Genomic DNA, 54,814 nt, shown 5'->3' on the forward strand with positions numbered 1-54,814 from the left:
GTATATCAGCATCCGTAGTTACAAGGACTATTCCGCCGCGTGTAAAACCTGCTTTTTATTGCTCTTAATTGTGTCTATACGATTTAAAGGAAATATTATTAATGTAGCCACCTACACGTTTGAGGTCAGCACAACATCCTAGAATACTTAATTACAATCGAGTTAATCGATATTTTTCCTTCAATTAGCTACGTTTATCGGTAAACATTTGGTCATTAGTGTCATCACATTGTGTGTAGAAATGAAACAAATTAAATATGCAATTAATGATACGTTTATTTAATGATTCTTCCAAATTGACTGGATGTAGGTGTCCATTTTCTGTGTCGTCGGCGCAGCCATGACGTCAATCGACCGGTCGCACCACTCAGCCTGAGGACAACGGAGACACATAATTAGTAGAATATTTTTAGTTACCGATATTAAACTGCACAAGGTTGAAGACGCCTGAGTGGGGAAGGTCGTCGATTCTATTTCCGCAATGGTTACATAAAGAACTTTCTTAGTTTCTACCACGTGTGTGCCTGACCACTCTCTACAATACTTAGGCTAAGTTATAGTTAAGCAAACTTTAGAACATCTTAGTAGATAAAGCTTAGAATGGAATTTTAGGTTTAGCTTAGAACTCAGTCTAACGCCCGTCTTCACAAACGATGCTTGCTTATGTGAAGCAGCAAATCGAACGCGTTGAATAGAGCTCTTTGATTGGTTCATATGTCACCCTGTGCGTTCATGCGCACTGTGAGACCTCATAGTAATGTTTTTGAATACGGACGTAAGTAAATAGAGTTATTACATTTGATATCAACTCAAGAATAACTGCTTCACTACTTGCCCAAGTCACGTGGCTTTGGCACATGAAGCTAAAATATGTGGCAATTAATAGGTGCTACCTTGCAAAAAAAAAACTATTGTACAATTTTGTCGAATCTTATCTACATATTTTATTCTACATCGTCAAACTGTCAAGACACTAATGATTAAATTAGAAAACATTGTTGAAAAGGTGTTAGCATCCGGCTTATTGCATACCATTATAAAGCAATGGATTTAATGTTGATATTGGTAAATAGTTTAATTTACGATGGTAATAATTATTATGATTAAAGTAGTTTTGAAACAGTTACAAAACTGATTTAATAAGTTTAACATTATAATTGTTGAAGTTTAAATAAAGTTTTGTCATGTCCACATTGCTTTATCTACTTTCTAAGTCTCTTTGTCAGTCAAAGAATATATTAATCATAGTACCTATGTTTGATATTTTGGATTACCAAATTACTTAAGTCAAAGTTTAAAGTTACTTTCTGTTTTTACATTATCAAGGTTTTGAAATGCAAATGCTTATTTATCGTCAACAAGTTACAGAACATGACTAAAGTGTTGAATTAACTTTTCTATCAAAACATCTTGCATTGCACATCCGATATTGATAATATAATCGCTTACGTTGCGATATAGCGGTGTTCCTGATAATATTTCACAGTTTAAACTTGGCGTTGCAAAATGTGAGTTTCTTAAATCTAATGTGATATTGTCGGGCCGACAAGGCCGCCCATGCAGTTGAGAAATCTAAAGATATGACAAGCTCGAAGATTTTAGCCGGACTCTTGAATATTTAATTTGAAATGATGACAAAAGTTTTCTCATTTTCAAGACTATGTACCTACTTAACAAATTCGTATGTAATAATGGTAAGTGTGAAATATCAGATTATTTATTCTCCGTATTAATACAAATTAGGAGGTTGAAGAGTAAGTAGAAAAGGCAATAAATAGGAATTACAATTAATTTCCCAGAAGATCCTGATCCCGTATTAGAAGGAGCTCGCAAGCGATTATGTTCGGAACAATTAATAGTGAATTAGGATTAATTAACGTCAGATAAAAACTTTCACGCTATACATTAATTACTCGTGAAAGGTCATGTTAATATTAATTAGATGCTCTTGATAAATCGCGCTTAAGATATTAATATAAAAACAAAAGGAAAACGAACCTGTTTTCGAAGTGGCGCTCGTTTCGAGATCACTGGTAACCACACACATCACACAGTCCTTCACCTCTTCCCGTTAGAATTCGGTTTGAATTGCAACGACGAGAACGATGATGATGATGAAACCGAGGACGCACTGGACGAACTCTTCGACTTGGCCATGTTGATTTTCTTTTTGAAGCTGAGCCGGGTTTCGCCGATGAAGCGGTCAAGGGCCTGCCGGAGCGAGGAGTGCTTTCTCTCGAATGGGTTGGTATACATTTTGTGGGAAAGTTGTACGAGTACGTGTATTCGCGGCGAATGTTGAATTCACTTTGACGAGCGCACGCCTCCCACTCCACTATATACGGCGCTCGGCCAGCGTGCGCGCAGAGGGTCAATAATTTGTTGACCGACAAACGCATGTTCATTTACTAGTACGGTGATTAAGCCATTGACGTGATAGCATTGTTTGTTTGGGACGATAGGATCTTTGAACTTGATAGGAATTTGAATTAAGATCATGATAGCCTAATAACTTTACTTTTAAAATCGTCAGATGTTTAAGTTTTCGTCTGTGGTCACCGTAAACATTGGCTGATTGCGTTCAATTTATTTTGATAAGATCTTGTTTCGTCCGGTTCTTTACAGATACTAGTAGCAATGATCGGCTTTCATCTGCTTCTGTAATAGGTATCATTCTGTAGGCATGGGTAGGAATATTTGTGACAGATTCAATTACGTTATCGCTTTGTACGTAACTAGACATAACCCTGTGAAAACATCACAAAATTGTATCTTAAACTTTATCAAGGAAGCTTTATGCTATTTAGGGTGGATTCGACCAAACAAGAGTAATTATTAATCTCAGAATAAATCGTCAGTGACATATTTCTAATACTGAAACTGCCAATGTGCCAGTTATACCTGTGGTTATACCAGGAGTACCTATTATCGGATAAAAGTTTGGTCGAGCCATAATGATGTTATGATGTTGAACAATAAAATAAGACCTAACTTTCCTTGCTTGTTGAATATTATCCACTTGGATTAGCAAACCTCGGCAGAATAATGATTTTAAGATGTTCGTTAAATTATTCGCAAGTGCTTGGAATATGCTTGGAATATGGAAATTATACAGCTTTGTTAAATAATAATATTTGGGCCTAGCAGACATTACTGATTTTAAATTAATGATTTTCAGCGAGATAACTTAGTAATTGGAAATGTTTTCTGAAGCAATGTTTAGGCTAAGTTGCTACTACTAGCATCAAACTGATTTTGTAATATTTGAGAGAGGGCAATGAAACGAAATAAACGTATTATTGTCTTTGTAGGATAAATCCTTCACCTTAGTTTATAAATTTTTATTATTAAACAACTTGTAAAATACAATAGTAGAGACTGAAGAGAATTGTTTAACATTTTTAATCATCATAGATTAAGTAAAAAGTCAGCAAAATTAAATTGATACTCGTAACTACTTCTTTTTAAAACGATTGAACTAACGTAGGTACGTAACGTGTGTTGTCAAAATAAAAAAAATGTGAATAATAACGGAAAATTGGTTATTTATTATTATGCACAGCGAATATCATGTTGGAAAATTAGTTGGCATTCATGTTGACTGTCACATTGTCTTTCAAAATGCAATTTTCAAACAAAAGGAGAAAAAAAACTAAAATGTTATAAGTTAACATAACTTGCACATTGCACTTATTCGGATACGAGTACGAAATCTCTACAATTTTCGTGAAAATTTGTTCGGCTAACTCTATAGCTTTGATGTAATATCCCTTTCCGTTTTCAGGGACCTTTTGATATTTATGGGGACAATGCCCAGGCCATTGACTTAAACTGATTAAGGATCTAGATTTCTCACGCCTTTGTAGTCAAAATTAGCTTTCCTTTCGTACAGAAAGTCATTGCTCCTCAGGTAAAAACTTAAATTAACTTGAAGGAAAGAAAAAACATTTATTCAGTATCATCGAACAAGATACATAACATACAACTAAATATAAATTGTTTAATAGTCTATTTGTACAGATTACGACAATTTATAGCAATAAATTTCAAAAATAAGTTGAAAGAAAACTTTGAGATTTTGTATTTTACGCGTCATTTGGTCCGTTTGATTTAAAATTTGAAAGAACGAACTTCAGAAACGCGTAATAAAGAAAATCCAGAATATGAAGACAATTCCATTCTGCGAAGTATTAAGTATGATCGTATGGAATATCATCAAAACAACACGTTTTATTTCACCTGTAAGGTCAACCCATTTACCTGTTTGTTCTCATTTTCTAAGAAACTGGAATCACGATAGCTCGTGTATACATTTGACGTACAAAAAGCTCTTATTACAAAGGTGACATTAATTTATTTAATGACGTACTGATTAAAAGATAATTCTCGAATATTATGTGGTGATTTAGACAAGTGAAAAACCTAAAAAAGTGCTAATTAGGTGGAAAAATTTGTAAAACGTTCTGGACTCTTCGATATTAGTCGGGATTGATTTATAGTTCGATTTGCAATCGTTAAAATGTCTAGACGCTGTTAATAGAAATGCATAAATCAGAATTGGTGCATTTTTCATTAGTCGATGGGTATCTCTATCTTCCTTTTGCATATTCGAGCTGATTCGAGTTTTTTAAAATTTAAGAAAAAGTTTTAGTTCGCTGTTTGTGAAGAATACTCCCGCTTCTTAATTAGTTACATCAAAATAATTATGTTATTATAATGTAAATTGTATTTTACTTATTTATTATTCAATCAATTGTTTACTGATTCTGCTTTTAAAACTTTCCTTTTCAAACGGGCTGTGAATTTAGTTGCAATTGCATAATTTGCATAGTGTAGAGCAGGGTTACCCATCTCTATCAATCAGGTTATTGTCGATTCGCCAACCTTTACAAAATTCCTATTGAAAGTACCTAATAAAGACGAATTTACGTATGCTTTAAGTGCAGTTACAGTAAGGCCCAGAACAGACGGTGAAACGCAACTGCAACGAAACTGCAACTGCTAGTTACTTTTGAGTTGCATCTAAGTTTCTGCCATAGCGTCCGTTGAGAGACCACACATGACGCGACCAGTTTGAAACTTTCAGTTTCAGTTTCATTCATAAGAATCATCAGAAAGTTGCAGTTTCGTTGCAGTTGCGTTTCACCGTCTGTTCTGGGCCTAACCCTCTCTATCAGATGAACGAGCAAGCCTATTCATAATGTTCCATTGATTCAATAGTTCGTTCCTCAATTGATTGACCCTTGTGCGGCGCGTTTCGATTCACATCGTGACGAGTGTTGGCTCGATTAGTAATCGAGTGTTGATTCAAACCGGTTATTCCGACTCGGTTAATCGATCATTGCAGATTTGTTTTGGTTTGTGACCGGTATTTACATTCATGAATAATGTTTTTATTTTTAAAGCGTAGAATATTGATGTCATTCAATAGGTACTTATTATTACCATACAAAAAATAAAGGTAGTAAAGGTAATTTAAAATATTTAAATAGTTTTCAAAACAATCAGTGTTGTATGTACGAGTAGGTAATAAATACTGTTAGTTTTAAGTCATTTTGCCTTTTTTCTAAAAGCGAGGTGCTAATTTGTACTATAAAAAGCACATTCGGCAATATTATACTTTTGCTAATTTGCACCTTTTACAACCACATGGGACAGTCTTAGTTTGATGTGCGTACATGAATAATTCAACCGGGGCGGCAGACAGTGGTGACTGAGTTTGTTGCGGCGCTTCTTCTCAGCACTTGCCAAATGTTGGTCTCGATTGAAGATCGCTGATCGCAGATCGCTGGACGCTGCGCTGGTAGGGCATAAAAAAAAATGAGACATGTGAAGGCTTCATAAGAGCAAAACTCTAAACTATTTATTACAAGTCTTTTATTTTTTTAATTTTAATATTTGACGATTTGTAAAAACTATTTTTAATATTCTATGCAAATAATTTTTACTTTGGCTTTGAATAAAAACAGGGTTTAATAAATAAACCAAAACGTAAAGATGTTGTTTTGTTTATTTATTAAACCCTGTTTTTATATTCATCAGAATATCTCAAGTTGATAGCAATAAGGCAATTGCGCAGGTTGATAAAGGTATAAACCTACTGGTTATAAACAACCTGCTGTGTCGATCCTTCGAGAATTTGAGAGGAAAATTCTATTGCATAATGAGAAGATGATCCTGACGTGATTACGTTATTTATTGTATCTAGAATCTAGATAGTAAAGCAATAAATGAACAGAATACAGTATCGTATTACATGTGGTTTTGTTTTGTAGTCTAGAAGATGTATTTATTAAATTGATAGAATTACCTACTCGAAGTTATAGATTTGTAATTTTCGAAAAACTCAAAGTTCAACCTATGAAATTAATATGTTTTTATTTAGATGGCAGCTAAAAAAATGTTTTGTATCAATTTAAAAGACTTACGCCTGTATTCACAAACATTACTATGAGGTCTCACAGTGCTCGTGGACGCACAGGGTGACACACGAACCAATCTTAGAGCTCTATTCAACGCTGTGCGTTCGATTTGCTGCTTCACTTAAGCAAGCATCGTTTGTGAATACGGGCGTTAGGCTGGGTTGCATCGTCTTACTTTAACTTTAAGAAACGTCAAAATTCTGTCAAACTTCATACAAAAAGCACCGGTTGTCGTCGTTATATACAGGGTGGAATTTTGTAATGCCACCTGGAGGGAAAGTACTCCTAATACTGTAGATAGAAAAATTTACTGAAAGAAAACATTCCTTTATTTTTGAAAAGAAAGAGAACTGCATTCAAAGATTATCGAAAATTTTTCGAAAATTCATTCCATACCATACAATTTTCTGTACATAATTAAAATAATTTAAGAATTCATGGTTTTCCTTTCATTTGATTTATCAAGTTTGTTAGAGAGATTTCATCCTTATACTTAACCCTAACGATCGATATCATAAAAATACAGGGTGTAATTTTTAACATATTTTAGTTGGTTCGATTCCCGGGTGTGGCTTGCAATTTTTTGGAAATCTTTGAATGCAGTTCGAATTCTGTTCAAAAATAAAGGAATGTTTTCTTTGAGTAAAATTTTGTATCTACAATATTAAGGGTACTTTCCCTCCAGGTGGCATTTCAAAATTCCTCCCTGTATAGTTTCTGTTAAAGTTGGGTGGTGCAACTCAGCCTTATTTTTATTTCCGAGTCAAGAAATAGTGGCAAAATCAGTAAAAATAAATTACCTACATACTTCTATCAATTTCACCAATGTCAATAATCATAAAAATATAAATAATCAAATAATATCTTCCTGTCGTATTATGTGATACATTGAATAAAGTCATAACAATTTTACAACATTGCAGCAGTTATTTATAACAACAAATATGATATCCTTGTCTTATTGCATTACAGTTAAATAAAACTAGTAAGGAAACACTAGAGCTAGACGTTAGTAAAGTTATCTAGCTAATAACGACTGCATATCATGCTAAATACTATGAGGATTTTACGTCGTTGTAATAGGCTGTATTTTGTAACAAAAATGTATAGTCTGATGTGCTCTACCTTTGTCCTCAAATCACTGTAAATAATGGATATCGAGATGATAATAATAAAAATTCCAAGCGTTTTTAACCCGCCAACCTTCCTACAAGGTAAGAGCCAAAGCACACGATGCGTTACGCCGCACTGCAAAGATTTCGCCGTAGCGCGCGACAAGGCGCCGCCGCACCGCTTGTGTGCCCGCCACAGATATTTCTATGTAAGGTTAAGGCTTTTTACCTAGGCGGAGCTGTGCAGAGTGTGTTTTTCTTTCATAGACAGCAATAGACTGACAGCTGATAGCTACGTACAGCTCACACAACTCCTCTCTCTCGTCTCTGCTCTTCTCCGCTCTGCTTTAGTGGAAATAACCTGCCAGCTTCGCAGCACATCTCTCGTCTCCACTACCTGCCTTGGTCGAAACACAGAATACCTACGCACTTACGCAGTGACACCGCTCCGGCGTCGCACTGGACACCGCCGCAACGTATTGTGTGCTTTGGCCCTAAAGGACAGCGGTCTAATAACTGCTATAAAAGGTCTAAAGGTGGGTGGTAAAAATAAAAGGTAAAAATCTGCAGACTTGCGGCAAAAACCTTGGCGTGTTTTTAGACTTGCGTACGAAAATATAGTATGCAATAATTGTCAGTGAATGATCGACATGCTTAATTGTAAACAGGTTAAGTTAAATCGGGTACATTCGAGTTAATTTAATGTTTTGAACGCGTGTTATTTTTAGCATTCTAGAAATATCTTTTGACTTTTTTGCGAGTGTTTTTGCACTTAGTGCTCAAGAACGAAGATCTTTATCACTTAGAGCTTTCGTCATACGCAAATCGCAATGTATGTTAATAACGGTATGGAACAATTTATAATACAAAATAATATTTGTTGCTATAATTTATAGCAACAAAGGCATAAGGATTTCCACAAAGACCGGTCCTTAGCCGCTCGCATCCAGGCTAAAGCCTCATTAGGTTGGTTAAAATAATAATATGTTAAATAGGGCTAGTTGTTTAAATACATTATATAAATTTTATTGTTACTAATATCTATTTTACCCATACCACACGAATTATCACAAAAAAATATCCAAAGAATATTATTCTACGTCTATTGCCAACCCACAAAAAATATTAAAATCAGATGCCTGTAGCCTTTGTGGGTTTTCGGTTTTTCAGACACACAAAGGAATACCATGTTACAGTGTCGGCGTTTTTGGCTTCACGCTGATATCGGTTTTATTGACAAACGCCTATGAATATACCTGTTTGATTTTTCGAAGCTTTGCAACAATGTTATTGTTGGTAAAATCTAGTCTAAAATATTCAGCCTATTGGTACAACAATTTAGTTTTACTTTTACGTTCATTTGTAAGTACATAATAATATTTGTTATTGTTTTTATAAGGTATGAGCGTAGAGCTGATGGCCGCTGGGGCAGAAAAGTTCTCGAGTGGCGACAACGAGCCGGAAGACGTAGTGTGGACAGGCCTCCCTCCCACTAGGTGGACCGACGATCTTGTGAAGGTCGCGGGAGGTACCTGGATGCCGGCGGCGCAGGACCGGTCTTTGTGGAAAACCTTGGGGAAGGCCTTTGTCCAGCAGTAGACGTCTTTCGGCTGAAACAAACGAAGGTATGTACTAAATTTAAAAATAAAACTTGCCTCTTTCTTTCTAAATTGATTCACACCTTCAGACTTCATACAAAAGTGGTAAAGTAAGTAGGTAGTAAGTAAGTATTGCAGAACTTCAAAGCTTATGAAGCCCAAACCAACCAAAAAATGAAACCTAAACAAAAATAATAAGAAAACAAAACGTTAAAGAATAAAATAAGATTAAGTAAGAAGCTCTTGCAACTATTGTTGTCAAACAATATTTACCAAGCAAAAAATTTACAGAAAACATCAAAGTAAGTTGTAAGAATTAAATAAATACTATCTGTAAATAAAAAACGTCTTCTTTGATTCTGACTGACAGACAGACAGGCGTGCTAAATTGCCTAAACAATAGAGAGTGGTAAGATAAAAATATCTCTACAGTGCCTAGGGCAAAAGTTTCACTGGATTTTATTCGTACAATACAAACCGACCACAGATTGGACTATTTTTCTGTATGGGATATTCGCTGTGTTAAAAATGAAAAGCTTTTTGTAGTAAACGGATGGACTGTTATCGCGTATAGGATGTTTTTATTGTACACCAATAGAACACAACAGTTGGAACAGTTCTAAAATGCTATTTCCTAAAAAAAAAAAACAATATTTTGAACAAAGTTTTGAAATAAAAAGAATTGAGCAAGATAAGTATACAATTTACGTGTAAGGTGTAACAGCTATTCATTAAGAATTATTGGTATTTAGATTTATTTAGTGTTTCTAACTTATCTGGTTTCTATAGAAAGTATGAATTTTAACTTTGATTTAAGCCCGTTTAAGCATAAGTAGGTACAATTAATGTAAGAACTCCATAACTAATTAGTTACAGATACTTAGATAGGTACAATTATTTGGAAAATAAATAAATAAATATACTTGGATATTTTACACCGCGCTTCTAGTCCCAAACTAAGCAAAAAGATCAGATGGTGCTGTGTGAAAAGTAGGTATTAATTAGTTTTCTTCTATTTTATACTCATACTAAAACAATGGTGCCTTGGTAATGATAAACTGAGGAAATGCCCGTGACAGCGACATAATGCAACAATGACATATCGCGGCGCATAATTGTGGATAATCTCCGCTCTTGATCTGATCGCGACTGGACGACCTAAGGAAGGCTAATCGTTGCTGAGCTGGGTACAGTCAGCTCTAGATATTTTAGAGCCTGATGAGTTTGATGTCGACTTCTTACATTACCTATATGAGTTTAAAATATACAGTGTGTCCGGACTTGTAGTGATCAAACTTTAATGGCGTAATCTATGGACAATTTTATCGATGAAAATACTTCAAATTTGGGGCTTGACCCATTTGTCGCAAAATTACGAGGATTTAGGTTTTTAATTTTTAGTTTTCACCTCTTCCTTCAAAAACAAGTGAAAACGTGGGTAACTTAACATTAATAAGCGAATATTTGATATCATGCGATAGTCAATAAAATTATCTATTAGTAAAAGTAGAAAACGGACACAAGTTTCATACATTTTATGGAAGTAAAAATGGATTAAATTAGAAAAAGATGTTTTTTTTCACTTCTTTTTCAGTTATTTTCCAACACAAGAAAAACCAGGTCGTTAAAGTATGTTTTATTTGCATCGTATTATTAGTATTTGAGCTATTCTACAAAACGAATGTAAATTTATTAGTCTACGTCTATCAGTTTTGACGTAATTGTTGAACAAAGATACCCCTTTCGAGTTATGATTGTTTTAAATTTCTATGTTTAGGTACTTTTTTGGTTACTGTGACGCGAATAGTTAAGGTAAATGCCTGATTTTTTATTATTATTAGATGAATACTAGGCCTAGCTGATTCAGAAATATTTAAATCAATAACACTAAAAATATAAAAATCCTGAATGTTGTAAAAAAAAAATTATAACTCGAAAACTATCAATAGTAGTGGTGATTTGGGTAGTCCTAGTGATGCTCTACCTATGGGCTTCAGCTTGACACTATTTTTTGGGACACCCTGTGTACGTTTGGTGGGTACATGTAAAATAATATACGGAAGTAATGCAGGATGAAGCCACGTACATAAGCAGATTAATGCCCGTAGTGGCGTAGTCACAAGCGATACTTGCTTAAGTGAAGCAGCAAATCGAACGCACTGCGCTGAATAAAGCACTGTGATTGCTTCGTGTGTGACCCTGTGCGTCCACGTGCACTGTGAGACCTCATAGTAATATTTGTGAAAACGGGCGTTATTGCCAGGCATGACATGCGCTCGTCACCAATATTCAATGCTAACATGAATCGTTACGTTACGTTCTTCGTAAATGTATTCATAAATCGAAAATATTCACAGCCTAGATTATTCTTGAAAGTCGCTACGACGTCCTAGAAAATTGAATTGGACTATGAAATTTCAGGATTGTTTCCCTTCACGGAAAAGGCTAGGTTTTTTTTCCCTCCAACTTTTTACTATACATAGTATAACTAGGTATGAAAAATGACAAGCTTAGAGCCAGAAGGTGTCACTTAGTTGAGCCGCGGATAGATATGGGTTCCTTTTAGTCTTACTATGTCTACGGCCTGAAATATTGCCTGTAATAATTTTTTCAGCTGACTGTACTTAAATAAAGTATTTCTACGCAAGCTACAAAGGCTATCGGTTGTCATCAACCCATAGAGTCAATGATATTAGTAGTTATAACAAAAGATTACTTGACATAATTACAATGGTTTCCTGTGATAAATCGTAATTTATGTTTATTATAAAAACTGTTAATAAAAGGCGTTTTTTGTTTAAATTAGTCTGTTATCTGATTGGATCCCTGTATACTTACCTAATATCTAAAAGTCTAATTGCATTTATTTTGCTCCTCGCGTCGCCCCCGTAAACTTCGGTCTATTACAGATTTTCGCGACAAACTTCTGTTAAGTTTTTTTACGTTCGTAAAATAGAGAGAGAAAGAGTTACAATGTTTCAGATAAAGTAGACCATAAGATCCAAAATTAATTCAATATGTACTAAAATAGTTTCGTGGGCAAAGTCACGTGCTCATAGCCGAATAAATAGTTATACTCACGCATGTGTAAACAAAAGCATTAACTAATAAATAAGCAAGTCAAATATCATTAACAGAATTCTGACAATAATCACGTAGGTCATTGACTCATGGAACTGCCCAGTGTTTGGTTTTTGTCATTTCTCTTTTGTCATCGATTGAATCATGATTGATGCAAGCAAAAGTTACGACAACAAGCAGGAGTAAGCCTTATTACCTACATTATTAGGTGTGTATTTATTTAGGTTATGAAATTGGTACGTAGCAACTCAGTGTCACTAACTGTATAATAATAACCTCGAATAATTAATTGTTTATCATTCTTTTTTTTATTCACGCTCTATGTTTAATGAATGAGTGTAGACGGTGACATAGAAAACATAGTGTGTGTAACGGTTATACCTACCTACCCAATGTACGGATGATCAAGCTAAGTCATGTTGCATTTTATGTACTTTGTAATAGATGCAATTTTGCAATAGATATCTATAGACCAATATACAGTTGACTATACAATTTGTTAGTCAAAATAAGTTGCTAAAATATCAAAATGTCGATGTGCTTAATGTAGATACTGCAAGGTTACAGACTTACTAAACGTTTCCTGTATTTCCTATTCATTTTAAAGTGAGCGAGGTAACTATAGCAATAAATAAAAATAGAAAAGGCAACGACATCAGTATCTATCTCCCCTTTTTGAAATGATAGAGCGCGTTTTTTCAAAAACCAACAGAATAGTGGGTTACAACGGATTCTCCGACTTTCAGTTTTGAACCAACTTTTTAATTGGATTCTGTTTCAAGAAATACTCCTTACAAATATAGGATTGTCCTAAGTAGGCAGTACACAACAAAATTATACTATGCATTCTTTATACTATTTAATAGGAAAGTAGGAATTCATAATTCATGTAGAATGCCAAAAATACTGTATTTGGGTGACTATTCCCGTACACCTTGTCTTGTTGGCTTGAAGGCAATCGATGTTAAGGTAATCAATATGAAAAAAGCTATAAATCAACAACATTGTAGAGCATTAACTTTATAATAAGTTAATTTTATTACATCGGCCTTTGACATTTCCGTATGACATCGTATAGTTCAATTAAAAAATACGGAACCCTAAAAATAGATACCTTTTCTACTATTGAAAAATCATTAAATGTAAATGTAATTTTATTTTAATATGATTTAGATAATAGTATCAGTATTACAACGCAAGATTTATGTTATAAACTATGTTTAAATAAATGGGCGTCACGTGATCCCTTGCTAATTACGTCAATTTGACTTTATTGAGATAACTATTTTTGTTATCGTACATGTTTACATGACCGGCAGAGGCGGCAGGTCAAGTTTGACAGTTGTACCTACAGCAAAAAATCTGGTTTTGTGTGCCATATATGGAATGTATAAAAGAGGTATTCAGGTTACTGTAAACTTTAAGGAATCTCATCAACACACACGACAGCGCGGCGAATTGGTGTCGGGGCTTTATCCTACTAATATTATAAATTCTACTTCCTACTTAATATTATAAATGCGAAAGTTTGGATGTCTGGATGTTTGTTACTCTTTCACGCAAAAACTACTGAACGGATTTTGATGAAACTTTACAGTATTATTGTTATAACCCAGAATAACATAAGGCTATAATTTATGACGATCTGTGACAAACGAAATTTCACGCGGGTGAAGCCGCGCGGGTAAAAGCTAGTTTCAAAATAATCTTGTCGACGACCTGTGCTTTCTATGACTTTTGACAAAGCCGACGTGTCGACTTATGTTGGTGGGTATGGTGTGTACGCTGCGTTGACTAAGTTACTTATACAAGAATTGTTTATTCGAAAACAATTGCACACTTTACATACATTTAATTTATATGAAAAAAAAACTGGACCACTTGCGGTTAAAAATATCGGAAACTGAATTTACCTTCACAATTAACTGCTTTTGCTTCCAGTCTGATCCAGTAGGTATTTTACGATAAGTAAGTAGGTAAACCTTGGAGACAATGTAAACACGATTTCAGTTAATTCCGTGGACAAAAATGAGAGTAACTTTTAACTGTTCACCTCGTGGTAACCATCTTTAACGAATAAAATTATTTTTGTTTTTAGTAACCCAATACGAAAGTCATAATGAGGTATCATAATGTCGAAACACTTTGTATACTTTTGTTTGAGTACAGTTCGGTGGATATTTAAATAAAGAGCTACGTAATATTCTTTAGTTGTTAGACGAATACATTAATTAACAATGTGGGTGAATGCAGTTAGGTACCTATAAAAATGGTGACGCACGTCACTATTTTGCTTGTGACCACGATTCGTTCGTTCGTTCGTTTCAGCCGAAAGACGTTCACGGCTGGACAAAGGCCTCCCCCTAGGATTTCCACAAAGACCGGTCCTGCGCCGCTCGCCTCCAGGCTCCTCCCGCGACCTTAACCAGATCGTCGGTCCACCTAGTGGGAGACCTGCCCACGCTACGTCTTCTGGCTCGTGGTGACCACGATTGTAGCAAGGCAACTGAAACGGTAAGCTGTTAAGTAAATAAAAGTAAATTACTAATGTTTTTTAGAATTCATGAATATTTGGGTACAAACGCAAATATTGAAAATTGAGCACTCTTGGTCCAATTTTCAATCAAAACCTTTAGTTTGGTATGAACCTATTCAACTAGAGTTTAATCCCAGATTTGTATTAATTTGGATCTTTCATCTTAGCTCCAAATTAATTTGCGTCGATTAATCAACGCCTCGTTCAATTAATCACTGATTTAAGTTTGTGACAAAGCAAAATATAAGCAATAAAAGGATCAATGAAGCCCCAAAAACAGAAGTATTATTATTCTAAAGGGAAAACGCTGAACTCGATGGGACATCATCGTCTTAGAAAGATTTCCTAAAATTATATTATCTTTCTTTTATTTATTGAAACTATTCAACTATTTATATTAAAAAACATAACCCTCCTTCTGGCGCAGTCCGGTAATTAAACTTACTTATAATATTTGTTCATGTACGCATCTTTAGTATTACAAGTTTCTGTTGTGCCTTTTTAAGTCAGACCCAAACTACATAGTTTTTGTTTTGTTCTATAATTAATTGGATAAGGGGACTTTACAGTTTACGACATTATCTTTTAATTTTTTGTTTAATCTTTAAAATTACACTATCTCTCTTGATACTGACTGGTTCTGTCCAGATATTTAAAAGTCTAAATCGGCTAAAACCAGTAACAGGTAATTTTCTCTGTTTAATTTTTTCAGGTCAATTGTCTGCCGTTGACCAAAGTCTTGGTGTGGAAAAGATGCCTTTAGATTTTACTCTTATTAGTCGAAATAATTTTAGTTTAACTGTTCGAATGGGATAAACCTTATGCGTTATTTTTTATTTTTTTAAACCATGACAGAGAAGCTCTTAGCCTGAATCTCACCTGAAGGATATACACAGCATTCTAGTATTATGTAGTACATTTTTAGTAGACGCTGTTAAATTTCAAGTGTCAGTGTTTCACCAAAGGGTTTTAAAGTTCTGACATACCCCTGAAGGACGGTACATTTTCCTCTAACTTATCAGTATAAGGTTTTCAGTCAGACATTTAATTTCAAAATAATATTACTACGGGTATATTATGTAAAGATTTGCTTCAAATATTTCGCATCCCCCGTTTTAGACCAAAATAGAGCGTGCCGTTAACAGCTGTGCGGACATACAGTACAAGCAAGGGGCGGCCCCATAGATTGTGGAGAAACATGTACCTAACATCAAATATTAAAGAAGCTTGTAGAGATACAGCTTCACCTATGAGGTAGGTACTTTGTGCCTACGATGTAGCAAAATTATAGATCAATTTCGTGAGATCTGAAAAGGCGGGGGACTTACAATAAGTTTTTAAGTGCTGTGGGGAGGTGACACGTGTGTCGTAAACCACCCTGGTGACAATCAAATGGCATCTGTCTATATAACAGCGAAAGGTCACTGACTGACTCACTCGACTCATCACGAAATCTCAGAAACTACAAGTGCTAGGAGTTTCAAATTTTGCATGGGGGTTCCTTTTAGAACGTAGGTGCTCACTAAGACAGGATTTCGTAAAATTCAACCCCTAAGGGGGTAAAACAGCATCCATACGTATACAAAGTCGCAGGCGGTCGCTAGTATGGGACTAAAGACAAAGAAGTAAGTTATTAAAAGGTATATCTTTGTACATTTCATTCGTTTTGAGGACGGAATTCGATAGCTTAGTTTCAATAACGAACAAAATAATAAATAATGAAAAATGTTTACTCATGCACACTGACTAACGCTAAATTGTTTATTTATTTAGGCTAGATACTTCGATAAGTCCCAGTTTATCAGTGCTGATCGTATATAAATACCTAAGGCGAGGTTATTGAAGCACAAGTCAAGTGGATACTAACTGAAAAACAATAAACGATTGTACAAAATGAAATCGCTGGTTCTAGCAGCAGTAATAATGTCTGCCGGTGCTGGTAAGATTTTTTTACGATTTGTACAATTTGTTTAACTTTAAGATGTAGCAGAGGGGTTGGCATAATTTTCTATAAGGGAGGGGAAAATTGTAAACCTGAAATTAAACAATACGTGTATTACAATTTATTTAAAAGCCATTAAATCTTTTTATGCATAGATAAATCACTTACCATCAGAAGACCCGTCTGCGCGTTTGTACTGTCACATAAAAAACAATTGCATTAGTCTAATGCCCGTTTTCACCATCAATCCCTAATTTTTATGTGACCCCCTTTAAAAATCCTGTTATGTGTTACCATTTATAGGTCACATAAAAATTAGGGATTGATGGTAAAAACGGGCATAAGGCTACAGTCTTCTACGCGGCGTAGACGGTCGGTGGTCGGTGTCAAACGTTCCTATCGACGTCCATTTATGCCGACGTCGACGTCTGCGTATAGACGTTGACGTCGGCGTATGGACGTCGATGGACAACAGCTTACACTTCTAAGTAAGCAAGCATTGTGACGCGGCCTACAGCATGACGTTAAACGCAACCTGTGCATAACTATCCGTCCCCCGGGCTTCAAGAAGAAGCCCACACTCGGCCATGTCGGCACGCGCACCGACGATCGTCAAACGGCTAGAGTACCTTCTGTACTCGCCACACTGCCCGGTGAAGCTGGAAAAGCTCCTCAAGCTACCAGCGCGCGTCCCTTCAAAAAAAAAAAAAGCAACCTGTGCAAACTCTCTTACGAAAAAAACATTTCTTAAAATTTTAATGTAACTGGTAAAAAATAGATAAATAAATAAAAAAATGTTCTCAGGCCAAAGTCTAGACATCGTGCCCATAAAAGAATGGGGTGGATCAGAGCTACAGTACAAGAACGAACTTGAGACCCCGTTGCGGTTTGCTATCGTTCACCACACTGTGACTAATGAATGTAGCACCGACGAGGAGTGTGTGAGTCTACTGAACAATATACGGGGATTTTATATACAAAGTCAAATTGGTTGGGGCGATGTTCCTTACTCGTAAGTATATTTTAATATACTCAATAGTCACTCACTATAGTCGACAAATATCTGGCGGAATATTTTTTCATATATTTAATTAGAAAAAAATATTCACTGTTTTAATAAGCTTGCAATTTCGCCAAATATGCAATGTGAAATGGTGTGAAACGCAAATGAAGCTACAAGTATTATTTAAGAATGTTCGAAGACTAACTTACTATAAGTACGTGACGTAGTATTTAAGGCTGAGGCCTGAGTTGCACCACCTAACTTTTATCGTAACTATGACGATAACCGGTGTTTTTGTATGGAGTTTGACATATTTGAAACCCAGCCTAACTGTTTTAATTTTAATTTTTGCAGCTTTATTTAGTCGCCTTAATTCAAGATTTGATTTGTGTGGCCCAAACCAATGGGGGCTATCGTTTTTATACTTAACAGTTGGCACCCCTGGCGATTGACAGGACCTTACTCTACAGAGGCGCCATCTTGATGAGTGGAAATGCGATAGTCCTCCTACCACTTTAGCGCTCACCAGTTGGCGCCACTGTCTTCGCTACTAATAAGTGACAGGACCTTACTCTACAGTGGCGCCAACTGGTGAGCGCTAAAACGATAGCCCTCATTGGAAAGAGTGGGAACAAATTCACTATTTACTTTTCGTATTTCACAATATGGCTACATATTGTACAATCTCTGTAATGGAACTCATCTAATTGGAATTCAGTGATACACAAATCGATTATGGATTAAACATTATCGCAATTGACTACAGTGTAATCTTGATTGGCTATAACAATCACGTATAATAGAAATTGGTTTGTAACTGATAATAGGGCGTCCCCCAGTGACATAGATACAACAGATAATAGTCATACTGGTATAGGTTAATAAATTCAGTAATATTTTATTTCTCATTAAAAGTCCTAGGTTCTAACTTACCTAATAAGGACTAAGACTTGATAAGTAGGGTAGAATATTGCTTCAACCACATAATAGTCTCATATGAAGTAATAATTTCTTAAAGCTATACACTCTACAGTCCACATTAAGGTCGTATTTACAAAAATGCACATAAAATCTGTCAGTTTAATTATGTAAATCACATTATCTCATAAAAATACACAGGAATACAAAATATCTTTTTTTTTTTTTTTTTTTTATACACAACGAGGAAGCTCTTGGCCTGTATCTCACCTGATGGTAAGTGACGATCAGGCCGAAGGTGGAAGCGAGCTTCACCCGGAATCCTCAACCACGGAAGAACTGGCTATCTTACCTCTAACTGCCGGAACACAACAATGCTGTTAACACTGTTGTTATGGCGACAGACTTAGGTAAGATGGTGGTAGCTAGCCAGGCGGACTTAGAACAAGCCCTACCACCAACCAAACCGAACAGAAAAATCTGCCCCCACTGGGAATCGAACCCGGGACCTCTGCGTCTGAAGCAGGTGGTCTTACCACTAGACCACAGAGGCGGTTAAATTGTTAAATCGTTTGATACTGAGTTTCCTACACTGTGTCCGGGTAGAGTCGCGAAAAAAGTGAATATCACGCTCCAAAATCTCATAAGGTGAGGTCTCCTTCCGTGGTTTTTTGTGAAACGGGGAAGTTCGCATTTTTGCGGCCGAAATTTCCCTGGGGAGAACCGGCTGTACGCTTGCTGTAATTAACTTTGAACCTCTTAATTGGCGGTAACAGAGCCAACTAGGGCTGCCACACAACCGTAAAAACGCTTGTTCCCAAAGGTCCACGACTCTATTGTTTTTCTTTTCCCACCGGGTCCTATACTAAGAAAATGCTTTTTAATTTTTAATGTCATGGAACTCGTATCAAAGTAGGAAATGTTTTTTTTTAATTATAGAGCTGTGGATATTTGGAAATAAGCCCGTAAAAAAGTATTTTTAGGTAAAAGAAGGAAGTAACCTCCTAGTAGTATTAATGAATGTGAATACTAATACTAATAGTATTAAGAATGTGAGTTTGGAAGGATGTATGGATGTTTGTTACTCTCTCACGCAAAAACTACTCAACGGATTTTTATGAAACTTATCAGTGTCATTATTTATACATCAGAATAATATTTATATAATGATCTGCGAAATAATATGCTAAATACAATAAAATGCGATTTTACAATAACACAGCGACTAGACTGGACCTACCTAGAAAATAGTATTTATTGGCAACCCTGCGCGAACTAAAGCAATTGCTTGGCAGTTCAGCGTTGGATGTTGGATGAACGAACGGTGACGTCACAGAGGAATCCTTTTGTGGCATTTAGACACTTAGCACCTTAAAATTACTTTATTAACCTTGACGAATTTAATTTTCCTAAGTTGTTTTGCCTGAGGGAAATAAGGGTTATGTGTGTAAATGGCTCTATTGGCCGTAACATAGACCAATACAAACAGATAGTTAATGCTCGTGCGGGAATCAAACCCGAACCTTTGGAATAGTAGACCACTACACCAAATGTCTGTCAAAATATGTTCAGAGTGGGTCTTATTGCAGTGGGGACTAAATAAATGATGATGATGTCCCTAATGTAATTTGAGTTCATTAGCGGGGGGGCCAGGGTGGCACACCTCCTCCCCCCAGAATGGTCTGGTGCCCCCCCCTTAGGATGTTGTGCTACCAATTTGAAGATGATAGCTGATAGGACTAACCATGAGCTAGATACTAATCGCACCCAGGGGGGGTACCCCTTGTCACATGGCATGTCACAGCATGTCCCCCTGAAAAAGAAGCCTAGATACGCCAATAGTCATAGTCATAGCCATTTATTCCATAAACAATAACATCATCGTATTGAAAATTAACAATGTTTGAGTTTGGATGCAGGTTCATGATCGGAGGAAATGGGAAGGTATACGAGGGCGCGGGTTGGCACAACTCTGGCGCTCATACGTTCCTCTACAACCAGCGGTCCATCGGGATTGGTTTCCTTGGTGATTTCAGAGGTGAGTTTTGCTTGTAGTTTCTAGCTTTGTAAAAGTTGATTTCTTCCAAATTACATGTACAATTTTATTTACAACTAGCGCCCGCGCGCGACTTTGTACGCGTGGATCCCGTTTTACCCTCTTAGGGGTTGAATTTTCTTAGTAAGGACCTAACGTTCTAAAAGTTACCCATGCAAAAGAGACTCCTAGCACTTGTGGTTATTGAGATTTCATGATGAGTGAGTCAATCAGTGACCTTTCGCTTTTATAAATAAAGATTTCTTTTTTATTTAAAACTTCTTTTTAAAAAAATCTTTACTCGAAAACTATAAAAAATCGCGGAACATGGAGGTGATTCGGATAGCCCTTTCTCTATGCTCTACCTCCCGGTTTTGGCTTGACATTACTTTTTTGACGCCCTGTAAACGAGTATGTACTCCTATAGTATGTGTGGGGAAAAGGGAGGAAACTTCAGGCAAGTTACTGTGGGTATAGTGCCGCAGCCTGATAAGGAAGTCCCAAAAGTGTAATTAATTTTCTTTGCGAAAAAAATAATCTAACTTTTCCTAGAGTTTAATTAGAGAAAAAACGTTTTTGCCCATTTTATTAGTTTATGCAGACGTTCCCCAAAGGGATCTCACGTTGCACCCCACCTACTTTAGACCAATTTGTAAGTACACTTAATCTTTGTTTCAGAGAAAACTCCGACGCCAGAAGCATTGCAGGCGGCGCAAGATCTATTAAACTTTGGGTTAGAAAACAACTACCTTTGGGATGATTATAAGCTGCTAGGCGCTAAGCAAATTGTTAGCACTGAGAGCCCAGGAGATGCCTTACAGAAAGTCATTGAGGGCTGGCCTCATTGGGCAGAGAACCCATTTTTTTAGGTATTTTTGATTAATAAAATTAAAGCATTAAGTTCTCTACTAACTTCGTTTTATTTGTGTAAGATTCAAGGTGTACACGACTGGTCTTATTCACTGAAGTCATTAAATTCAGCTTCATTTACAGATAATTTGAGGATGACCATCTCTTATTTTATGGTAGTGGCAAAAATAAGGATTGGCCTACACTCCCCACGCTGGCTAGACGGGTTGGGGAGGACTGATGTTCGTATATTTCTCCTTTAGCCGTCTAGATAGAGCTCTTACGATATCGATATCTTATCTTATCTTATTTAATATTCAGAGTAAGCTATCTACAAGTTAGCTGTGGTGTGAAGATAGGTAAAATCTTTGTAGGACGTGCTAATCGAAATCATTTACGTTAATGATTGCACACAAATTAAATTGATCTGCATTTCACTCTATATCTACTACTGGAGTACTAATATTTGCTAAGTAAAAGTGTTTATTAAATAAAAAAAAATTGATTAAACATATTTTTTTAAGTCTGGCAGTTTATTACCAGAGAAAACAACAGACAAATGTGGATTTTGATTTAAAAAAAATCTAACTTTAAAACTATTTAACTGTCAGACTACTAACCTAGTGCGAGTTTACACTCAGCCCACTGGTATTATGGATTTATATTTGGTAGGTTGTTTATAGGGAAATAAATGTTATTAATATTTCGTCTGGTTGCGATAATAGTGGCTATTTTAAGTAAAACATTAATGAATTTAAACATCATAATGAATGTAAAGCTAACTAACTTATACACATTGACTTTATGATAACAAAATAAAGAAGGATATTTTTTACTTACTAATATCATAATAATTATCAATATTTGTTATATTTTTGGAAACCTATTGCAACTTTAAATATAATTAGGTAAAACACTTTTAGACACAGAATAAACATAATATATTTAAATTAGAAAACAAACATTGAACCAAAATAGAAAACAAAGCTGTTCCTACATAATAAAGCGGATTTGCTAATTGTTTTCTAAAATACTAGTTTAGAGGTCTTAATTGTAGATTATCTTTAGACGTTAATATTTAAAAAATACCAACCGAATTAAAAACCTCCTCCTTTTTTTTAAGTCAGTTAAAGAAAGTGCATCACAAACCCTTTAATAAGGCATTAGTATGACTAATTGATTTATCTATGCTGAAGGTTAGGTGTGATAGGTATCATTTTAATGGTAGACCTTTGCCCAGCGCCGAGTATAATCAAATTAGTATTCTAAACTTAATGACATAGTGGTGCAATTTGCATGATTGGATCTATAACACGTTGTCCACCGCGTGTCGTTCCGAGAAGGTATAAACGTGACAGAAATGCAACAAATAGTCGTTTGTGGGTAATAAAAGGCATGTCCTGTGTTAATTATTATAAAGGCGACTTTGTCGCGTCAAACACGACAACGCTAACAAAAGTTTACCCTATATTAAGGCTGGGTTGCACAATCTTATTTTAACTTTAACAAACTTCAAAAATCTGTCAAACTCCATACAAAAAACACCGGTTATCGTCAAAGTTACGGTCAAAATTAGCTGGTGCAACTCGGCCTAAGACTGTTTTTTAGTGGACAAATTAGATTGAAAGTAGGAAAGGATAAACATTTATTTGGTACCAAAAATAAAAACAATACAAATCAACATAGGTAAGAGCAAAACAAAATTGTTGTACCAAACTTGTTTCCAGTTTTGCTTCTTATTTTGAATTATTATTATTTAAAAATACTATTTTAGAAACTTTTAATAAAATAGAAACTTAAACTAAGGCAATGAATCACTTGATCTTGATGACACTTTGATTCAGGCTTAAGGAAGGCATCGCTTTGGGGGATTCAAAGTTTTATTTATTCCTTTAACCCATCCCATCTCTATGGGAAAAGTTTTAAAGGGTCAATATGGGTCTATTGGCACGCCATAAATTTCTCCATAGAGATAGCTTAATGGGATTGACATGGGTAATCGATGGGAATAGACGAAGAATAAAAACTGGTGAAAAACTATCGTTATTGTTATCACAACGCTTTTGGTTGCATTACAGAGATATATATCATTTGGAAGTATTTGTTTCTATTAAAAATGTGCTATCAATATTACATTTTTATGCTGACGTCCAGTGCCATCATCATTTCAGCCTTAGTAAAACGTCTACTGCTGAACATAGGCCTCTCCCAATGCTTTCCATGTTGATCGATTGGTAGCGGTCTGCGTCCAGCGCTTTCCTGCTACCTTTATGATGTCGTCGGTCCACCTTGTGGGTGGTCAGTACATCGACTCATTGTAATGTTCTAAAATTGGAAATAAATAAGGAATATTTTAATAATTTCGGCGTATAGAAAGAAAAAACAATTCTTACTAAATCGAATAATGTGTGACCACTGACCATCATTCCAAAATATTATAACGCGCCTACAGAAAACCAGTTAACTTATAGCTTGTAAAGGTCAATTTTGCTTGCAAACTAATTTATCATTGTACGATTGAACAGCTTGTTTATGTTTTGCACCTGATACGTAATCCCAGTGTTGGTTTTTATTGTTATTAACCTTGTGGCCATTGACGTCAATACTCGGGGGCGTGATGCGCCGTGTCAGCGATTCGATCATGTTGTTTTATTTTGTTTTGAATTTATAATCGAGTTCCGTTTTGATTTGCATCGCTGCTTTATCGATGCAAAGATTCCTATCCGGTTCTATTACTAGATGGTCAAAAGAAGTCAGAATGTCTATAAGTGTTTGTAGGCAAGGTTCTAACTGTTTGCAGTTTAATACCCCGGGACAAACTTGACCTTCACTGGTTGGGTTTTATTGGCAGTCAAGCTGTAGATCCTGGCTACACAGGAGTTGTAGCAGTGGGAACGAGAGGTGGGAATAGTCCCGTTCTAACTATTAACCATTGACGTGTAATTTGTAAGTAGGTACTAAGTTTGTACTAAGTACCTACGTCTTAGGTCAAAATAAATCTGAATCTCGTCATCGATCTACAAGGTGACCTATTCGTTCCACATACATCATTATATAGGTACTTTGTTTATCTTGACATTGCTTTATTGACCCTTTGTGGTGTAAAATAAAAAGAACATGGATGTATGTATACCCGTGATAAAATACTGCCACAAAAAACGTAGAACACTCAAAAATCTTCCATACAAGCTCTGCAATGCGTTGTTCTACATTATTTACAGCCGGCTATATCACATAGCATTCGCAGGATTAGGATTGAACTCAGCTTTATTGTGTGGGCTCCTATTTGAGAGTACAATGTAAGTGTTAATATATGGGTTTTATTTCGGGAGAGTGTTAGAGAAAATTCCAAAACAAAAGAGGATCACACATGATGTAAATGTCAGAAGTAGGTCTAAAGGCTTGTATTGTACTATTCGTTGTTCTATGCCTGTATTAAAAATCTAATCTTAAAACGAATTTAAAACTGTAATATCTAAAAATGAACCAATTTCAGGATTGCATCTGTTATTTAGTATAAATAATAAATAGAGTTTTGTGTGTGGTTTCAGAATAACAGTGTTGGTACTGAGGTCGTTGTGTAAATCCTTGGGGGAGGCTTTTGTCCAGCAGTGGACGTCATTTGGTTCAAACGAACGAAATAATAATAATTATGTAGTATAGGGTGTTTTTTTAGAGGTATAGAACTTTAAAATGAAATAAAATAAGGTACTTGATACAAATAAGGCCTACGTTCTAATAAGGCCTATACATCAGAAAACACAGATAAATAAATCCAACCGGGATAATACTTCAAGGACACGTACTCATATGCCCTACAACCCGGTAGAGTGCAAGAGTGTCCCGATCCACGATCCCAGCACCAATTGGCACGCGTTCTTCTAAGGTGGTGGGTGATTTCGTGCTCTCTTATAAAAATCTGGCGATTTCATCTTAAATTTTCGGTAAAATAACGCTGTTTTAGATTAATCTTTTCTTAGTAATCGTTTCTAAATATTTCTTACTAGCTAATAATTACCTTAATTTGTACTACTGGCTATAGATGCATTATTTGTAAATTTTTAAAGACAACAAGAGTGAGATATCTAATAAGGCCTAGGCCTTATTTCAGCATGGTAGGCCATATTGGATACTTATGTACAAATACAAATACAAATATTTTATTTATGCAAACACACCGTTTACGCATACACCTTTAAATACAATTGGTAACAATAAAATCGGTAAACATTATATTGCTTTGTCTGCGGGTCCCACACTAGGAATAACCTGTGTCGTGGGCACCCAGTGGTGCTATGTAACCAGTACAGCGACAGATATAAGCGTCTACAAGTCAAGTTAAGCAGTCCAACGTTTAATTTAATACTAATAATGACTAAACTACAATTTAATACAAATACGGTTGTGTTTTTTTTGTAATATTATAAAAATTAAAGGATGGAAGAAGTTAATAAACCTTGTTTTTGTTGACTGGCGTTAATATTTATTGAAATATTATAAGCATTTAAAGTTAGGTAGGCCTTATTTGTATCAAGTACCTTACTCGTATGTAAAAATATGTTTGATTCACATGGTATTGATTTTGTTTAAAAGATGTTCTTATGCCATTTATGCTTCAAAATTATATCGGGCCAAAGGGCGCCACGGTTGGCTCAAATGTAGCGTAATCTAGATGTCCAATTTTCAATTTCTTTTTCGAGCAACTGGGAATGGTCCCAGTTGCCCAGTAGTTGGCATGTATGGACATCGGCAATAACGCGACGAATGTTGGCATTGAATTCCGTAGTTTATCTGCGCATTAGTGGACTTCACATATCCCCAGAGAAAATAATACATATGGGTGAGATCGATTGAAATTATGCGCTCATTGAATATTTCCCGCAATAAATTGAATGTGTCGCGTGCTGGTTGGATGGTAACATCATCTTGTTGAAACCATAGCTCTGCCACATTAATATCATTCATCTGAGGAATGAAAAGTTACGAAAATTACGTCGACCGTAATATGGACGTTTGTATGGAAAACTGAACCATGATTTTTAACATACATTTTTGCACAATTTGCAAACGTTGTTCTGAAGTAATTCTATTTAATTATGAAATGGCAAAACATACTGTCCACAGATGTACCACCAACTATCAAATTAAATATCACTAGAAACAGTGTAACCAATTTAAAGTTGTACACCTCTAAAAAAATAAAACCTCTTTAGTTTAAAAAAAAACATGTTCTTCAGGTAGGTAAAGTTGTTCTCCAAATGCTTCACAAAAGAAAATTGATAAATAATTCAGCACTAAAGCCGAAGTGTAAAACTATGTCATAATTATTATTAATTCTTGGCAGCTGTGAGAATAATAGTTTATAAATATTTGACCAAAATACTAAAATTATATCGATGTTGCTTGCCTTTGATGTAAAATAGTAACTTTAGTCTATTTTAGATAGGTATTAATCCTTTGACTGTCTATCTCTATTTTAGATATAATAACAATCAGTTAGTCCTTTGTGTGTCACGACGTAATGATATTGAAGTTACTTACCTGTGCCTTATTGAGCCTGATTAAACGACAAAACGGTTAAATGAGAAAATTTGTATAGGCAGCACATCAAACGAAACACTGTCGGACCTTATGTACTTGTAAGAAGTGCTATTTTGAAACAAAAATGTATTGTCTGATGTGACAAACGTTTCACGTACTAACATGACAACCGCCTATACGACCTCTAGACAATCAATATAATAGAGAATTAAAGGAATGCTTTACTTTGAATAGGTAATTATAAGGATTCGTTGTCTAAGTTAAGATGATGATAATATTACATCGCTTGTTACTGATTTACTACATGTGTGTAGTGTGTTTTGATGTCTATAATACGATGGTTATGTGGTTACATAACCATTAAATGTTAGATTACACATGAAATACTGCGAAATTGTAGTATAGAGTTGTCATTTTGTATTTTGCGATCTAACCATGACTCTTTGTAATTTGATCGTAATTATATTATGTCGATATTTTTGAAAATATGAGAACACATCACCATTATTTTTTATTGCATCAATATTGCGATCACGATGACCGATTGTTATTGATCATATTTTCGAAAATGCTAGTAACAATATAGGTATATACGTCACTACTATTTTAACTGCGTCAATTATACAGTGTAATCAAAAACAAAAACATGTTTTTGGTACGGGAATAGTGTTTGTGCACAACGCGAATTGTTAAACAGATGACTGGTAAATCATAATATAGTTCCAAAATACTGGACTGTCCTGTCGATGACATTGACAGTGGGGCGCCACCGTCAATACCGGATCGCTGGTTCAGATTTTTGCCCTGTTGGAAACCATATAGTTGAACGATGGTAGCGCCCCCGTGTCATTGAGTTTGGTGGGACAGTTCAGCGTGGGTCATCTATAACCACATAGAAAACGTCAACAACTGTATTTATACAGGGTGTAGAATAGGTCAGTATTTTTACTACGACTTCAATTGAAAATAGTGATTTTGTTGTGGCAAAATCACAATAGATACAGAATCTTGTTCTTTGAGGTAAGTTCAGCGAACCACGAAGACTTTTAAAGATTTAAATTTCGTGGTTTACGTATAAAAGGATTGAGGGTTGTAAAACAAAACAAGCACGATGGCACCCTACAGGATTACTATTCGACAAGGCCTCACATACGAGCGAGCATTGAGTATTGACTCACGCACACTAAATACTGTGGAGTATTTAACTGCCTAAATAATAATAAAAACACAGAATGTACTTTTTAAAGTTGCCTGAAGACACTGAAAGGTAAATAAGTGGTTAATATGATTCATGATAATTCATGCATTTAATCATATATTTCCTCCACCATTTTCTGCAGTCTGGCACCTCACGTCACACATCATTTTACCGAAGTCAGCCCTATGGCTTCGGCGCAGTACCGATCACTGACGTTTGTCAACAAAATGGTGCTTGACTCTTGATACAAGCTAAATTACACCATATTGTTAGTGACATTGAGCATACATTTTTTAAAATACCTTTGCGAAGTAAACCTTCTGTACGTAGTACTAATTATTATTCTGTGGTTGTAATTTTAATGCAGTCTACATCTTTCTTTGGAAATAAAGCCGCCGACAACAAGCCGGGCTTGGTGTGTAGGGTCCTTGATAGGGTCTCTTACGAAGTATGAGTAAAACACTCACATACTAATACTGAAGAGTATATTTAATCCTAATATTTGGCATAACATCACAACATAGAAGTTTTTAAATAAATTAGGTACATATTATGTTCTATTAGTTCTTTGCCCAGTGAGGCCAGCCTTCGATCTCCTTCTGCAAGGCATCTCCAGGACTGACAGTGCTCGACAGTTGTCTATGGCCGAATAGCTTGTAGTCACCAGCGATGTGGTTGTTCTGGACGCCATACTCTATCAGCTCTTGGGCTGCTTTCAGGGCTTCAGGGCTTGGTAGTTTCTCTGCGAAATTAAAAGTAAATAAATAGTTGTTTACTAATCTACACAAGTAAGCTTCAAAGTATGAAACATTTTTATGAAATGAAGTTTATTGTATAGAGGCAATATTATTATGACGGTTTTCTGAAATTACTCAACAAAAATATGTATAATATTAATTATTTATTTGGGCGTGACTTTTGATATTTGATATTACTTTTCACTGCTTTTATAAAACGAATTTATAATAAGCAACATTAGAATTTATTTCGTAGTTCTTTTTCATAAAAAGTTATTTCTGTGTGACTCCGTCAGAGTATAGTGTAAGACAATTTCCACTCTTCCCATGGATGTCGTAGAGAGAGAACTATACTCAACATCAAATAAACCGCACCTTCCGCGACGCGAACTTTAACGATTTTCTTCTGACACAATCGTGGTACCCCAACAATATTGGTGTTATTTGAAAGCCCAATAAATATCCTTAAAGAAAAACACATTTAATTTCTTAATGAATGATTAACATATACCATAAATGTGACTTGAAAAAATACTTCACTTTGGGCCCACCTATGGGATCAATTAGACCAATTTTTATGGTTATAAAACCAAATAATGATTTCACGTGTCCTCTTTAACAGATGGATAGCAATTAAACCCAACTTAACAGTTTTATAGCCATAAAAGTTGGCTCTAGCGTAACTACCTATTTTTTGAAGAAGTGACTGGATCCTTCTAAAGACACATTTTTGGAGTAAAAACCTTTCCTTTAATGAAATGAAGGTTAGAACTAGGCTTTTAAATGGTACCAATATTGGTAGGAAGTGGGGATGCATACGTTTGAAAATGCTTGTCGCGGGAGGTGCGATTTATTTGACGTCGAGTGTATTTGTGACTATAGAGCTTCCCCATCCCGTCTGGTTATCATTGCGAGGCTAGTGTAGGCCAAATCCTCCATTTGCTCATACTACGCCCGTTCACAAACATTACTATGAGGTCTCACAATGCGCGTGGACGCACAGGGTGACACACGAACCAATCACAGGGCTCTATTCAACACTGTGCGTTCGATTTGCTGCGTCACTTAAGCATGGCGCAGCAAATCGAAAGCATGATGATCCTTGATAAAAGACTAACGTACCAACAAAAGTGCCAATGAAGCCGATGCCAATGGCTTTGTCGTTGTAGCCCTTAGTGTGAGCGCCGACGCGGTGCCAGCCCGCGCCTTCGTACACCTTCCCGTTGCCGCCCACCATGAAACTGGAGCCAAGCATGAACATTATAATTATAACAGTTAGGCTGAGTTTTTTGTCACCAACCCCTACTCTTTCCACGGGTGTCGTAAGAGGCGACTTAGGGACTACACATCATACAGAGAACGGGCAGCAGCGCTCTCTGAAAAACATCAATCTTTCTAACTGCGATCTCCAACTCGCCTGCCAAGCGTCGAGATTATGGCAAAACCCTCCACTATAGTGGAGGAGGCTCATAGTCCAGCAGTGGACTGTAAAGGGCTGTTGATCGGTTGATCGGTAGGCTGAGTTGCACCACCTAATAAACTTTAACCGCAGCTATAGCGATAATCGGTGCGTTTTTGAATAGAGTTTAACAGATTGTTGACGTTTGTTAAAGTTAAATTAAGATGGTGCCATCCAGCCTTAGATTAATTAATTCAACGAAACTCTTAATTTTAGAAGAAATAAACAACAAATTTTTATAGCAAACGTATTAATTTTTTGAGGATAAATTATGGCGGTAACTATTCATTAGAGACTGCAGAATAATTATGATATTTTAATAATATATTGCAGAATCTTTACTAATATTATAAAGAGGCAAAGTTTGCAAGTTTTTTCCTACATATCTTAGGAAGTAGCTACAGAACCGATTTTCAAAATTATTTCAGCAGTAGAAAGCTACATGTTTCTGAGTGATATAAGCTATCATATCTTCCTGTGACAGAATTCACGCGGCGCCTAGGGAAAAAGTTAAGTAATTTTATACTCACGAGTAAGGAATATCGTCAAATCCAATCTTCATAACGTATCCCCGGATATTGTTGACTGTCTGCAGGCATAACTTGTCGGAGTAGCAGTCTTTAGAAGCAGTGTGCTGTATCACCACCATGTTCACGGGGTTGGCCAGCTCCTGCTTGCGGTTTATTTCAGACCCAGCCCATTCCGTTATGGGAATTATATCCAGAGTGTTACCTGGTGGAAAAGAATAAGAGGTTATTGGTACACTTGTCACCTTTATTAGGGAATAGTTATGGATTTATCAGCTGAAATACAGTAGCGTTAAAATCAATAATTAATTATCCACTGACATTTGGGTGTAAGTCTATTAAACTAAATACTATTTAACTCTGTAAGACAAGACTGCTATTAGACTATTTTATTAGGTACAAGTAAATTTTTGAGTCTTTCCTCAAATACTTAGATGCGGTTATCATGATTGACAGCTTAAGATTTTTGGTAAGATTATTTATTTGTTGTTGTCAAAATAAAATGTACATTATAATCAGCTCTGTTAATTGCAAATCTATTGTTAATTAAAGAGAGACAGACATGAGAAGTTAGGGTCAAGGTTATGTCTAGCATATGGGTGAAAGAGTCAACGAACAGTCTACAATGAGAATAGTTATTTTTATACGTACCACCAACGGCTAATATAACAACAATAGCTACTAACAGCTTCATTTTGTACAAAATATAATAAAAACTATTATAGAAAGTTTAAGTGTGTGTTGCACCAAACCGACTCTGTTAATACGTTAGTGGTTTACACTTCGCGGTATTTGTACTGAAAGGTTCAGATAAGTTGGGTGAGTCCCCTGGACCTAGATGTATAGGATTGATAGATTATAACAATGCTTAGTGATGAGTAAAGGACGATTCCCATCTAAATTCCAATGACTGTCAAAATGTTAGGCATTCAGCAATTTTTGTGCCACCGGCAAGTTTTTCTTAAATATTGAACGCACGTTAGAATGAAGAATATTCGGATAAAATTTGGAAAATGATTGTTTTCAAGTGAACAGTAATTTTATAGAATATTGAGCATTATGAATAAAAAATCCTGATCTTGATTTTACAGGAATGCAAATTTCTAATGTGTAATCTGGAAAGCTCGGTATTGAAATATTTGCTCTACATTTGAATTACGTCACGCACGAGTGCTGATAATATGAAAATAGCTTGCGTTCCATATTTATTACATCGGAAAATTGAACCCACGACCACCTAAAGTGTTCAGTCCTTTATATTTATGGAAGCGTTTTTTACAGTATCATTGTGCAAATTATACTCGAACACTTGCAGATAAAACTTTTTCTACTTGACATTATTATTTACAAGAGATGAGTTTTTTAAAAACAATAAGCCTAACGTAAGTAGCTACTCCATAATTGTTTAGTAATTATTTTCCTCATTATTTTATTGAAACATCTCATTGGAAAAGCACATTACAGAAAGTAAGGAAAACTTTACTAATCTTAATGTGCCTACTTTACAATAGGGAGTAGTAATTCCCCCATTAAAACAATTACATAAAATAAAATGTATTGATTTGATCCTAACGAACTTTTGTAGGTATACCAAACTTTAGAGACCTCATACACAGCAATTCACGTTCTAGAATCAAGCTACATCCTAATTATGTTACTAATTACAATAAAATGTTACCGAATACCTATACGAAACAATGTTCGTTCGTTCGTTCGTTTCAGCCGAAAGACGTCCACTGCTGGACCAAGCTTCTCCACAAAGACCGGTCCAGCGCCGCCCGCATCCAGGCACCACCCGCGACCTTCACCAGATCCTCATTACCTATAATATAGCACACCTTAAAAAAAACTTCATACTTATACACCGTGTTACTTTGCATTCTTGCCATATTCACAGAGATAAAAGTAGGTAACAATACCTATTATTTAAGATAAACAAGAGACTCCCATAAAGAAAGTACACTAAAATTTTAGTAACTTTAGTTTTTCAGTACAAATTGGAATAAACCACTTTTGTCTCGCACGTTCTACAGGTGCAAGTGGAATAAACCTAGTGGGCGTGGCCTAGTTCTTAATTTTATGGCTTTGGGTACCAGCCTTTTTATCCAGTCGTATTAACTATTTTAAAATACTCTTCAGTTGATTTCAGATTTTCCTTTCTACTTTACGGGCTTAGGACCGTCAAAAATACGTAATAATTAATAGGGTTTCAATTAATTTACAACATTGTACCCTATTTTTACAAATTAATAAATTAAGTATGAAATGAAATCACCTTATTCACAATTAATTATTTATTCATAAGTTCCTACTTACAAAGTTTACGTACTGCGAAGCAAGTGTTCAAAGTGTCCTCCGTTCTGATGAAGGCACAGTCTAGCACGGCGAAGCGTAGGTTTTTCGCTTTAGTTTTCGCAACACATAAACGTTTTGTATCACAGTTTCACTAAAACAATCCTTTCATGTAACGCGTTTACACTGTTTATCTCTTCTGCGCATACCAGTCGTTTCAAGTCACTCCAAAAATCCATTGGTGTCAGGTCCGAGGATCGTGGTGGCCAAGCTACTGGACCCCTCGTCCAATCCACTGTTCACCAAACGTATTATTCGCGCACTTGACGTCCTTATTGTGGGGGAGCACCATCCTGCTGGTAGTAGAGCATTTGGTGTAACGCTAAGGGTACGTCATCAAGCATTTCGTCTAAGACGTCTTGCAGACACTCCAAGCACCATTTTTATTAAATTATTCGTTGTTTGAATACACTTCACTCATTTTTGTATTATTTATAACGTGATTTGTGTTTGATGGATTTCTCAGTTTTTTACAAGTGTCAAAAAGACATTTTAAAGACAATAGATTGCAATAGATATTTAAAAATACAATAAAAAGTAAAAAAGTCTCCATCGCCATCGCCAACAAGTGATGTGCATGCGTTACGATAATTAGTGGTGTGTTTAACAGATTGTCGATAAAATAAAATTCTCAAGATTAAAAAAAAATTTTTTCGGGCATTATTTTATTACGGATTTGTGTTCAGTATCAGTAATATAGTAACCTCTGTAAATATGGCAAGAATGCAAAGTAACACCCTGTATTTTAGACATTTTAATGATTTTCAATTTTTTGTTCCTGAATTCCATTTTTTTTATAAATAAACTTTGTTTACCAGTTTCGAGATTGGAAATATACCAGGAGCTGTTTGCTACTATGCCAATGACCTTGTATTGGAAGGAGGAAAAAAATAATACCTTTTGTGAATAAATTATATCAAAAAAGTAGGGTGCATTAAGAGCTTACTGAACGCGAGTGAGTTATTAATAATTTTTAGTCTAATGAAATGCTAAATGGAATCTGTTGCTAAATACTCTTGTAGTAGCTAAAATTACTACTAGGTACCTTGCTGTCAGGCACCGGTAAAATAAGTGATTTATGAACATAACACGATATTGTCTCCTTTTTCATACATTTTATCGTAATTTGTATTTTTCGTTGTTCGTGCCAAATATAAATAATAGGTATACCTACTTTTTTCTTTTGTATTGTTTGAGTCTTACCTGGTATTATTTCTACACAAATCTATTGAGTTTTTATTTATTCTTACGTTTGAAAGAAAAACTTATGAAATAAGCTTTCCTTATTTCCTTAAGTAGGTACGTGCGAAAAGTTTATCCTCTTATTTATTTTAGGTGAAAATAAGGTATTTTGTCGAAGAAAGCTTTTTTTGCTCGTTAATACGACATGTGTAACACATAATTATGAGTGATTTTGTTCTAATTTAAATATTATTGTTTGAATTTTAACTAAATTAATGTACGAGTTAATTAGTAAGATACTATAATCCGGGGCTTTTCAAGACGAGAGTGAACAGGCACTTACAGGGAAGAATATAATACTTATGTACCATCCTAGACGACAGTTCACTTAACATCCGTGCGATTGTGGTCAAATACCTGCCTTGTTTGTTCTGCATAAAGAAAGATATATGTAGTAAGATTAACGCCCGTTTTCACCACCAATCCTTAATTTTTAAGTGACCCCTATGGTAACACAGCAGGAATTTTTAAACGTGTGCCTTGATACACTAGTAGCAATATAATATTTTTAATAATTAATAGTTTTTGAAAAACACAAACTTCTGTAAAGTTAATGACAGTTATCAACATAGTAGTAAAAAAGGAAAATTTCCTTTGCCAATATAGTAGTAAAAAAATCCTTTCCGAAAGCTCAATTAGTTTTGAATACCAATAAATTCATGGAAATTTGCACCAACCAAAATGAATACAGTACGCATCGCATTTTACAACACCGCTTTTGTAAAACCTTGGAGTTTCACCATCCAAGGGCTCCCGCCTGTCTGATTAGTTAGGGGGTGAAATTTATGGGTACCCTTGCTTTTTCTTCGCAATATATTACAATGGCTGTTGACTTGATGGACGTGGGGTTTAACGTTACGACGTTTGCATTCAATTGTTTATTCACATGTGTTTTTTATAGCGGTGTTTGTCGTTTTGCCCTTTGTAAAAGTCTATCCATGCCTGCCCGGTAGGTGTGTTGTTTTGTTAGTATGTACTGAAGCTCCGGGACGTTATTTACTTTTTTTGTTAATGCCAGCCAATTATATTTTCGGAAATATGTATATTAAGATGTAAATGATGCAATGAAATAAGAATGTTTTGGTTTATAAAATGTTCCTATTACTTTTCAGTAGGTACCTAAGCAGATTTCAAAACGCTACCGAATCTTAAGTAAAATAAAACACAAGTCGTTGATCCTTGATGCAATTTGTGAATTTTAAGCTTTTTTCAAGTATTTATTTTATCAGCTAATGTGAGATAAAATAATCTTAAATGCGAATTTTTATAAAGCTCTCAAAACTGTTTACATTTTTGAAGTAGAAAGTGTTTACTATTGAATTTCACTTTGCCTTTCTACATATTATGAATTGAACGCTCAAATAAATAAATATAACCAAACATCAGCTGCTTTTGAAGGGAGAAAATACCTATAAGTGCGTTTTGCAGGTTAGAAGTAGTCGTTCTTTTTTTCATGAAAAATATATTTTTTAATACTCATGAAAACCTTTTGACGTGTCTTTAGAGCTTCTACTATTCATGAAAATTAATTCTGGTAGGTACGTTTTTTTTGCTTTAGAATTCACTAATATTTGAACATTTATTATAAATATTCATGCCAGCGTGGAAACTGTTTCTAAGAACTAATCTTTACTAATGATGTATTATAAATGCGAAAGTAACTCTGTCTGTCTGTCTTGCTTTCACGCCTAAACCACTGAGACGACTTTGATGAAATTTGGCATAGAGATAGTTTGAGTCCCGGGAAAGGAAATAGGATAGTTTTTATCCCGGTTTTTGAAACAGGGACGCGCGCGATAAAGTTTCTCTGTGACAGACAAAATTCCACGCGGGCTAAGCCGCGGGCGGAAAGCTAGTCAAGAATATTTGCAAGCTAAAAAAATATATTATAATATTTGCAAGAAAAATAGTTTTTTTAATTTCAAATTCGAAGAAAAAACAAGTAACCAACCTAAAGTAATATTAAAATAAAAAAATAATATAAAGATGCAGTTTAAAAATATTTATTTCATGCTCCCAACACTGAATGGGCGGGAAGCCGTTTGTCGGCGTCAGATAACTCTCGACCTTAATGCCCTTGGTAGTCCCTGGCCTTTCGGCCACTATCGCTTGTAAGCGTATTCTATGTTTACACATTATAATCTACAACCCTTTTCGTCAGCAACATCGCCATAGAATAGATAACTTAAGTCGCCAGGCCGTAGACTAAACAACTACCTAAATAACATAACATAACACAGTGCATAGAGCGCTTTCACATTTAGGCGATTTAGCAGCGCAACAAACGCGCTGCCGAAAATTTCATACTATGTGACAATGGATGCATGCCTTCACATTATAAAAACCGGCCAAGTGCGTGTCGGACTCACGCACAAAGGGTTCCGTACCATTGATTTATGAAATTAAAATGATTATTTTTTAATTTAAGTTATTTTTATGAAAGATTACGCGGTAATAAGCGGTTTACGATTTACGAGGTATTAAAAAAAACTACTTACTAGATCTCGTTCAAAACAATTTTCGTTGGTAGTTTTTATAGTAATGTACATCATGTTTTTTTTAGATTTTTCATTTTCTTATTTTAGAAGTTAGAGGGCCAGAGGGGGTTGGGGGGGACCAAATTTTTTCCACTTTGGAAGCGTCTGTCACGCAAACTATTCGGTTTAGAAAAAAAGTATTTTAGAAACCTCGATATCATTTTTGAAGACCTATCCATAGATACCCCACACGTATGTGTTTGACGAAAAAAAAAAATTTTGAGTTGAAGTTCTAAGTATGGGGAGCCCCCAATATTTATTATTATTTTTTTATTTTTGCATCAAAATCTTAATGCGGTTCACAGAATACATCTACTTACCAAGTTTCAACAGTATAGCTCTTATAGTTTCGGAAAAAAATGGCTGTGACATACGGACGGACAGACGGACGGACGGACGGACAGACAGACAGACAGACAGACATGACGAATCTATAAGGGTTCCGTTTTTTGCCATTTGGCTACGGAAGCCTAAAAACGCTGCTGCCGCGCTGCTGTCGCGCTTCTAACGCCCTAATGTGAAAGCATTCTAACTGGATATACCTACCATCTTTTATTTTTTCAGAACAAAATCACAGACGAGAAAAGAGGTTTTAATATTCTGCCTACAGTATCTACATAATAATATTATTCATACCTAGACATAGTAGATACAGACAGTGGCAACAACTGTAGAGTAAGGTCCTGTCAATCGCCAGGGGTGCCAACTGTTAAGTATAAAAACGATAGCCCTCATTGAGAACCTCCTCCTTTTGTTGAAGTCAGTTAAAGATAGTATCGTCTTTATTCCTTATCCGCGTGTAAATATTATCTATACAGACAGACGCACTTAGCAGATAACAATATCAACGTTTATTATTAGATTCATTTGGACAAGATATTAATGCAAAATAAAACATTAATTGTTATGCTTCCTGATCACTTTGCGATTTGATAAGGATAGGTTATGTGGGTTAGACATAAGCAAAAACTTTTTGGGTTATGATTGAATACATTGTATTTTATGTAAATGCGCAAGATAATTATGAATAACTGTATTTTAGGCACTGTTTGTAGGCACTAAGGCGATTATTACACTGCGCCGCGCTCCGCCGCGGTTTGCGTGATTTCATATAAAAAATCCCGCGCGCAGACGCGTTTGTCAGTGTGTTGTGCCGCACGTGTTTTCTATACAAATTGAGTTACTTGCATACAATGATTAAATCTGTCGTCCCGCGTACCGCGGCGGAGCGCGGCGCAGTGTGATAATCGCCTAAGGAGGGCAATGACATACATGATTTGAAAATAATCAATGTCATTTGATTGAGACTAATAATACCCAACTGCTGGATAGTCCATAAAAATACCTATTGCCTTCCGCAGTTCTACTACCGGGTCACTTAGGGCCTTAGTGAGTTAATATGCTATAATATTTTATAGGTATTTTAAAGGTGACAAGTTAATAGCTACTAGATGAAATTGAAGTTCGGCGAAGAAGAAGTTGACGAAGATTAACGCTGCCGTCAAAGAGAAAATGATAGTTAGATAGATAGATAGATAGATAAATGGTTTATTTGCAAAACACATTGACACACAAGAAGCAAAAAGTAAGATTAATAAACACAGGAGTAGCAGGAAAGATATAGTACATTACAAAGAGAAAGAAAGAAAATCCTGCGCGCTAAGGTATAAGTGTGCCGCAGCGATGCAAAAAAGCAGAGAGCTCAGTGTAGACACTGCTCTGAAATGAGCAGAACACTGATTTTCAGCTCTTGCTTGAAAAAAAAAGAAGGAAAAAAAAATAAGGAAGACGCACGTGAATGGTAGAGAATAAGGTGGTGAAAATGTTGTACTATTGTAAACCTACATAAATATCAGAAATTAGGGAAATATAATAACTATAACTATTGTTCTTATATGGTTTATACAAACATATACTATCTGTCTATGAAAAGGAGTATGAGACTTAATAGTGTAAAATGGAGAATTTAGTCTGATGGCTGAGGAATCTCTCCTTCCACCCATGGCTCTATTTCCTAGTAGCAGACGAACCAAATCTGGAAGAGTGCGTAGATCTGACTGAACAACAGAATACCAGCTACACTCGACAGCACATCAGGCTACCAAATTTTTGTTGCAAACTCGTTCCTATTACAACTGCACAAGAATCCACAGTGTTTACCTTGACTTGCCGTCGTCTGTACTTTGAAACCTGAAGCTATTGTTGTGTATTAGGGACAACATCATGCTGAGCTGGAAGACCTTGAGTTCGATGATGGGTAAGCTAGATCTGGTTTATGCTTGTTGTGTCTGCAATACATGCATAATTCATCAGTTAGTCTGCTACCACTGATTTTAAATATGTCTGGCACAGTGGAGATTCTTTCAGTAGTGGTTTTTGTGGATTCGGTTGACCTGGCCGTGGTACCTATGATTTCTGATCGAAGTATTTGATAAGACGGAACTTTACTGTACCTACACCATAGAAATCAGAACTTATAATAGTATGTGCTTGTTCCCAATGAGTCATACTCAAACGAGTAACCCTGTTACTCGTAGGGAATTTTAACTGATCACAAACAATAAATACCTTTAATATCCAGTTAAAGGAGCTTTCATTATTTATTTATTTATTTATTTATTTATTAAGGTACAGCAACAGATTGCAAATCATGGCTTAATTATCCTGCTGTTGCCCGCTCTTTTGTTTTTTACTACTACTGCGCTGAATATTGTGTGCGGATTGGGTTGTCGTACAGGGGTACTACATGGTAAATTAAATCTCTTCGGCGAAAACAGGATAATTTAGATCGAACTTCACTTGGTAAGTTCGTTTGATCATTTAAAAATAAAGTAGGGGAGAAGTACCAAATACTGGATACTTTTTGAAAACTTAAAAAAAAACTCATACAAATTCAAAAATTTATTCATTAATTGCACTTAAAATTATTGCGTATCATTATACTTTAAGTTAGTAAACCAAATTATGTCTTAACTCTTTTATTTATTTTTATAAATAAATATTTATCCAAAATGGCACAAATCAATCATGAAATTTTGTGTACCCTAATACTGGACACTGTATCTTCCTAATATCGGATATCCCATATTAGGATAACAATTTAATATGGAGGCCTATTTTCGGCAGTGGACGTCCTATGGTTGAGATGATGATGATGATGGTTGCGGTAGCTAGTTTATTAGGTAACTGAATTATTTTGTTATTTATTGCTTGTTTTTTTTTTTATCTACAACGAGGAAGCTCTTGGCCTGTATCTCACCTGATGGTAAGTGATGATCAGGCCGAAGGTGGAAGCGAGCTTCACCCGGAATCCTCAACCACGGAGGAACTAGCTATCTTACCTTTAACTGCCGGAACACAACAATGCTGTTAACATTGTTGTTATGGCGACAGACTTAGGTAAGGTAGTTATAAAGCTAATTTGCGAACGTCGAAAGTGTTGACCAAACCAAAGTGTTGAAACAACTGTTGACCATCAGTAAACAGTAGTTAATAAGCTCCTTTTCCATTTCAGGATGAAAAGTAGCTTTTCGTCCTAGCTTCGTTTTAATTAACTGGTCTATTGTTTTATATCGGTTTTTCACAGCTTTCCAATGGCAATCGTGCCCCGCGAAAAGCTTTGGATGCTTTTAAATATCTCATTTCCTTATTAAATAATAGCATTTTATGCATGTCACACTGTCAGAAGAATAATAAATGCTACAATTTATTTAGGTACCCTTATACTGGATACCCAGTATTGGGAATAGCTAGGTATCCAATATTGAGGTAACTACCAATTTTTTACAAAAACCGTTATGAAATTTTTAACCTATTCCAATTATCGAGAAAACGCATTTAATATGCTTCACTAACTTTATACCTGGCTATTATGTACTATCACTCAAATAAAAACATCACTTATCATAGTTTTATTGCCTCCTGAAGTAAATATCAAAAATAAAACGATGAACGAAAAACGCACTTTAAAATTTGATTGCCAAGTAAAGAGAAATATGGCGATGCCGTTTAGGAAACTATCCCTAACATTGCATTGACCAACTGGTTTTAAATATTTCATGAAGATAGCGTTGTTACTTTTTCAGTAATTGGAGTATCCAGTATTGCGCGCGTATCCAATATTCGGTTCCGCTCCCCTACATTGAACAAAGATTAACAATTAATTTGCACTCCGATTGTAGTTGTACACAACATTCGTTTTAGTCTAGCTTTGATTTAAGTGATACAGTAATTCTAATAAATACATGCATGTTAGTTTACAATTTGCACCTACACAATTTAAGAAAAGATGCACGAGAAAGTGAGAAAACATCTAGATCCTTGCTAATTTCATTGTAAGCTCTACACATTCGGAACACTTGTTTGTTGTACGTTACATTATTCTGACATTTTGGCAGTGAAAAAAATTATAAAGAAACAATGTACAAAATACATAAAAAATCAAAATAATGAAGTAATCTAAAGCTTACAGCACCTTACAGTAAGAAAATACAGGTTAACAAGTAGGTAGGGGAGTGAGGGTTACTCGTTTTGGTGTGACTCGTTGGGAACAAGCAGCGTCGGTCTCACAATCTCATTGTTTTTACTTCTACAGTTGGTTTCACTATTGAATTATCTTTGGCACTACTAAACACACCTATTTTGTGACTCGGACATAATAAAACTCATTAACTGACTCTGGTGACATCCATTTGCTCGGGCCAGTTTTTCATTAAGCTCTCGATGGAAACTCCACTTGCGGGTTATTCGATTTTGTTGCCTTTTAGGTAGTAATTTTATTTTCTAATAGAGCTTCTATTTGCTAGACCGTGGAACGACAGGATATTGGCAGAGAATGTCCAATGACATTTAAGTTCGTCTGATGTACAAATTTTGTGGCTTTAAGGTATTAAAAAATTCATTAATAAGATATTAGAAACTGTGGACGACTCTACCATGTTGAACTATTTTTATTAGTGCACATAAGTAAGTAAGCCGATATTCATACGGGAGAAGCCGCGGGCATAAGACAGTTCATTTTATTATAAAATTCTATACACGTTTTAGTAATAAATTACCAACAGATTACCTAATTACTTAAAAATTCTTATCATTTTTGATAAATAGACGGAAATATACTAAAGTACTGTGTACAGTCTGACAATATTTTAAGGAGAAGAATCATAAGATTGTATTGTATTCCTTGGAGATATGGACGAGAAAGTTAAAACAATCATCTTGTCAGTGTGGCTAGAGGTCAGATATTATGAAACGCCATCGGTGTTTGAAATGGCTCACTTAAACTGAAGCGATGCTACTCCATAATGAGCCTTCCGATGCACTGAATTATGTTTCTTTATAGTCATTCACTTTCATTCAAGCATACTCGTATAATATTCTAATCAAATTAATAGCAACAATTGAGAGTCGTGTATTACACTACATATCAACTAGGGCTATTGGGAATTAAGATTCCCTCGAGGTTCGCCCCCGGATCCAAAGAATAAGTGGGAAAATGTATATTTTTATTTACATTTAAAAAGCAGCCACTTTAACATCACTCGTAAATAGCGTGGCATATTGACCCCGACAGTAATTTCTTCATTTCTGTGTCACGAGATGTTATCATTGTTATTCTATTTAATTAGATTGCGCTGGTATTAGGTCAATAACTGATTTATTGTGACGTCAATAAGTTTGCAATTTTGGAAGCGGGTTATCCTGATTTTTTTATCGTTTTCATTGGGTTCATGACATAGTGAAACAAATATCACAATAAATGACTACAAAATGTGGGAAAATCAAGAAATCCTATTAACTCTGTAGTTAGTACTACTCTTCCAATTAATAGAGAGGATGTTGATTAATCAATATTCATTATTATATTGAGACTCATTAACCAATATTCGTTGTCACATTGAGTTTCATCAGTGGTTGGTGTATTATCTCAATTATACGACATAATTTAGTATTGATGCTGTTTATCTATCAAGTTGACTGACACGGCCCGCTCGCCGCATTAGTTTGCTCGCAAACTGCGCAACACACGCTTCGATAATAAATAAATAAATAATTATTCAAGCGAACAATCAAGATGTACCCAAATCCCTTTCATAGGAGGCATTCGATTGTATGGCAAATGTTCGACCGCATATTCCGAAGGGAGAACCGCTTCAAAAAAGGAAAGAAGGTTGTTTGAAATGAGTGCGCCAATGAGTTTGGACTGCAGAAGTTGTTCGTCGCTGGCCGGCTCTGGTAAGTCAATTTTGTTCATCAATTTTAATATAAACTTTCCGAACGCACGTGTTGAACGTTTGCGTCGAGTTTTCTCATATCAAAACAAGTTAACGATAAATTGTTTTCGTTTTAATTGGGCCCGTAAACGGTCTGCTTTAAACTCGATATAATAATATCGAGACTTCATATTAATGAAGTCTTTGTATTCTTGAATTCTAGAGCGTATACAGATTGATCCCTGGGTGTTTGAAACAATACCTATCTTATTAAAATGTAGTAAAATCAAGTAGAAGATCAGTTACATACAAGTACAATTTTATTGACATTGGGATCGCGTATATAAATTATGAGTATACATTAAACTTACATTAAAATATTAATGAAAATTAAATAATTCGCAATAAAATTTCGATCTTTCTTGTAGCTTAAATATTATTACCATGTTATTTGAATTGCATATAGAGTTATAGTTGATTTTGTGTAGATAGAATAATACTTGGGTAGATTTTCCGACTGTAATCAACTACAAATAGGTAGGTATAACATTGTGTAATATATTACATTTCATTATTACATTGTCTAAGATGGTATAACAATCATATAATTGACGTAGAAGTATTATTTGTCTGTGAATTGCGCGTTATGTGTAAGTAATGAGGAAAACAGAATCTATAATTAGACAATGTTGTTGATGAATATTTGCATGAGCCTCAAATGGTAAATATTTTGAATTTAAAATACATTTTCAGGTAAACAGTTTCCTGAAAATGAAATACAGGAGATACATGAATATAATTTAACTAGCGGCCGCCCGCGACTTCGTACGCGTGAATCCCGTTTTACCCCCTTAGGGGTGGAGTTTCGTAAAATTAGCTTAGTCTTTTCTTAGCGGATGTCTACGTCATGCGTCATAACATCTACCTGCATGCCAAATTTCAGCCCGATCCGTCCAGTGGTTTGGGCTGTGCGTTGATAGATCACTATGTCAGTAAGTCAGTCAGTCACATTTGAGTTATATATATGTTACAGGAAATGTATGAAATCCGTCATTGTATACAATTCCTAGGATTTGTGTATAAGTCCTAAAATCACCCGGAAATGTGTGATGTAAATTATATTAGACACATTTCCTAGGAAATTTACACATTTCCTAAACAGCAATCGGAAATGTAATTAAGATTTCTTTTTTTTCTCCGAAACTTAAATGGCGCTACTGCGCCGCGGCCGCTGTGTATGTGTAAGGCCGCAAGTCTAACCTAACCTAACCGAGACTTTGTTATCCAGCTACAGGATTACTAAAACCATCATGCCAATAATAGTTTAATAAAAGAGATGTTAAAATTAGGGTTTTCCAATACTTCAGCGTAATATGCGTGATGCCGAAAAAAAGGTATGCCAATAGGCAAATATTTTTTTCAGCCAAAGTATAATAGTGCGAAAACAACCTTCAGGCTAAACAATAAATAATAGTTGTGAGTTAAAAGTACCTATCGGCCAATGTGGTTTGTCTAAATGAAATTTTAGGCGTACTGAGGGGCACCCGATCACACGACCACGCTTGTGCCGCTTAGTTTTATACATTTCCTAATACAATATTGGAATTCTATAAAATTCCTAGGAAAAGTATACATTTACTAGGATATGTGCGTATTAAAAAATCTCTGAAGCAATATTTTATACATTTACTAAATAGCTTCGGAATTGTATACATTTCCTAGGAATAGTATACAATTCCTAGAATTCATACATTTCCTGTAACATATACACATATTTAGATTTAGATAGTTTAGCTTGATGCATTTTCGTAGGTGGGTACATCATTATTCTAGTATTGGATACCATACAAATATCGAACAATTTTGACTAAGGTTGTAGAGTTTTTGAAGTTACGGCGCGTAGATTACGCCCGAATTCACAAACAATGCTTGCTTAAGTGAAGCAACAAATCGAACGCACAGCGTTGAATAGAGCTCTGTGATTGGTTCGTGTGTCACCCTATGCGTCCACGCGCACTGTGAGATCTCATAGTAATGTTTGTAAATACGGGCGTTAGAAGCTTGGCTCTACATGACATTTTCGTGGTGTGAACCTTATGATTTCGTCTTGGCAACATTTTACATGAAAATGTTTTTAGTGGATATTGTATACTCGTATTTTATAGGTAGGTAGGTGGTAGGTATTGATATTCTTAGGTGTTGGATAGGTATAGGTAACAAATATACATAATTTTTACCTGTTGTGCGTTTTCTATTTGCAAAATAGCAACCTGCATGCCCAATTTATGCATCCCCACAGTCGTATGTGATCGATGCCTATGCTAACACTAATTTGCGGCAGCTCATAGCAAAGTTTGATTAATAAATGCAGGCCAAATCTTCCCTTTTGCCTCAAAAAAATAAGAGAGGGTAGTACTCCTGCAGTGGCTAAATGATCTGATGATGATGATTTATAGTTTAATATTAGTCTATTGTTAAAAACTGTCAATAAGTTATTCAATAAAGAATTTATTTATTTATTTATTTATTTAAAACTTTTTATTTTGTAATTATATGAACAAATACAGACAGTTAGAGATTTTTTGCGGGAGTTCAATTGGGAATATTTAGTCATTGCTTTCAATTGATATCCACTGAAAAGGGACAAAAGTTGACCTAAAATGGATCTGGATATTCCAATTCCATTGAACTAAGAAAAAAAGCCACGCGGTGGATTTAACGTGTATTGAATGAATATAAACTGACGAGTTCTAAAACCGTTTCTAAAACCGTTTCTGTCCTAACTCTGGGTACAAAGAACTTTTCACATTTCACACTTTTTTGACGCGAGCTTTGCTAGTGTTTTGGTTTTGAAAATGTGTAAATACCTACAGCAGACATTTGGACGGGTTGACAGCTTGTGCCGATCCATCCATTATAGTACAGTCGGTTTTAAAAAAATATGTTTTTCGTTCGTGGATTTAAAGTTTTGTAACATCGATTTTTATTGTTTGTTTTAAATCTACCAACTTACTAAATGGAATACTTAGGTATAATATGTGATTCCAGGATCCTCTATTGATGCCATAATTAGAGCCCACCTTTTTACTCTTATAAATAAAGCAATTTACAGGGTAATGAGTAAATAATTATTAAAAAATACTTAAAAACGATTTTGTCTCGTTTCAGGATCTCATTTAGTGAAGATTTTGGACTCACTTCCAAGGTCTGAGAAAACCTGCCTGTATAGAAGCCATTGGTAGCTGAATACCCGGATTTGAACATGAATATTTTCTGTTATATTTTTAATTAGGTATACCTACACACAAATAATAGAATTACAGTTTAAGTCAGAATTGTTAAGAGATAAAGATGATAACAGTTTGTCTTTAAGAGTTTATTAAGCAACTTTATACCTCGACACAGCACAATTTAGTTTTAAGTTAACTAGCTTGGTTCTTCCGAGTTTGTTGTTCGTCGTTCTTAATAAAGCTTTTGAAAAGATCAAAGTGTAGTTTAGTTTAGTTTATAGAAGTTATACAAAGATGTTACTTTTCTGAGAATTAAATATTTCTATAGAGTTTTCAGTCATATAATGTGTATTGTTGTACTAAATACATAAGATACGGACGATGCGGTAAAGACGTTTAGTTCAGCTTTGTGGTAACTTAATTAGTATCCTGAAGGAATTATGACTCTCAGTATTGTTTCGACCTGAAATAATAATTATCTATCAGCAGACTATTAATATCAAATGAAAGTTTGGTAAAAAATGTTTTTGTGTAAGTAGTTGTGTAGCCATGTACCTAGATGTGCATGCCGTCATATAATTTTTATTTACGATAGAGCTCATTGGTTCTGTATTGTTATTCTATTTGAGTAAATTAGTATACTTTTATTATACTTTTACTAGGTACATGTAATTTAACTTTTCTTTGTGTTATTATTAAAATTCTGTGATGATGGTGGTTTTGAACTTAACATCAGTTCAAACTGTTTATAAGAAAGTCGACGTCGTCGTCGTTTCAGTCAAATGTATTCATTCAAAGCCAAATTAAATATTTGTAAGCTGTTTGTTTTCTGAATAAAACAAAATAAAATAAAATAAAATGACGTCCACTACTGGACAAAGGCCTCCCCCAAGGATTTCCATAACGTCCGGAAAATACAAATAAGAAAGTAATAAAAGTAAATAGTATTTATTTTATTTTATTTATAGGTTCTTTGTAATATCCTTGAGAATATAATAATATTTTACCACCTCCATCGTGAAAACATACCAAAGTAAAATGACATTCTTCTGTCAGACATATCAAAAGTTGAATAGGATAGAATGAAGGCCAAATCCAATACTTGAAGATCTAAAGTTCGTTGGCCTGAGTCTAGGTACCTAAATCACACATTTCAACATCTACAGAGTTCCTCAATTCCATTACCCAACACTATATTCAATCTAGAAAGGTAGGTGAGTAAACATTGTACCCCAATAGGACCATAGGCCCCAACACTCACATTATTTTCAGTATCCTTTTTGCGCGAAAATCAAAAATTTAACGTAATTAGTTGCGCGACACGGCTATATAAAACAGGAGTTATTTGGGAATGAAATTGCTAGAAGAGACTTAGTTTAGTTTTTTCGTAATTTGAAGAATGAGATATATTTATTTAACTAATCAACAAGAGTGTCTATAACTTAGCAGGCATTCGGCAGGCATTTAATATGAGTAGATAATTTTTCCTACACATTTCTTTTCATCCGAATTTTGTACACTATTTTAGGGCTAGCGACAGAAAATAAGCGACATCGACTGCAATCAATTTTCTAGACGCCTAAAGATTATTTAATATTATAATCACAGTTCGCAGTCACTGCTATAAAACATTCTTGAAAGGCATTTCGTAGAGACAATCCGGTAAGTTTAAAAAACTTGTGTTATACACAAACACAAGTTTTTTAAGCCTACAACTCAATCGAGCTAACTGCGCACCTCTCCCTACCTTCGTCCCGTTCCGGACCAGAGCGTCGATGTGACGTCACGGCTGCCAATTGTGCAGTTAACGCGACTGGCGGCGGGCCACTCATCATCATCATCATCATTATTCAGCCACAGGACGTCCACTGCTGAACATAGGCCTCCCCCAATGCTTTCCATGTTGATCGATTGGTAGCGGCCTGCGTCCAGCGCTTCCCTGCTACCTGCGCGGGCCACTCGCTAGACATAATTTTTGATCCATTACACCAGTCATGGCAGGCAGCATGGGTCGTTGGCATTAGGTTTCAATTTTAAACTGGCTTATCATTCATAAATATACATAGTATTTAGAACAGGGGAACTTTTAGAGCTAACGAGTCGTGTTGCTATGAGTCATCCCATGGAGTCATCTAATGGACACAAAGGCTACTTACAGTTTACTAAAGAAATTAGGAAATATAGTCCATAATGTTTAGTCCATAACATTAACATTTTACGTTTGTTAGTGACGTTTTCTATTAGATTATTATTGCAATGACATGTTTTATGAGTATGAAGTGCAAATACCTACCGCTGTTTGCATAAAATCGAATATCAGTGACTAAGCATATTCTAATTCGATTTTACTTTGCAGAACAGAATTTACTCATCGTTCTATAAAAAAATAACTCATAGTTAATTGGGGGAGGATTAAGTTCGGCAGAGGACGTCCTGTGGCTGGAATGACGACGACGATGATGATGAGTAAATAATAAGCTTGACACTATCGCATTTTATTGCAAGAAAAATATATACATAGTCTGATGTGCCGTCGACTCTACCTTTACTAGGTTTCAAGCTGTAACTCCTGGCTACAAAGGAGTGATGAGTATGAGGTGATTATACGGACCTTATGCGGGGCATAAGGCAAGACTGTATCAATATCCTGATTAAGGGGGTTCCCTTAGTGGCATGAGCAAGACATAACAGTACTATCAGAAGCATAAAATTGTAACGATTATTATAACTTCAAGGCGACTGTACACAGTTTGGTTTCTTTGCTTCAGTTTGTATCAGGAAATTAATTCTTTTTCTTTCCACCGAGCCGGGCCTTTTTTGTTGTGACGTGATACGTAACCGTTTTATTGTTTCGCCGTATCGAGCATAAGGTTTGCGAACTTGCATCTGTCTTTGTTCCGCCGTATGGTGAGTGAGTAAGACAGGCGACTGGGCACAGGTTATTCCCGCTCGGTGCCATGTTATCTTTAACTTGTAAAGTTGTAAGCGTCATCGTCAGTGTTGGGATAATTTTGCATACAAGTTGTCGTTTAGTGTGAGCTAAAAATGTTCCGAAAGTTGAATATTTTTGCCTTTTTTATCTGCTTCTGCGAGCTAGTGAGAGGAGGTAAGTTCTTTTGTTAGTTTTTAAATTAAATTTACGCACATTTGAAATAAATATTATTAATAGAAATTATCTCCATTAATGCAGGCACTAAAACTTTGCATAGATTAGTGTACCTAATTGGTATTAATTTGATAAATCAATCATTTATTATTGTTACGCTTATTAGTGAGAAAATAAAATTAAAGATTTTACTTAAGACAATGTCAGCCAATATGATTTTAATTTAATTAGTAATTTGTGTAGATTCAGATCAGATCTTAAATTTTAGGCATAACGTAGTTGTATTACTTATGTGATGAATTCCAATTTATTGAACGAATGCTAGTACCTAGTCAGTTAGTCAGTCATGGAAGTTAAACTATAAATGTATTGCCTGATATACTCAATGATGTAACATAATTAAGACACATACATTGTACCTAACAAGTGAGGTGAAGGTTAAGCTTGTTAAACTATAAGGTAACTATTTTATTAGGTAATTCTGGAACGGGATCTCCAGGGGACTAGGCTAATTGCAAGTTATCGTACTTAGTATGTAATAAGTTTCAGTCAGCCAATATAATAACACGAAGAACGATATTTTACAATTCAGAATGCGACGTTGTAACCAAGAAGCAATGGGGGGGCCTGCAACCGACCCATGTTCAGTACCTGCCGAGGCCAGTCGACCTGGTCATCATCCAGCACACAGCGACTCCCATGTGCACCACCGATAAAGCCTGCAAGAACCGGGTGAAGAACATACAGGATTATCACATGGACACCCTGAATTGGTGGGACATTGGTTCTTCGTGAGTATTCCTTTCAATTTATAATTCTTTCAGTCTGTAATTTGCTGTACCTTATAGCTAAATGTAACTTAGTGGGAAGAACCTGGATGCGGGCAGCGCAGGACCGGTCGTTAGGGAAGTCCTTGGGGGAAGCCTTTGTGCAGTGGACGTCCTTTGGCTGAAACGAACGAACTAATGCATCATTACAAAGCCTATATTTATAGGCTTTGTAATGATGCATTGTGTAAACCATAATTATTAATAGAAGCTGTCTATTGACCTTTAAACTTTAAGGTGATATGCAAAGTGGGTTTAGTTCATTTCCAAGGTTATCTCTGTAAGTTAATATTAGGGGTCAACATTGCTTTTTCACTACTGACAGACACGAATGCACTTCTGGTAATAAAGTAATAAATAGATTAAATGTTCTTTAAACAAGAAGTGTAAGTAAACATAGTAGGGATTTTTTAAATTAAAATATTCTTAAAATGCATCCATTAAAATCTCCATCATTTTGTCACAGACTGTTTCATCTGTGGTTATTTATTATGGCCAGTTATGTTGTATCATCAATGTTAACAAAACAATAGAACAACGCCAATTGGAAAAGCATGATGATGTGTTTGAATTTAAAATTTAAANGCAACCGACCCATGTTCAGTACCTGCCGAGGCCAGTCGACCTGGTCATCATCCAGCACACAGCGACTCCCATGTGCACCACCGATAAAGCCTGCAAGAACCGGGTGAAGAACATACAGGATTATCACATGGACACCCTGAATTGGTGGGACATTGGTTCTTCGTGAGTATTTCTTTTAATTCATAATTTATTGGTCTATTCCACTATCACCCAGGTGATCAAAGTGGAGTCCAGGCGACACTTTGGAGTTCTTTAATTACTTATGGATAAGAAGTCCACTTTGATCACCTTTATCCATAGGCTGATCAAAGAACACCAAAGTGTTGCCTGGATTCTAGGAATAGACCAATTTATTCAGTCTGTCATTTGCTGTTTATGTATTTTTTTCGCGGGAAATTATAGGCTTCGTAATGTTGCAATATGTAAACCATATTATGTTATTAATAGAATCTGTTTGTTTTCCTTTAAAATATTATTAAGGTGATAATGCAAAGTGGGTGTAGTTCATTTCCAAGGTAATCTCTGTAAGTTTATATTAGGGGTCAACATTGCTTTGTCACTACTGACAGACACGAATGCACTTCTGGTAATAAAGTAATAAATAGATTAAATGTTCTTTAAACAAGAAGTGTAAACATAGTGGGAATTTTTTAAATTAAAATATTCTTAAAATGCATCCATTAAAATCTCCATCATTTTGTCACAGACTGTTTCATCTGTGGTTATTTATTATGGCCAGTTATGTTGTATCGTCAATGTTAACAAAACAATAGAACAACGCCAAGTGGAAAAGCATGATGATGTGTTTGAATTCTTTTTTCTTTTATGGCTTTTTAAAATAAGGAGGTTGCATACTTTGTGACATTCAGCTTCTACGTCGGCGGCAACGGCAAGGTCTACGAAGGGGCCGGCTGGCTGCACGTGGGCGCGCACACTTACGGCTACAACAAACGCTCTATTGGCATCTCCTTCATCGGGAACTATGAAAGTAAATATTGTTTTACCTATTAATAGACCTACGCAGGCCGCTACCAACCGGGTAACATGGAAAGCATTGGGGGAGGCCTTTAGCAGTGGACGTCCTATGATTAATAGACCTAGACCTATGACCTATGACCTATGGTGAAAACGGGCACCAGTGCGTCTGCAACTTGAAAAACCCTTATCACCTAGGGGTATGAAAAATAGTTAACGTCTTATTCTCAGACCTGAATAAAGGCATAAGTATCGGTCAAGTCGTTTCGGGCGTCTTTGATACAAACATTATGGAACGAGAATTTTATGTATTAGATGTTTCTTTCAATTATAGGTACACATCTTAGATTAATAAAACCTAGATGGATAGTCTTCATACAAACGCTTCGTCAAGACTGAGGCAAAAATCTTATGTCATTAGTGTCAATTTTGTTGGGGAGTGTAGACAGTGAAGGCGATTTTCCCGAAAGTAGGGAAATTTTTAATACGTTTTTAATTATTTTATAATTAACAAAAACTAAACGCATCATGTACTTACTTATTTATTGAATTCAAAGTACCTACCTAATTACAATAAGATAAATCGACTTAAAAGTCTCGATTTCATAAAAAAGGAAGTGTATTTGTACGGCGAACAATTGGGAAATAAATTTTCTTGTTAAACTGGTATCATTCCCGTATTTAATTTTTGAAAGCCAAATTCAAGCAAAATACGCGTCGAATTGTAGTACTTACTTATGCAATGTAACACTGGTCACTTTCTTTCGTTTTTCTGATGTATTTTAGACACCCTTTCACAGCACAAACCGTTTTAATTAATTAAAATTCGTCGGACGTGTTTACCAATTTTTCACTTTGACAGTTCATGTGACGTTTACGGGTGAGCCGTGCCGGCTCCCTAAAAACTGCCTCACCTTTCGTGCACTGACTATCTATCTAGGTTTTATTAATCTAAGGTACACATAAAATTTAGAGATGTAGAATATGGCTGTGGTGTGATAATTACATAATTACAGCGTCGCCGTTTGAAACTAATTACAGGACCACTACAAGCGAGCTAGTAATTAGTCTTTCCTGCTAAAAAAAACAAAAGAAAACTGGTTCATAAAACTTTAGCGCAAACCCATAAGATTAACTTTAACTTTACTTGAAGACATTCGTAACCTACTGTTACAGTAGCATTATTAAATTTTTCCAATTTTCATTTCCAGCTGACGTGCCAACGGCTCAGCAGTTAAACGCGGTGAAGGCCCTTCTTAGGTGTGGAGTGGAGAATGGTCACCTAACCTCAAACTACCACGTGATCGGTCACAAGCAAGTACTCGCCACTTTGAGTCCCGGCAGAAACTTGTGGGCAGAAATCAGGACTTGGCCCGAATGGATGGACGACGTCAGCTCGATCAAAAATTAAAAGAGATCCGTGTTAATATTATAAATGTCTGTCTGTTACCTATTCAAACTTAAAACTGAACCGATGTAAACTAAGTGAAATTTGGATTAAAAATAGTTATAGACTCTGAGAAAAATAGTTTTTTGTGCCAGTTTTGAAAGAGTGTGTGAGGGTCACGTCAACGGTAAAAGTCTTGCTTTATATTGTCTTGCTTTGCAACCGTATAGCAATACATAATGCTAACTTTCAGAAAGTGTTTTTATTGCACTATGGTAATTATTATGTAGATTTTATACTTGAGAGTAGTTTCATAACACTTGTCTTAGTTTTGTGTCACCGCAATGCTCGAGTATTCCGGATGGATACAATTTAAATCTTATTCTGTATGATATTTCCCTCCAAAGAGAATTTTGAAATGGTATCATTTTTAGATTTTGAATAAATCGCCAAATATACCACCGCGGAGACCCCAATCGCGTCTCTGCGTTCCATTGAATCGTATGAGCGTATGGATTTTTTGCGATATTTTTCACAATTTCTATTTTTAAAAATTACCTATCGATAGCTTACTTTATTCTCATGAATAAATCTCTAAAACTGATAGTTTGGCTAGAAAAAAATATTTTCTATCCACGCACTACGCCGGCAGCGTTCGGATCGGATATAGTGACGTCATCGTCCCCGCGCCGGGCGGTCAGTGAACTTTTTTAGTAATTTGGCCATAACTTCGTCAATTTTTGTCGTAGAACAAAAATGTTTGGACTGTGTATTAAGGATTTCTTAGCCCTATAAATCTGCATTCACAGCTAAAAATCGAAATGATCCTCATTGACGGAGTAATCGGTGAACATACGTAGAAAAAAAAACATACATACAGTCGAACATATTATTATAACCTCCTCCTTTTTTGAAGTCGGTTAAAAATATTAAAAGTGACTTTTAGATGAAGTAGGTAATTGCTTGCTTCTGAAGTCAATTACGGAACCCTACACTGCGCGTGTCACGACACGCATTTGTTTTAATATTCAGTTCTCAAATCTGGGGGCACGGCAGTGCCCCCACCAAGTCGAGCAAAAAAGCGGCACGGCCGTACCATCCTTTTCTCGAAGCAATTCAGGCCATTTTCGACCGCCTGTAACTTCGTTGTGGATAAAACTAGAAGGCTGAATTTTCATTAGCTATGCAGGCATTGTAAAGACACGGTATATTTAAAATTTCATTCAATTTGAACCAGTAGTTTAAGAATTATAACGGGTCAAAGTTACTTAATTTTGTGACTCAGTGACTCACTGACTCACTGACTCACTGACTGACTCACCGATCATCAAAATTCTAAGGCACTTCTAGCAGACCTAGAAGCTTCAAATTTGGAATATAAGTAGTGTTTGGTGTATGAATCA

At 35.5% G+C, this 54,814-nt stretch overlaps 3 protein-coding genes and 2 long non-coding RNA genes across 5 annotated transcripts; 3 read left to right on the forward strand and 2 right to left on the reverse strand.

The window, feature by feature from the left end:
* Nucleotides 1-256: 256 nt before the first annotated feature.
* Nucleotides 257-2,373, reverse strand: LOC114352835 (uncharacterized). Its single transcript, XR_003655891.1, has 2 exons — nt 1,999-2,373; nt 257-372 (listed from the first exon to the last, which is right to left on the reverse strand). It is a non-coding gene; the product is annotated as an uncharacterized LOC114352835 (long non-coding RNA).
* Nucleotides 2,374-16,576: 14,203 nt separating this feature from the next.
* On the forward strand, nt 16,577-21,555 carry LOC114352832 (peptidoglycan-recognition protein SA-like). The gene is made up of 4 exons (XM_028304573.1): nt 16,577-16,688; nt 17,496-17,703; nt 20,532-20,650; nt 21,326-21,555. Exons 1-4 carry the CDS (start codon nt 16,643-16,645, stop codon nt 21,514-21,516), a joined length of 564 nt encoding a protein of 187 aa, XP_028160374.1. The 5' UTR covers nt 16,577-16,642; the 3' UTR covers nt 21,517-21,555.
* A 7,150-nt stretch (nt 21,556-28,705) lies between these two features.
* On the reverse strand, nt 28,706-31,729 carry LOC114352831 (peptidoglycan recognition protein-like). The gene is made up of 4 exons (XM_028304572.1): nt 31,610-31,729; nt 30,962-31,163; nt 30,095-30,213; nt 28,706-28,977 (listed from the first exon to the last, which is right to left on the reverse strand). Exons 1-4 carry the CDS (start codon nt 31,650-31,652, stop codon nt 28,796-28,798), a joined length of 546 nt encoding a protein of 181 aa, XP_028160373.1. The 5' UTR covers nt 31,653-31,729; the 3' UTR covers nt 28,706-28,795.
* An 11,038-nt stretch (nt 31,730-42,767) lies between these two features.
* Nucleotides 42,768-46,598, forward strand: LOC114352821 (uncharacterized). The gene is made up of 2 exons (XR_003655889.1): nt 42,768-43,323; nt 46,470-46,598. It is a non-coding gene; the product is annotated as an uncharacterized LOC114352821 (long non-coding RNA).
* Nucleotides 46,599-49,504: 2,906 nt separating this feature from the next.
* LOC114352819 (peptidoglycan recognition protein) lies at nt 49,505-53,544 on the forward strand. The gene is made up of 4 exons (XM_028304561.1): nt 49,505-49,637; nt 50,230-50,428; nt 51,919-52,037; nt 53,236-53,544. Exons 1-4 carry the CDS (start codon nt 49,577-49,579, stop codon nt 53,433-53,435), a joined length of 579 nt encoding a protein of 192 aa, XP_028160362.1. The 5' UTR covers nt 49,505-49,576; the 3' UTR covers nt 53,436-53,544.
* Nucleotides 53,545-54,814: the final 1,270 nt, after the last annotated feature.

The sequence above is a fragment of the Ostrinia furnacalis genome, unplaced genomic scaffold (assembly GCF_004193835.3).
Source record: "Ostrinia furnacalis isolate ACB-3 unplaced genomic scaffold, ASM419383v2 OfSCF1456, whole genome shotgun sequence".
NCBI lineage: Eukaryota > Metazoa > Arthropoda > Insecta > Lepidoptera > Crambidae > Ostrinia > Ostrinia furnacalis.

What these genes read in the sequence shown, in the direction of transcription:
- LOC114352832 (XM_028304573.1), top strand. Translation starts at nt 16,643, where the DNA reads ATGAAATCGCTGGTTCTAGCAGCAGTAATAATGTCTGCCGGTGCTG. An exon ending in AATAATGTCTGCCGGTGCTG is followed by an intron (nt 16,689 to 17,495) that starts GTAAGATTTTTT and finishes AAATGTTCTCAG; the next exon opens with GCCAAAGTCTAGACATCGTG. An exon ending in TGGGGCGATGTTCCTTACTC is followed by an intron (nt 17,704 to 20,531) that starts GTAAGTATATTT and finishes GTTTGGATGCAG; the next exon opens with GTTCATGATCGGAGGAAATG.
- LOC114352831 (XM_028304572.1), bottom strand. Translation starts at nt 31,652, where the DNA reads ATGAAGCTGTTAGTAGCTATTGTTGTTATATTAGCCGTTGGTG. An exon ending in TGTTATATTAGCCGTTGGTG is followed by an intron (nt 31,164 to 31,609) that starts GTACGTATAAAA and finishes CTTTTCCACCAG; the next exon opens with GTAACACTCTGGATATAATT. An exon ending in TTTGACGATATTCCTTACTC is followed by an intron (nt 30,214 to 30,961) that starts GTGAGTATAAAA and finishes GCTTGGCTCCAG; the next exon opens with TTTCATGGTGGGCGGCAACG.
- LOC114352819 (XM_028304561.1), top strand. Translation starts at nt 49,577, where the DNA reads ATGTTCCGAAAGTTGAATATTTTTGCCTTTTTTATCTGCTTCTGCGAG. An exon ending in CTGCGAGCTAGTGAGAGGAG is followed by an intron (nt 49,638 to 50,229) that starts GTAAGTTCTTTT and finishes TTTACAATTCAG; the next exon opens with AATGCGACGTTGTAACCAAG. An exon ending in CTTCATCGGGAACTATGAAA is followed by an intron (nt 52,038 to 53,235) that starts GTAAATATTGTT and finishes TTTCATTTCCAG; the next exon opens with CTGACGTGCCAACGGCTCAG.